Consider the following 57801-nt stretch of genomic DNA (forward strand, 5'->3'; position numbering starts at 1 on the left):
TTGTCCCAACCTCCGTTAACAACCAGTTTTGTTTGCGAGCAGATCGCGTTTAGTTGGCCTGGCGTGACTTCCGTTACATTGCGTCACATCATCGCATCATTGGCAATCAGAGCTGCAGCATCAAGTCAGGCTCTTCTATTCTCTGAAATGCACTATCGAACTGGAATTTGCGAGAGGCAGAAACTTCGAATATAATAAAATAGATAATAATAATAATCGGAAGTGGGCCTATCGGCGACCGAACAGCGAATGATGATACAGCGCGGCAGTTCGTTTTGGGCCCGAGGTCGCTGGAAGGAGATGCTGTGGGCCTCCCACGCAGTCGAATTCGTGATTTCGTTGTTGGTATCACAACGAAAGAGATGCAAGCACAGCGAGTCAAGAAGCAGCAAAAAAAGAGCCATGTCTGGAACACACCAATCTCGGAGAATTTCCTAGGAATTTCATAATCGCGAACGACCCATCCGTGTGGTTCAAACGGGGTCACGACAAGAGCGCCGGATCTTTACAAGGGTGAGTCGACCGCCCGCGTAGATTCCCTGCATTCCGCGTACAGAAAGAGTGGCAACACAGGGGATCGAAACAAGCATCTGCCTTATGCACAGGAATATTCAGTACAACACGGGCGGCCCAACAGACCAGCATCACGGGGTTCAGCTTTGGCCATGTTTACAGTTCAAATTCGCAGCAATAAAGAGTCCATACGAAGTTGATCTTAATTATACATACAGATGTTCCGCAGGACGCCGGCAACCGAACACAACATTAGTTGCACTTACAAGTTACAACACACCAGTTACACACAAGGGGCGGGATGCGAAAGCCAAGAATGAATTGCCTGAAAACAGCAGAGCTACCCATGGCATTGGACACTTCTACGGACTCCTGCGCCTGCGCCCGCATCGCGTTCTGCCGGGACCTGGTACCGAGCTCATTCAGGTGAACGAGCCTTGGGTCGCCTTGCACAACCAAGGCAGGTCGCTAAGATGGCAGCGCGACGCAGGGGCAGGTGTCCGGTCTCTCAAGTGCCTGTGCCTGCGGGCAGAAACCACTGTTCTAGGATGCAAGACCACTAGTTCATGCCTCGTTCTGTCGTAGCTGTAGTAAGTCAGGAGGGACATGGAGATGCTCGGAGTTTTGATCTCCTAATGGATGTAGAAGCAGGAGGTCACAAATGGAAATGCATGCGCTTGTATTTGTGTTCTACGAGAAGCGAAGCTTACCTTTCTTAGGTTCAGCATTACCATCCGGAGTACCATTGTCACTTTTCTTTGTGTTCAGGAAGCGTCCCCCATTTCCTCTTGCCCTTCTCATTGCGTGTTGATGACGAGACTCATGAAGATAGGGCTGCAGTATCAATTCATGTTCTCAGATAACTATCAAGCTATATGATTCATTCACATTTGACTCTAACTCAAGGGCATCCGAAAAGAACAGACATACAGAGTTTAGTTTACCAAATTATCGTTCTAGAAAATCACAGGGGAAATATAGAGGAGGCATGACCACAATATTGCTTAACTAACCTTCCTGGTTTTGACCACCTTTTTCTCAAGTTCAGCCTTGGCACGTGACTGCCTTCGTCTTAAAATTCCATGGTACTGCTTTGCATTTACATAAACAGGCTCCTCCGATACTTCAAGAGGTAATGGCATGCGAGAGTGGGATAATCCTGGTAGCTGGAAATGAGCCTGCAGAGACAATAAAAACCGCAGGTATAAGGAAAACTACAGCTCATCAAGAACACATCTTTGTTTTTGCGAGATAACTATACATTACAAAAGGTGAATGTGCATCAGTCTAGACAAAGTGTCGTGCTTGCATTACCATCTCCTGTGCTTATGATAACAAAATGTCTCCACTTATCACAGGTTAACATTTTTCCTAATAAAGTAACAAAGGAATCCAAATATTTCCAATGTGACTTCAGTAAACTTTTCTGAATTCTGTACTGTAATTTGAATAGGGAACATAGTACTCATATAGAGGATTGAAAACTGTTTAGGATTGACAGCTGTTCAATAGTAACATATCCACTCTATCTGTAATTATTTATCTCAGATTATATTGTGCTTGAGTGAAGCATAGTAGCCAGTATCATTATTTAGACTATCAAGAATTGCATATAAGGAGCGAGATATAGTCTAATGCTTAAGTAGGCAACAAAATAGTACCACAGCTTGAGTGCCATAGGGAGGAATCATGCCAGCGTAGTAAGGATCTGGGTACTGATATGCTGCTGAACCCTACACAAGAAAAGGTATCGACATGAGGCAAGAGTCACAGTGCCTGACATGTTCAAAGAAATGGAAACATGAACAGACAAGAAACAGACTCCATAGAGAAAAGGGTGCGCACAATTGATTGGTTCAGTTCCAGCTGTGAATATGGTGTCAAATACTCTGACATCAAAGCAGGCATCTGTGATGTGGCATGGTTCTTTTCTTGACCAGCACTTCCATCTGCAATTAAAATTACATCAGTTCTAAATTTCTTATTGGAAGGTAAAAAAAATACTTTCATTGCTGATGCAACTATTGGTAACGAATCGGATTCTTCAAATTGACAGCACATTTATCTGAGTAGAAATTATATAGTCTTACTCGAACCAACGTTCAAAAGTTTAGGAAAGAAATAGCATTATTCTTCATCTGACATCATATAACAAGATTAATAGTTTAGTTTACTGTTAAAATCCCAATATCTTAACCAACAACCATTTCACATATTTCCGAGAGAGAGGAAAAAACAACTAATCCAACTACCATATAGATTTCCTTTTCAGTCAAGACAGTCAATGCTCCAGCAACCTACTGAAAAAAATTAAAAAAAAGGTGGAATATTTGGTTTTAGAGATTTCTGTGCTAGTGTATTCTGCAAAATGACTAGTTGAATAGGCACCACATGAGTTCTCTATGTCATGCAAGCATCTCAAAGAATAAACTTCCTTTACTACTTTTGCTGTCATATGCACAACGTCTAATGTTACCATGATTAATGAAGACTTCTACGCTGAGAGAAAAAAAAACATTTGCACATAAGGACACTATAAGAGAAAGTCATCACCCTGGAACTGTCAATACTATACAAGGCAATACTACAGGACGGTTAGCACAAGATCAAGAAAAGACCCCACAACAACCCACGACAACTATCATATTCTGCAAACTGCTCTTGTTGATCAAGGTACTTGCCTAGTGGTAACTACGATCGTCTGTAAGATGGTATTCCTTGAACAAATAACTAGGCTAGTGAAGCCATGAGTAAACTAGCTGTGATGATTAATAGCAATCCTACATCAGATTTCAGCAGAGTAGGTATGATACCAACCCGTGAGAAATGAGATTGATATAGCTCTGAAGATTTCCTAACTGGATAACTGAAAGATTCCAGCATCTTTCTCTGAATCTTAAGAGACCAAAATGAAAACAAATATACTTTTGTGCCATAAAGGAAACTGGAAGTATCTGTATCAGACACGCTATAGCCTTCTGCAAGGCCTGCATTGAATGTCAGAATTTCCCCAATCCTTTTATGCCATATAAGGAAACTGGAAGCATCTTACGCAGGAGCGAGCTACCTATGGGCAATTGTAAATATAGAAAGATCTTCCAATGAATTCAAACCCAGATGAAGTACTGTGTGCTAAAAAAAGCAAGAACGCTGAACTGTAGAGAAGAGAAACCACTACAGCAACTTCCTGCAATAACAGCTCATCTCCTTTAACACATACTAAAAAGCTAGCAGCGAATACCTTTTGGTTCCCCAGATCTCCGTGAATCCTCGCTGCTCTCGTCACTCGCGGCGCCTTTGGCCGCCCCGGCACCACCACCACCACCACCACCACCTACCGGGCTGCTCGACAGGCTGATCCCTGCCCCGCTCCCCGGCGCCACAACGGCAGGCGACACTGCACCGAGCCCGGCCCCGGAGCTCGTCCACCACGGCTGCATCGCCGCGCCGCCCGACGGCAGCACGGCGCCCTGCGCTCTTTGCTCCACCAGGTTCGTTCCGCCCGGGCGCGACTCCATGATGCTCGGTGGTCACCCTCGCAGCCCCGCCGGTCGCGTCGTCCAGGTCGCCGCTGTTCTGTTTCTGTGGCATGCGAGCCATGGAAAAGTCAAACAGAGTTGAACAGTGGCAGTACGTCACAAACGAGGATCGAGAACGAAAGCCGCATATGCTCGGTGCGAAACAGGGTGGCGATCTCGACCCGATCGGAGACGCGAAAAACTCCAGCGACTGCTCTGAATCCGTCGCAGAACACATGCTCGCGGATCATGCGGCATATGAACACTGGGAATGAAACACCAGGACCAATTCAAGCACGGACAGGAATAGGCACGGAGCAGAGGTTCTCCGACGAGCCTCGAGTACATCAGAATCAGTAAGAACCGCAGATCAAAAGGGCAACAAAACGCTATCCGACAAAGCCGGAACTGAAGTGCACAAGAATTTTCGGTCAACTGGAGTACCGGACACCCGAGCAACGACACCAAGCAGCAGCCAACAGCTAGCCGCAGAAATCAGAGTAAATCCCACTACACAAATCACACTGCCAACAAGCTCAGCAGCCATGACTCCCCGATCCAACCGGCGGAAGAACTCCGCTCCAGAATTCGCCGGCCCAAAAGCAACAGGATCGCGGCGACGGCTTCGCTCCGGGGAATTGGGACACCGCCTTATCCGAAACCCGGCCGCCGCCCAAAAATAGAAACGGGGCGGCGGGCAGCATCGCGCCCGAGGCGGCCAGAAAAGAAGGGCCATCACGAAAGCGCCAATCAGGAAACAAGGGAATAAAAGGCGAAGCAAGCAACGGGGGGAGGAGAGGAAGGGGGAGAGCGAGCCGATACTGACCACTGGGCGCGGAGGCTCGCCCGGAGGCGGCGGCCAATAGGCGAGCGCGTCGTCTCCTCCGCTCCCTCCTCTATCTCCCGCTGGCTGCGGTGGGGCGCGGGGAGGGGAGGATCCCAGGAGTCCGGCCAATCGGAGCACGCCCGGCGCAGAGGTCGCGTCGCCGTGGACGCGCAGCCCCAGCGGCTAAGACGGGATTGGGCAGGGGATTATTGTAGTGGCCCGGACAGGTGGGCGACGTGGGTGCCCCGGCTTATTGTATTTATTATTAAAGCCCGGATTAGTTTATGCTAAATGTTTAGTAAATATAATAAATGTCCGCGCGGGGTGTGGGATCCGGCCGGGCGGGCGGACGAGTGGACGGCCGGATGCGGTGGGTGGACGACTGGCTTCGGATAGACGTGTGCGCGACAAAAGTGAAGTGGTCACCACGGGCCCCTCCTCTTTTTTGGCTCTAGTGGGGGCGCGGACGCTGTGCGCTGTGTCAAGTGTGAAGTGACAGGGGGACGGGCCCGACCAGAGAGAGAGAGAGCATGACGAGGGAGAAGGGAGGGTTAGCCTAGCCAAATCTCAAACTTTATATTTTCATTTAGTTATTCATTTAGTCAAGATTTTCTCTTTATATCTGGATACATTTCAACGCACTAGTAAAATCAGACTCTTCATATACCTGGTATGCGGAACCTCTCCTTTAAATTTTTTTTCAGGCAACCCTATCTTAACCCCCTTCCTTTCCCCCTCTGCAAGTAGGACCGGATCAAGGCAACAAGGCCAACCAGCGGTCACCGGACGTCTCCCGGTGGGGCCGGCACCACCGCGAAGAGGAGGAAAGCGCGAACCCGGTAGGATCCTCAACGGGCGCGAGTGAGCGGTGGAGGTAGGGACGCGTGTGGGGAATGGCGGTGGCGGCGCGTTGTGGCGGGCGGTGAAGGCCTGCGGCACGTTGTGGCGGGTGGCGAAGGCCTAAGGGGGCGGCATAGCTCGGGAAGGGAGGAGAGGCGCTCAACGGCGGCGGCGGCAGCACGAGCGACGGTAGGAGCGGAGGGAGCGCAGGAGGGCGACGGAGGGAGGGAGCGCAGGGGGCGGGGTCGGGATGGCTAGGAGGATGGGCTCGTTATAGCTGCCGAGCAAGGTCAACGGGATAGCTAGCTGGATAGATTAGTGAGGAGGATACCGATGCTGTTGGATTCAGTTTTTGTGGAGTTTCTCTTTTTTAGCTAATTTATCAAGGATACAGAGACTCTTGGAGATGCTTTAGATGATAACAGATAAAGATAATGCTAAACCCGGGGTTTAGGGAGCACGCTAGTGCGCCGGCGCGTGGCCTCACGACGTGCCGCGCCGCCCGCGCTCCATGTAGCCCACGGGCGAGGAGGGGTGCCCGGCACGCATGCATCATGCCCCCCCAGCGGCTTGTGCGGTTGCACGCTGCCGCACCTGCACTTGGACAAATCTCGATCTCTATATTTTTATTAGCTATTTATTTAGTCAAGATTTTTTATTTAACTATTTATTTAGTCAAAATTTTCTCTCTATAGTTCGGTATATTTCAACCCACTATCTTTCCTTATCCTTTGGATATACCTAACATACGGAACCTCTCCTTTGGATTTTTTTCACCCTACCCTATCTTAACCCCCTTCCTTTCCCCTCTGCAAGTGGGGTCGGATCAAGGCAACAACACCAACTAGCGGTCACCGGCCGCCTGCCGGTAGGGCCGGCACCACCGCGAAGAGGAGGAGAGCGCGAACCGGTAGGATCCTCAGCAGGCGCGAGTGAGCGGTGGAGGTAGGAGCGCGCATGGGGAATGGCGGCGGCGGCCAGGGCTGCTGGCGAGGAGCCGTGGCGGCGCGTTTGCGGCGGGGGGTGGAGGCCTGAGGGGGCGGCACGGCTTGGGAAGGAAGGGGAGGCGCTCAACGGCGGCAGCAGCAGCACGAGCGACGGCGTAGGATGGCAGGAGCGGAGGGAGCGCAGGAGGGCGACAGAGGAAGGGAGCGTAGGGGGCGGGGTCGGGATGGCTAGGAGGATGGGCTCGTTATAGCTGCCGAGCAAGTTCGACGGTACAGCTATCTGGATAGATAACTGAGGAGGATACTGATGTCGTTGGATTCAGTTTTTATAGTGTTTCTCTTTTTTAGCTAATTTATTAAGAATACAGAGACTCTTGAAGATGCTTTAGATGACCACGGACAAAGATATTGCTAAACAAGGGGAGGTATCTCTACCCCCACCTGGGTCTCGCGGTGACGCGGCCACCGTGTGCTCGGCGATCCTTAATCAAGTTTACGGCCTGACAGGTGGCGGATTAGCGAGCAAAAAATGGTGACCGCCTGAACATCTCATTGTGTCTCGTTTCGGTTCTTTTCCTCTCTCTAAACAAAACGCTCCCTTTTCTGTGTGCTGTGCTGGTTAGCCGGGGCAGTTAATTAGCTTGCTTTTCCGATGGATATGATCGCCACTGAGCCGAGCAGATTATTACGATACCTTCGACGGTACGGCTGGGCTCGTAGCTACGTTCCCAAGGAGCTCATACGGTTGCTGGGCGTGAAAGCTGGTGAGTGAGTTATGCTAGATAGCCACCGTTTCTGCGATGCTTCGTTTCGTGGTTCTTGCCGTGCGCGTGTTACCTAGGATGAGATGTGACACGGTGTTATGGGCCTTTTTCCTGTCTGTTTGGTGTGATTAGTAGCGCACAGCTTCAGTGCTTCACCAATCAGCTAGCTAACCTAAGACGCGCGGGGCATGAAAAGGGGAGCTCCCGTTACCTTTTCCTCTTTTTAAATCTCCCGGGATATTCTTTTATAGAAAAAAGGCGGGTGAGCTTACTCGAGAAGCCTGAGAAAAGACCCGGACCTCGGTCACGTAAAAGTGTAAACTGCCCATCTCCAAGAACCGATGATTTTGTTTGGCCCTCCATGATACTCTCTTCTAGAAAAAAAAAGGTGTTGGGTACGCTTATTCGAGAAGCTCGGGAAAGGCCATGGGATCGGCCACGAAAAGTGTCGAAAGTCTTGACGTGGCAGATTTGGGAGGTCACGCGATGAAACTCAATCCATTCATGAGACCCCTCGGTATACGAAACAAATATCGTCAGCCCCTCGCTAGTTCAGTAAGTAGTTCTCGTCCAAAGCAGCAGCAGCAACAGAGTCGGATACTTATTTAAAAAGACAGAGTCGGATGAGTTAGGCCAGAGATTTTCATCTTTTTTTTCTTAAGCAGATATCAGAGATTGTTAACTGTAACAGGGTTACCTTGCTCTGACTGACACGAGGAATGACGCCAGCGAGGCCGCGCGGTCCCTCCCGCATCCGGCATCGATCCCCGCCTGCAAGGGCACCCCCGTCATTTTTCCCGCGTCGTTGCGTGTCCGCAGGGCCCGCCGCTGGGCGCGCGTGCCGAGGACAGCACCAGCGAGTAGCGACAGCGACGTCCGAGCGGGCGGCCGGAACGTCCCTGCCCACGCGTCCCTCGCGGGCGGTGGCGACCGGGCCGGCGCGGGGCGACGTGGCCCGCCCCGCCGCGGTTGGTGGAGCGGGCGCGACGGCGACGGACTGAGCGGGCGGGCGCGGGCACGTGACGTCGCCGCGACCGCCGGCGTGGCTGGCTGGCTGCTGCTTTGTGGGCTGGAGCTGGGGGCGGAGGGCGGGATCGGGTGCGGCTGGCTGGGCACTGTCTCGCGCCGGGGCGGCAGCTCGGGGTTTGGGGAGCACGCCAGTGCGCCGGCGCGTGGCCTCGCGACGTGCCGCGCCGCCCGCGCTCCAGGCAGCCCACGGGCGAGAAGGGGTGCCCGACACGCATGAATCATGCCCCAGCGGGTTGCGCGGTTGCACGCTGCCGCACCTGCACTTGCACAAACATGGTGTGCAGGAACGGCGATTGCGCGCGCTGCAGCGCTGGGCTGCTCATCATTTTACGGGGATCGTTTGGTAAGGGGGTGGCCCTAAAGAATAGTTCCTTCGGCTGTTTCAATGCAGCGGTTTCTCCGGTGGAACTGAATTTATTTTAAAAAATATCTAATAAAAATAGATTCATCTAAATTTTAATAAATGCTATGAATTGATTGAAGAAGAGGAGCCGATTAGAGCCATATTTTTATAGCTCCATCGTCATAATGAAAGTTGTTTTAGACTTTATCCGCATTTTCTTGCTTGGAACCGCTCCAAAACCACCCCTTTAGTAAGGTTTCGATCCAAATCAGTTTTGGAGGTATTTTGAAGCCCTATCAAAAAGACTCTTAAACATACATTTGTGCAGGTATACGGATCAGTTTCAACGTCGACCCAGTATGTTGGATGGTCTCGAAGCTTAGCTGAGGCCGCCAGGGGAAAAGTCAGCCAGCTCTCTGGTTTTTCCTAGCTACTAGTATGTCTTTCTTTTTTCTTTTTATTGAGTTGGTGTATATCCCACTCACAAGGCTACGTACTAGAAGGTTCATCAAGCAACGCTGCCACTTATTTATTTATTTTGCGAGGATGACACCGTCCTTTCGAGTTTATTAATGGTAGGGACCACCCATGATACGGCGAATAGCAGCCACCCCTACTTCCGTTTTTGTCGGATACGGTGTATGCAAATGCAACGAACGTCTAGCGACCAAGATATATGAACTGCTTCGATAGTTTCAAGACAACGGTCGATGGTCCAAAATGATAAAGGTAGTCTCTTAAATTTATATCGATTTTTTTAAATTTATAGATTTTACTATTCATCTAGATATATAGTATATATATATATATTAAATATTATGAATCAAAAAAATAAAATAATATATATTTCGAATCTATATTTTAAAATGAATGGAGTACATTATATCTCGGATTGTACTAGTATAATATGCCTCGAAAAATATTGACAGTACTATTTTCTACAAAATATTGACATATATTTTGAAAAATGTTGATTATGTTATTTTTAATTGTTAGTTTGATTTTTAAAATTGTTAAATTTATTATGTTGAAATATTAATTTATTTTAGATTATAAAGTCTTTCCATCTCTCTCTTCCACGAAATCGGTCGAATTGGTTTGACTGCTGTCATTTTCTTCCTCACTACAACTAGGGATAAGCATAATTAAACGGTGATTGGAATCCGAACCGAATTAACCGAGATTTCGAAACCGATATTTTCGGTCCTAACTTCGGAAACCGATATTTTCACTACTAAATTCGGAAACCAGATCTAAATAATCCAATTAACTTCACTTTTTTCTTGAGGTAACCGAAGAACCAAACTACTATCCATAATAGCACGTACAGACCAGGCCCCAACAACCGGACCTACCGTACTATAGATTCTCACACTCTCCAGTGCATTCATCCCGAAATCGTTGGGAATTTCTATTCATCGCGCTCGCGCGCGACGCAGAGGATCCTGTTCATCTTCTTTCTCCAGCTGCGGCGGCCGAACTTCGGGGAACGGGGTTGCTGGGGCGGCTGTGGCCACCGTTGACCTTAGGGAGGGGGGGGGGGGGGGAAGCCCGGCGGCGGAGACGAGTTGCGAGGGCGGCGCGGCGGTGTCCACCGGAGGTCCGGGGACAACCGGTGGGCCAGGACTAGGACGGGGGAGCTCGGATCGGACGTTATTAGCGGCGGCGGCGGTGGAGGGCGGCGGCGGAGGCACCGGAGCGGCGCCGCAGTCGGAGCCGGCGGGGGAGGGCGAGGAAGCAGCACGCGGCGTTTCTTCTGCGAGCTGCGAGGTCGCAGTCGCATGTGCTAAGAATAGACAGCCCCTGCCCAGCTGCAGCTCGAGTCCGGCTGGTGCGGCAGCACCCTCCCTTCCCACGACTTCTCTGTTCTTTCTCTCGGCCTCGGTCTTCCTTTGCTAACGGCAACGACAGGGCGAGTTGTGTTGCCCGTTGTTCGTCGAGCGATGGGCGCTTCGCCGGCGACGAACATCCGACAGGGTATGCCTGCCTATTCCCCTCCCTTCCCATCCTGCTGCGCGAAATCAAACACCCAAACCCCTAACATATGGTATTTGTATTCGGATCTGACAATGATTTTACCTACTACTAAATTCGATCTTTTTGCAACAGTTATTGGGCGTACATGTGTACACCCATGTCCTAGACTGGGTCCGCCCTTGCCCACAAGTGCCGGGTACTGCTCGCCAGCAACACAGCGCCCGCTCCGCCCTTATCACCTACTGCTGTTCTTGCTCTGACTTGCCTCGGCCCCCGGCTTTTGCAGAACATCTTGGCCGCCGGTTGGGAAGCCCACCTCAACACAATCAAGGCCGACGCCAAGGGAAGGTGCGTACACCCGGTTGCTACTCTCTTGATTCATACGCTTGTGACGTATCATCCCTGTATTTGTGCCTTTTGCGAATAAGGCTAGGAAAGGCGACAGTTCGAAGTTCTTTGTTTTGATTGGTTGGTGGTGCTCTTGGCCAGCAAGGGGGAGATTTACACGTCGAGGGTGCACTACATGATCCAGAAGGCCACGCCCTACTTGATCGTCCCTGAGAATGACATGCACAACATTGTAAAGACCTTAGAACTATTCTTACTTATGATGTTCGATCAGTTGCTGTGATGATTAAATTGCTTTACTTGTGTGGAATCTTGTGTTGGATATAGAACATTGTAATCGACGAGCGGGGTTCTCTTGCGGTGTCCAGTCCAATACGGGGTCGGGTTGTGACCTTGCTGAAGTCACTGAATAAGGTCCTTCTCTTTGAATTTCAACTTAGAGCGCACCAATGTCGTTGCTTGTTTGCATTTCTCCTATTTATTATAAATATGTATACATTTTATTACCTTGATCTTTTTGTCGCATGCAGATGCCTCCTCTTTGTTGCTATGACTGGTGATGTTCTGCGCCTGAAAGACTCGAAGGTAAACTTGTTTTGAAGTCTCTAGTAGGGATGAACATGCTTTCTTGCTTATTATAGGTAGCAAGGCTATGCCAATTAATCTCTATGTATTGTGCTTAAGGTTCCAATTATCGCCGATAGCCTAAAGAAAGCTATTCTGAAGGAACATGAGGCTTCTAGTGCAGCTAGTCATGGAGTGTCAGCAATATTATCTTCTGCGGGTGCTACCTGCAGATCGTGGAGTGAGGGCCTCCTTAGTCTACTCAATGAGGAAAGCCCCTACAGCATCTTCAAATTTGACATTGGGATTGTAATATGTCCCTTTTGATTTTCTGATGTTTGGGATCTTTTGTTATTACTTATGCAAGTAGTTTCAGCAAGCAATTGTTATTACTTATGCAAGTAGTTTCAGCAAGCAATCTATCTCCCTTGCAGTTCATGTGTCTACATAGATTCCTCTGGGAGCAGCCATAATTTTGAGTTAGACAGCTTCGAACCACCAAAACCAGATCTGCTAAGTAAGCTGTTTTCTTGATTGTTAAGCTCTTTCACCTCTGCATCTTCGTTTAATGGATGCTACATGGAGATCACATGTTAAGCTAGATATTTAACACCAGGGTGCTGATTATTGGTTGCTCTCAACAATCATCGTTTCTGCACCTTTTCATTTTGCACCACTATGTTCATTTCCAAATTATATATTCTCCTTCCTAGTGCCGTTCTCTGCGAAGCTTATTGATGGTATCAACCGAAGTGACTCGAGAAGGAGAGCACTAATACTTTTCTGTTTTGAATATTTTAATGTGTTGGCAAGAGTAAGTGATTCTCTTATATCTGCACAAAATTGCAATGTTGCATAGCATACTCTTGTCGTTTCTTACTTGCAAGGCTTCCTTCTTGTTGTCCAAATTATGACGTTTCCACTTGTTCAGTACAATTGACCACTATCTTTGCTTGAAGAACACGGTCATGCTTTCCATTGACCACCATGGTTTTGATGTGCTTGCCAAAGTCCCTGAAAGAGCCACCCTGGCTAATGTCCCTCATCAATACCACTGGAAGGAGTTCAGGTTCACATTCAAGGAACCAGCCAAGGATGCTGAGGACTTCTGCTGCACGCTGGTTGAGTTAGAGGAAGAAGTTCTGCAGAGAGTGGAGCTATAGCGGTCTAGGGTGACAGCCCACTTGCCACAATCTGAATCAGCGAGGAACAAGATCAATATTCAGATTCGTGTATTCATCCTTTATGGTTGGTGGTATTGTTTGAGTTGATATATTTTTGAACTATGATGTTTGAACATGGATCAGAGAACTTCCAGTATCAGATTGAATGAACATATAAATTGTCACAGTAACAGTGAAAACCCTTCTATTTAGATATTTTTCAGCCTGAATTATTCTATAGCTCCTCGATATTGCAGTTTTCTACCTTAGTTGAGTATGCTCTGGTCCTCCTCTTCTTAGAAGGTTCATAAGAACAGCTGTGCTTTTGTGCAATCCTAGTTATACAGTACCTGTGGTACGTTGCAAAAGGTTTTAGCATTCAACCAATAAGATTCGAAGACGATGCAGAACATTCAATAGATGCATGGAATGAGAGAAGCATAATAAATATACTAATCACTATTTATAACCATGGTTTCAAATCAACTTAACATAAACAATAGAAGCATGGAACGAGAGAAGCATAATAAATATACTAATCACTATTTATAACCATGGTTCCAAATCAACTTAACATAAACTGGGGCCCTATATATGGCCAGAACCAAAAATTGCAGGAAGAGTACAAGATCAACCACAAATTGTAGGAAGAGTACAAGATCCACGGTGTACTAGAAAGGATTCGTGTTGTACTATTGTAGTTGATATAGCTTTAATTCATACGTAGAGTAGCAATTATTGTATTAGGCAAATGTACAACTTCAATGTACTTAAGACAAATGCGTCGCTTCGCTATTTTCGCATAGGTGTCATTGTCCGTGGCCCATTGTTACATTTGGTATATATTTTGGGCACCCTACTTTGGTGACACTATTATTTAAGTAATGTATTATTTTAGGTATCGAAGTGAAACTATGATATATTTTTGCTGATTTATTATGGTGGAAGAAGGTGTAAAGCTATTTATTAGGGAGGGCGGAGCATAATTAGCCGGTAGCTTAATGTAGCTTCAAAATGCGGAGAATTCGACTTTAAATTATGAGATTTGGCAATTAATAGACCTGATGATATTTTGTTTAAGAAAGTAGGGGTTATATTAAAAAACGATGTGTTGTTGTGGAGTGACCACGAGAAGCCATAGAGAAACGAGAAAGTTCCATATATATCATTAAAAATTAACTCATCCCGTATCATCCAAATTTAAATCATCCCTTCACTGCCATTGTTTCTTATATTTTCATCCCTCACGTGCCACTGCCTTATCTTTATGGAAAAAGGCTCTAACACCGTTTGATGATCGCTGCCTACGTGTGTTAAAGATTTTTCACCGCTTTTCCAATTTTACACCTCCCATCTTCGGTCTCGTCGAGTCAACCACATCTTATCTTCTTCTCCCCAAATGTCTCCGCCACGGCGTCCGTGCCTGGGCGCCGCTGCCCGCCGCTCGAGCGGGCCCGCGCTGCCGCCGAGCCCTGCCAAACGCCACGAGCCCTGGGAGCCTCTGCCAAACGAGCCCTGGGATCGAGCACGAGCGCCTCGTCATTCTCGCCGCCGCACACCGTCGTTCTGGCGGACGAGAAATTTCCCGGCGTACCATCCTTCCTCAGCGCTCTGTAGCAAGCATGCTCGCATGCATTGGTTAATTCAAGCGGCAAATGATGGCTCTCATCTCCTCTTCTGTTTTCTCTCGTGCCGTGCTGTGTGTTGTTGGTGGGTTTAATTTGAGGCGTCGTCGTCGCTGCTGCAGACGGACAAGGCATCACTGCTGGCCGATCGAGCACGTCAAGGAGCTGTAGCGGCAGACGTCGGCGGTGCTGGGCGCCGCGGGGGAGGCGGCCGTGGCGCGGCAGCACCTGCTTCTGCCGACGAGCTGGCGGTGGACGCAGAGAAGGACGGCGAGACCTGTTTTAACGCCGGTAAGGTCTGCTTTCCGTAAAAAATAACGTTCAATGGCAGGTAAGGGAGGAAGTTAAATATTTAATAATACTGAAGGGGTGATCTAAATTTTAATAGTATAGAAGGGATGAATTAAATTTTAATGGCATGCAGGGAATTTACCCTAGAGAAACGGTGATGCGATATTACATTTTTTATCAAAATAGGATTTTATTTTGCGGTTCTACTTTAGTTATGAAAGTAGTGTTAGTATTAGAAATGATATATTGCTATAGTGTTCGTATGTTTTTTTTTTATATAAAAATGAGGTTTCGGATTGTGATAGGCTAGTTGTATACAATGTGGAGGTTCTTTTTTCAAAAATAACATGTCATAAGGTGGAGGAGGACTCATTTGGGAAAATGAGGTTCCTTTTGTGAAGCATTGAAAATGGATCGCGGATTAATTTTGTGAGCAAATGAGGTCTGTTTTATAAGTTGACAAAGAGAAGAGTTGGTCTGTGGTTCATTTCGTGAAAATTCAAGATTTCTTTTGTGAAGTAATCGAAGATGGACTATGGGTTAATTTCAGCAAAATCTGAGTGTGGTTTAAAAAACTGAGAAAGCTCTTGGAACGTGGTTATTTGACTTCTCGAGAGTTGTATTTTTTTAGTGACGAAGGAGTACAAAGCGGCAAAGCCCCGCCAGAAAACACAGCCCGGCGGTGGGGGCGGGCGCCTGCCATTGCCAGCCGAGCCCACCACTCCGCGCGGCGCAGCCGCAAGACGACACAGGGGCGACGAGGTGACCGCCCGGTGTCACCCTGTCACGTACGCTCTGAGCCCGACCGGTCACAGCCGCTGCGCCGCGGCCCCCGCGCGCACAGCGCCGAGACGGCGCGCGCCTGCCCATCCGCGTCCGTGCTGCTGCCGGCTGCCGCTGACCGCCGGCCGGCGCTCAGCGCTCAGCAGCTCAAGAAAAGAACTGCGCCTTCCGACGGACGTCGCAGCCTTACCCGAACCACCAGCCGGCCTCTCCCTCCTCGCCGCTTTCAAACGCGGACGCGAGCGGTTTCCCAGGCGAGGGGAACGAAAGGGACGCCACGTCGTTTCGAAAATCATGGCGTCCGAGGCAACGGTCGCCTACGCCTCGCAGCGGTCACCAGCAAGTGCCACGCTCGAGCACACTGACGCCCGCACAAGGGCTTGCGCCCCATCTCGACTCATCTTGACCCCTCTTTTGTCCGGCGCGTGCATGGGCCTCCCCCTCTTTATAAGCGACGCAACCACAGAAACCTAGCAAGTGTCACGGTCACGCTCGCGCGAGAAGCTCTGCCGTTGCGCTTCCTTTGGCGCGACGGGGGTGCGCGGTGGAGATGGCGGCGGCCGTGCCGTGGGCGCTCGCCGTGAGGAGGTCGCTGCAGGAGGGCGCCGCCAGCGCGACGTCGTACACGCGGCGAGCCCCGCACCAGCAGCAGCAGCAGGGGGCGGCCACGGTGAGGTCGGTCGAGACGCTGGTGGTGATCGTGGCGGCGATCGTGCTCGCCGCGGTGCTGGCGGGCGTCCTCGCGCGGGTGTGCGGCGGGCGGTACGTCGTGCCCAGCGGGGACGACCGCGACGTCGAGGGCTGGGTCGAGAGGCGGTGCCGGAGCTGCCTCGACAGCGGGCTGCCGCCAACGCCGGCGCCGGGGTCGTCAAAGACGAGTGATGCCAAATAGTGCTCTGGCGCATTGTGTTACTGCAGTACTAGTACAGTAATACTAGCGTCTGTGTAGGCATTGCTGCAGGCTGCTGCAATGCAAAGTTCGTGTGTAATTAAAACAGCTGGACATCTAGCTGCTACCTATTTGTACACGAGAGTAGTACGAGATTAGAATATCAGGATTAATCCTCTTTGTAATATTTTTGTACTGATAGGATGGATTAGTAGCCAAGGCAAACGGCCGAGAACCGAACGCTCGTGTCAGAATCCATGTGGTCAATGTTCCCATAAAACCAAACAGCACCCGTAACACCAATGTAAAACGACATTTTCTTCTTAGGGAACAGATTCGCATTAACATGACGTGCTAATGACTTTACAATAGGCACATCACCCAGTATAGTTTTGTTGTTTCTTGCATGTGTACACCCATAGCCAATGGATTTGAGTTTTACAACCACAACTCCAAGCGAAGCTTAGAAATCATCCATTCGCCAGTAGGATAGCTTCCACGCCATTAGCAAATTCACTGATACAGAAAAAAAAGGAGGTCAGCTTCTGAAAGGCTCAGAGTCAACTTTCTGAGGGTAAACAATCTTTGCAGTTCTTCACCTCAGGATAGCAGTCCTGATGTAATATGGTTTGGTTGTGTGGATTAACATGCACCACGCATGATATTCTCCCCTGCAAGAAGCCAAAAACAATCACGAAAGGGTTCAGAATCAGTACAAGTGGATCATAAACTGCATGCAGAGAATCAATAGTGCGCACTCCTGGACAATCTTTTAATACAGAGGATTGGAATATTGGATGGTTCAGTGCATATCATAAAAATGCGATTCTGTATTCTGAGTCCACAGGCAGAACACCTGGCTCTAGCTTGTTGAGAGCTGCAAGCACGGGTGGGAACTAATTCACAGATATTGTAGAAACAGCAATAGTTTGGTTATAACAAATTTTACCAAAATATACAAGAATATCACGATAAGCTTAAATCAAGTATCAACCCTACCTGGTAATACAGCATATAACCACTGTATATCTTCTCTGAAAATTCCTTCCCCTCGTACAAAAAGTTTGAAACAATAATATTCTTTGATAGTCTTACAGTTACATCACCACAGCTCTATGTAATTAATCCTCCTATTCTACAGCAATACAATTATACAAGGAAAAAGTCCAAATTACTCCCCTCAAGTATGACCAAAGTCTGAATAACCCCCTTAACTATTTCCTGGTTCAATTTGGCCCCTAAACTATGTTATTTGATCCAATTTACATCCTAATACAATTTGTCTTTTTTATTTCTCCACACACAAGTGGAATCTTAATTTAAGATTTTGCAGGATTGTAGTGGACATCATATCTTATCTCAAAAAAATTATTATGAATTTTTCATCATTATTTTTCCTATAATTTTGTATTATAAGGGTTAATTTATTATTAAATATCATACCCTATCAAAATAATTATGAAAAATTCTTGAAGTATTTCCTAAATTATATTATGATGTTCGCTATCATCCTGCAAAATTTCAACGTAAAACTTCACTTGCAGGGGCGGAGCTAGAGAAGAATAGAGGGGGTGCGGCACTTCATAGCATATCTATAATATTCAACGAAATATGGTGAAAATTTAAAGATGATAAGGGATTACAGATTTTTTCTGGGTGCAGCCGCACCCAGAACTCACAACCTGGCTCCACCCCTGTTCACTTGTGCATGGATAAATAAAAAAGATAAATCTTATTAAGGCGTAAATTGGACCAAATGACATACATAGTTTAAGAGGTAAATTGAACCAAGAAATAGTTTAGGGGGTTTTCTGGACTTTCACGATACATGTGAGAAAAAAAAGATAGCATGAGAACTAGTTCCACCAGAAAATTTCTGGCATAAATGCAATTGTTTTCCATAGGTTACATTGCAGAACCATGTCTGCAAAACTTTGCAGTGGCCATAAGTCTCCGAGTCTAATTGGCAAACAAAACTAACTATTGCACAGGATCAAATACAACCCTGCCTTTCGACTGTCCAATCCTCAAAACCACATTTTGGAGAAGAAAAAGGGAGGAAGTGTTGTTTTATGGGTAAAACAACCATGGCATCATGTAATAACTCTACGCTTATCAAATCTAGGAAGGCCAGTTCATATTTTACTCTAATAGAATCCTCACCTAGAAATAAAGTATTTTTTATCATGAGCAACAAACATATATTTATGGACCAAGGCAGAAGTGTATGTGAATGGCAAACAGTGCATGCGCTGAATAGGGGGCAGGGCAAGGGGCGTGAATTGCCCCATAAAGGTTTTGCAGTAGAAACTTCATGCCAAAAAGCACGTTCACCATAGATCTCACTGAAATGTTTTTTTATTTGCTCATTTCCCTCAGAAACATATACTCTCGAAACCCCCTTCCAATTATATATCCTTTTAGTCATTCTTGATTTAAGAACTTGAGATTGCTCTACATGCAGCAGGATTAGGAGAAAAACCCTAAACTGTTTTATCTGTTCAATGACGCACTTGATTGTTTTCCTAACAAGTTACAGCACAATGCAAGAGGGATAAAAATGTAAAGGGCAAGCTGCAAATATGTTGATTAAAAGTGACTTCTTTTCCCTTAAGCAAAAGCCTTCATCGGGGCATGAAAAACAAAATAATAAAGCAATATAGCATACAAATTCACAGTAACTCCAGATCTAGATCAATACAGAAGTGGATACCAGGAAGGGGTACATTCAACTACGAAAACTACTCGAGCTGTATATATCATTAATTTTCATGTGAAAAGTGATAACAGTTAAAGAACACAACACATAGGACATTTATTCTTGTTCTCACGTGTTGGATCTTTTATTACTCTTCCTCTTATTAGGTCTCCCTTATTGATTGCAATTATGGCTGGTATCAGTCACTTAGCCAAAGATAAACATTAGGAAGGAAATCTGGAAAACAGAAGCCTCCCAATACTTGGATCACACATTTGCTTCCAATTCATCAAATCAAAACAAAATAAAAAAATGATATGTTCGATGACCATGCATTCTTGCAGTGATAATTTACTGATCATTACAAAAAACTATGATGAATCAATGCAAGATGATCAAGTAGTCATGACCATCTGTTCTCTATAATGTTTAGTGAATCATGACCTAGAGAATTAGAACATTTTCCCTGCTAAGAATACACCATTCCCAAACCAGACATTTCTGAATATGATGGCCATACCATGCTTCACCGATGAAAGATATCTAGATTAATGCAAGATATTGTGTAAACCTTATTTCCTCGCATAATTTTTTGCTGCACTCTCCTTGGTTGGTTTTTCTTTCAAATGCATTAGCCATTATATGGATCTTAAGAATTACTATGTCAGATAGACTACATGGGTCATGCTAAGCTCTTGTCGGCCACTAAATTCCAACTTGCTTCACTAGATGTCAATATGTATATATATGGGCTTTCACATTACCAAAAGAGGCTAGAGAGGATGGGTCACAGCCTCATTACTGATTTATATTCTAATCCAGTTAACGGGATCTGCAAATCATATAACCAAAGCAATCAGCACTTAAGGTTCAAGCGGCGCGCACCTTGACGGGTACGCTGAGGAAGAACAAGTGGAGGTGACCGTCGACCTCGACGACGGCGTCGAAGGGCACGGACCCCCGAGCGAGGTCCTCGAGCAGGTAGATCGCGTCCTCGACGACGCGTATCCCGTCGAGCTGCAGGTCGGCGTCGACGTACGACACGGCGCGCGCCCGGACGCGCCCGCCGCCGGAGGTGACCCGCCCGAGCCGCTTGCCGCGGTAGCCGATGTCGACGTCGAGGCGGGAGTAGTCGAGCGCGAAGAGGTCCGGGTTGCGGACGCGGACCTTGAGCGCGGCGGAGATGGTGACGGCGACGGCAGGGCGCGCCGCGACGGAGACGTGCGCGAGGCGGAGGCGGGCGAGGGAGACGTCCGGGTCGGCGGGCCAGAGGAGGAAGCCCGCGAGCGCGAGGAGGAAGAGGGCGACGAGGCAGGGGGCGACGCAGCGGCCCCCGCGGCGCAGGCGGCGGCGGAGGCGGACGGGGACGAGCAGCACCGCGTAGGAGTCGGCGGGGTGGTGGTCGAGGTAGGGCGGCGGGGAGGCGGAGGCGGAGGATGGGAGCAGGGGATCCCGTTCCCCCGCGGGGTGTGGCGTGGCCTTCGCCATGGGGAGCGGGGCGGTGGGTGAGCGCGGGATTGCGGGCGGGGCGGGGCGGGGTGGTGGAGTGGACTTGGTGATGTGGGGGCTTTGCTCAGGCGTAGCGTGGAAGGGGAGGCCAGGGAAGGAGGGGGGTGGAATCGGTTGATTGGAAGTTGGGAGTGGAGGGGAAGCCCGTGAAGATGTGAACTGCTGCGGATTGGTGGATTGGCCATTTGGCCTTGTTCGGTAGCGCCCAGTTGTGTCTCTGTTTTGGGACTTTGGGTGCCTGTCAATAACGCACGACCTTTAGAGCGACATTTTGTGGCAGGCAAGAGCTACGCGTTCAAGAAGACTAGCTTCCGAGCAGCTCGTGCCTTCACGGTGAAGGGAAGACAAATATGAGCGCAGCAATACAAACTTTTCTTTCCAAAGAATCACAGTCGCTCAAATGCGTGCAAGCTCACTCACCTTCGCCTATGTATGCTCACCTTAATAATAAATAAATATATCACATCTATTTTTTTGAGCACATCACTATCGATAGACATGTTGATTACCACCGAATAATAACTGATAAAAAGAAAAGAAAAGAAAAGAAGGGCTCCTTCTAAATTGGAGACTTGAGAGCAGGTGTACAAGTTGAGATACTTGGCAAGCCAAAAAATTTTAAGCTAGCACTGCCAAACTAAAATTTTGAACCAAGACTCACACGGTAACCGTAAAAAGGAGAAAACACGCACACTAGTCCGATGTGCTCCGCCCTCGTTGTGCATGATGTTTTTGTTAGTTTGAATCTACACAATTTCAAGGTACCATAAAACCTTAGGAAGGAATGTATGGGCATTTTTAACGACCACCAATACACGTGTAATTATTTGAGCATAACTCAAGGTTCAACGTTTAAAATTACTTAGGTATTTGGATGTGAGCCCATAAATATATGGATAGATGTAGCCTGTAGGACTTGGATGCCAAGCCGACTGCCTATCCAATCTTACAAGATTCTAAGGAAAAAAAATTCCCACCACAACAAATGGTGATGTTTCATGCCAACATTTGATCTCAATCTTTTTTCTCTAGGAACAAGCACTTTGCAAATAAGATAGTGAAACATTCAAGAACACCTCATGCAACATCAACAAAAGGCTAACGCAACGAAGGATATCACTAGTTGCAACATGAACAAAAAAAATCGGTTGCAACAATTGCAACATAACATCTGCAGCCTCTCCAAATATATACTGCAACAACGTGATCCAGAGCTCAGCTCAATAACATTAGCTTCTTCAACTCCCATACCATATCCAACTTTTACGCCTAGTGGTTACTACCTCCTCGTCGTGCACCTCAGGAAGGCTAACGTTGTGGCTGCGTTGGAGCACCGCCGCCTCTCCAATGGCGCGCGATGTGGCTTCGACCGTGATTTAAGCGGGGGTGACGCGAGGGAAGCAGACATGTGCTGCAGGGGAGGTGCCTGCGGTAGCGACGATGCAGCATGGAGTAGGAGGCAGCTGCGAGCATTGCCATCGGGAGCGACCGGGCAACAGGGTGTGGGGAGACAGCTCTGAGCACGGCCGCCGGTAGCGAGGAGTTAATGGCGCAGGAAGGCAGATGTGAGTGCTGTTGCCGGTAGCAATGAGGCAGCGTGCTACGGATCGAGGAGGTGGCGTGCTACAGAGGAGGCGGATCCGTGGGATTTGAGACGATGCGGGGGAGATGCTGTTGGTGGAGTGGATTAGCCACCAAAGTTACCAACGAGCGAGCGGTACGTGGTGGTGAATTCAGACGCGTGGCGTGAGCGTGAGGATGCATGTACCGTCCGACCGTCGGGCGCTCGATTCGTAGCATTAACAAAAAACTAGCTCAACTTCACCCGTTAGCCTCGTGGGCCCGTGGCACCTGTGATTTGTGAAAGGCGTGCGCCGTGAATGAATTTCCATCCAAGCCCATGACACCACCATTCTTTGCAAAAGCTGTTGAGGTAACGAGCAAAGATCCTAGCTCAACTCACTGTTACTGGTTTGGCTCACGAGCGCCACGAACAAATTTCCGTCAAAGACAAAGACGTCACCACTTATTCTTGCAAAGAGCCCGTCCCGTATGAGGTTCTCCGGAGCAGAAAAGCTCTCAAGCCTCGACGTCGCCTTGCGTGGACTACGATAGTTTAATTGGACAGTGGGCCGTGGAGCATCACAGTGTCATTCGCAGCCACTGTTCCCAAGTCAAAGTCCGACCGCGACCACGTGCTCCGGGCATCTCCTCCGCTGGTGCCATCTCCCCCGGTAGCTGCGCCGTCGATCCCCTGTGGCGGAGTCAAAGAGCCCTGCGCCGTGAACGGCAAACGCCACGCCACTCCGCCACCGCGACGACCGACCGCCACGGACGCACGCACCGAACCCCGTACGCCACCACACAAACTAACCACGCCACGAACTGCTGGGACCTGACCGGCTCGAGCGACTCGACGAACTCTTGGCTCCTAAGCTTTCCCGGCCAGCACGCAGCAGGCAGGCTCCCCCGTCTCCTCCCTACCCCGCGATCGAACCGTTGGAATCGCGCGTCCCGGGCGGGATCCGGAGCGACCCCGGCCCGATCCAATGCTCTCCGGCGGCGACGACGGCGTCCCCGACGGCATCGGGATGGCGCGGCTCGCGTGGACGCGCCTCCCCACCGCGGACGCGGAGGGGGCGGGGCCCTCCACCTCCGCCGCGGCGGCGGGCGACGAGCTCTTCTCTGCTGCGGCCGTCGAAAGCCTGGACTACGAGGTCATCGAGAACTACGCGTACCGGGAGGAGCAGGTACGCGCCGCGCCCCGCCCCATCTGCCGCTTTTGCCCCCGAGCGTGTGCGGTCAGCTCAGTCGTCTGTGTCGCTGGGTGGGTTGCAGGCGCAGCGGAGCAAGTTCTGGGTGCCCTACTACGTCATGCTCAAGTGGCTATTCTCTCTGCTGATCGGCGTCGGTCAGCACTCTCTATCTCATCCTTTGTTGTGTTTTGCTTAGCGGTTTGTCCAATTCTAAGAGCTCTGTGTAGTAATGGAGATTTCAGTGGTTTGCAAGTAGCTCGTACATTATTTAGTCTGACATTTTTTTATTGAATCTGGTTTTCCTTGAGCCTCTTTCTAGTTGCCTTGACTAAACTTATTTATCACTGGGAATCTGTTTATATCCCACTGATATAAACATCACTGAATCTGTGAGCCTAATTACCCAAAATTTAATTGAGATGAGTCTGGTCATTTCGGATTTGGTTTCCTCGTATTCCCAAATACTATTGCCTGTATGTCAGCCAAATTAAAATGCGCGACCAAAATATCCTACTACTCCAGTATTTTTGAATGGAAGCTCCAGAATATGGCAAAACCATAGAAAATCGGCTGCATACAAGGTTCAGAATTCAGATACCCTTGTAGTTTAGGCTATATAATTACTATAAGGTGGGGATGATTAGTTGAGTACCAGTTACTATCTTTTCAGAAAACTTGAAATTCAGCATGAACTGCAGCATAGGGATTAATAGCGTAGCAGGATGATTGCTGCTAAGATGCACAGTTTCTGTTTAATAAAACTTGGACATTCTTGGTATGCACATCATATTTGGCACCGTAACCTCTAAATGTTGTACTGTTATTTTCATGAAAGTGGAATCCTGGAATATTTTTTAGTATTTGTTATCTACCGTAAACTACAAATTCCCATTATCTTTATCACAGCTGAAATTTTTATCTTCGATTTAGTGAAAAAATAAATTTGACCATAAGTCATATTTTATTAGGATAACCATAAGTACATGAACAAGTATTATGCTTAATTTTGTTAAAATGTTCCTATAAAACTATAGTAGTATTTTATATTAATGTTAATATCTAGAAAAATGATTGGACAACTTGATGTATTAGGGTGGGCAGCATCTGCCCAGTTGTTGTACAAACAAACACCAAGATTGGTCTTGCAAGATTCATAGATGATTTCCACAACATGTTGCGAAAAGGAAACCCTTTTGTGATGTTATAAGTGTAACGTATGTCTTATGATTCAGCTAATTGGAAACTACGCCTCATGATTTATTTGATTGGGAAATAGAGACTCTAAGCATATAAGACCGTATATCTGTTAGTGATATATATTCATACACCAAATTTTACTTGCACTGTTCCCGGTTGTTTCCAATAGTTGGTTCGTCGTGCATTTGATATCATTTTCTGGTTTGTAGGTACTGGATTAGCTGCTATATTCATAAATTTGGCTGTTGAGAACTTCTCTGGATGGAAATATACTGCAACATTTGCTATAATAAAGCATTCATATTTTGTGGGATTCTTTGTCTACACCGTTTTCAATTTAGCCCTTGTCTTCTCTTCTGTATACATAGTCACAAACTATGCTCCAGCAGCTGCTGGATCTGGTATTCCAGAGATCAAAGGTTATTTAAATGGTAAGGTTTTAATTACTGAAAGTTCTGAACTTCTGGTGCTAGTACTCTCAGAAATTGGTGATGTAGTTTAAAGCCTTTATGCAGGAGTGGATACACATGGAATCCTCCTTTTCAGAACATTAGTTGGGAAGGTGAATTTACATTTGCTTTCTTCAGCTAATATGATGATGGCAAACTGAGTATTATATTCACATATACTGCTGTGTGTAATAGATCTTCGGGAGCATTGGATCAGTTGGAGGTGGATTGGCTCTAGGAAAAGAAGGGCCTCTTGTTCATACTGGAGCCTGCATTGCTTCTCTTCTTGGACAAGTGAGTTTATGATCGTGATCTGAACATCTCCATTTAACACTATTTCATCCACAAGTTAAAGATGTGGATGTATGCTATGTACTTCTACCATGTCTATCATTGTCTTGCTTATTCAGAATAGAGTTGAACGGAACAGGCAGTTGTGGTATCTTATTGTCCAGAAAAGGGTCATAAGCGAGTACACAAACCATCAATGCCAAAAAGTATAAAAATAGCCTCTCTCCAGCAGCAATTTAGGAAATCCTTGGAGAACTTTGTTAGTGATGCTTACAACACCAACTGATTGACTACTTATGGGGTTCTCCTGTACTTTGAATTAATGTTGACTGGTCCAACAAAATTTGTACACAAAGGCCAACACCAAACACGTAAAGACATGGCAGCAGATTAGCTTTTTCATTCTACTTCATTTCCACCTGGCAGCATTTTATTGCTATGCTACGTAAATGCTTCATACTGTTAACTAATTCTAATGTGCATGTGCATAGGGTGGATCTGCAAAATACCACTTGAGTTCTAGATGGGTACGGATTTTTGAAAGCGATCGTGATCGGCGAGACCTTGTAAGTTACTTTTGACCATGCATTTGATTAACAAGCCTCCATGACTAGCTGTTAAATAGAGTCACTCATGACTACTTTTTTGCCATTCTCTCTACTTTAATCTTCAAATTATCTTGAATTTATTGCTTTCCTTGTGCCATTTAATTTTACCTTCCAACTAGAACATCTTGTTGACCTGAAAAAAATTGGTAATATAGAAGAAAGTTGAGTTAGTCTGGTTCCAGAACTGTTTGGGTAGTATAGAAGATGGATGCTGTATTATTTGCTTAGACACTTACCATATGGTAATACTGTTGAACGAGACCATGTTTGTGGAGCGGTTCAATGTGACTGATCTTGTTTGGCATGCCATTAAATTGCAAGACTTGATTGTTTAGACTTTAGACACTCAAGCACTCAAGCCTACCCATTTTATCCTAGTGTTGTAAAATAGCAGGCATATCTGCTTGCTATACTTAAATAGTTAAGTGGCCCAGCTGTTTCTTCTCTGTTTAAATGTGAGGGTTCGGGGTTGATCACCCTTCCTTGCTGGTGCATCCTTATCTACCACATCTTATTGCTTTCGTATTTGCCTGTATCGGTCATGTACGGCAACCACAGGATGTTTTGTAGTACTCTTAACTTATCTTGATCAGTTACCTTAAACATTCACCGGAATTGAAATGTCGATAGATGAATCTGTTTCAAGTTTTTCTTTACTCTGGCAACTTAATTTTTTCTAGTTTATACAACTTAAAAGTTATTTAGCCAAGCCAATTTCAAATTGTTAAAGTACGCCCTACAGAAAGGTTGTTAAGGTAAAGCTGATTTTTTTTCCAAACAAATTTTTATTCAATTTCTGTTTTTCTTAAACTTGTTATTTTAACACTTCTGATGTCCATGCTCTAACACGCTCCTCAATTGTGCTAATTAAAACAATAAGTACAAAAAGAAAACAATACAAAAAATGAATAATTGAATAGGGGATAACCACCTTTAAAATGTTGATGTATTCTTTCATATGATGTTGAATGCATTCTGAGATCTTTTAAGAATGAATGGATCATAATATTGAAACTCTCAAAACTATTAATGTTTCAAAAGGTGACATGTGGATGTGCAGCTGGAGTTGCTGCAGCCTTCAGAGCTCCTGTTGGTGGGGTGCTATTTGCCCTGGAGGAAGTTACATCCTGGTATGTAATCACTATGTTACGGTTTATCCTTTGCAATTTCCTGCCATTTGCATGCATATTTTATTGCAGTATGTCTAAATAGCTGCGAGTCTTACATTTTTAGTGTGATTCACATTTCTTCTAGTGAAATAAATAAATTAAATATCGGTTTATCTTTGATGCCTTGTTATTAAGAAAATTATAATGTTATCTGCGTTTGACCCAACTAAGTCGAAATTCAACCTGTATTTGCGTTTGAGCATATTCGAGTTGACACAAATATGATTGATTGTGTTCCCATAATATTGCTGAAGGTGGAGAAGTCATCTTATGTGGAGAGTATTCTTCACATCTGCTGTTGTGGCCGTTGTGGTGCGCTCGGCAATGAATTGGTGCAACAGTGGAAAGTGTGGTCATTTTGGAGCTGGAGGTTTCATAATCTGGGACATATCTGGGTGAGATAAGCCCTCACACCTAATCTTATTGGTGTTGCTTCAATCTGGAAATTGCATTTATGATAGTGATTTTTTTCATATTCTTTGAAGAGGTCAAGAAGATTATTCATATCAGGAACTGTTTCCCATGGCAATTATTGGTGTTATTGGTGGACTTCTTGGTGAGTTTTTGTTTGCAAAGTTGATCCAGTGTCTCTACAGAAGCCAAGTCAGGTTTTGCACATAACAATAGTTTATGTACTGACTAGGATGTTAGTCATTTAAATGTGGCCCTCGCCTTTGCATAGTTGATTGTCTTCTCATCATGCTAGCTATTAACCAGTGTAGGGTAATATAGTTGCATTGTTACAAAATCACTATGTTGGCCCTTAGGCTGCACTATACCCACTTTACCCAGTTCTGTGTCAGCTAGTTAAACTGCTCTTTGGCGTCTTGTAGACTCTCCTCTAGCTAGAGCTGGATGAAGTTCTATGGGAAACATAGTGTTCATTGAGTGAGGCACACTCCAATCCTGAAATATTATGTCCCAGTAGATCCAGACCGAATAAGCAGTACTATTGTTTGTCTCATTCTTTGTCAAATATCCCTGAATCTAATGTGCTAGTTTCTCTTCAGGGGCATTATTTAATCAACTCACCCTGTATATAACTAAATGGAGGCGAACGTATCTTCACAAAAAAGGGAAACGAGTGCAGGTATGCTGAAAACATGGACTTTAGTAGTAGAATGGCTTCTGTCTGTAGTTCTATTTCTGACATCCAGGTTAACATTTTCAGATCTTTGAAGCCTGCCTCATATCTTTGGTAACGTCGACGATTTCCTTTGTGTTGCCGCTACTAAGAAAATGCAGCCCATGCCCTCAATTAGGAGCTAATTCCGGCATAGAATGCCCTCATCCACCTGGCACAGATGGGAATTTTGTTAATGTGAGATTTACTTTGTGAATTTCTGGTTGACTTGCATGTTCTCTTCAGATACATAATTTGTTTTCTTCTCTTAATCTTTTGTTTGCATTGTGCAGTTTTATTGTTCAAAAGATAAAGAATACAATGATCTGGCAACCATTTTCTTCAATACTCAGGTTAAATATCATTGGAGAACTTTCTTAGTCTAACAATTTCTTGTTTGGATGTTCCTTATGGCTTTATTCAACATCATTTTTTTTCAGGATGATGCAATACGTAATCTTTTCAGTGCGAAAACATTTCATGAATACAGTGCACAGAGCCTGATCACCTTCCTGGTACCCCCCCATTTGCACCTCTGTTTGCTGCAGTTTTTTTTGTAGGTATTATTATGCTATAGGGCTCAAACAAACTATATCTTACTGAACTTATGGTTACATCAATTGTTGATTTGATACATCTTTAATTAGGAAGAACTGTTAAAAGTATCCATCTTCAAATACTAATTATAAATTATAGTTGTCATAGAAATTTAGCTGTCTGTGTCTTAAGTAGTGCATTGTATCAGTAGCTCTCCTGTGTGTTCGAGGGGGGGGGGGGGGGGGGGGAAGCAGATTCTATCAGTAGAATAAAGTATGTTGGTCACCACTTTTACTGTACTGAGATCGGATACTGTTGTAAGATCTACCTTTGGTTAATCAAGCAACCAAGTTGGCTTTGCTGAAATCTGATGATTATTTCATGAGTTCCTTCATCTGCTTACATTTCCCACTTTACCCTTTTGTTTCTCAGGTCATGTTTTACTCCTTAGCTGTCGTGACATTTGGAACTGCTGTTCCAGCTGGTCAGTTCGTTCCAGGAATAATGATCGGATCTACATATGGACGGCTTGTTGGAATGTTTGTTGTCAAGTATTATAAGAAGCTAAACATTGAAGAGGGCACGTGAGTCCTCGCCATCTCTTCGTATCCACACATGCAATATAGTTATATTAATTTATGCTCTCTTAGCATTATGTTTTTTGCGTTGAATAGTCCTTAATGTCATTATTCTTTTATTCAAATGGGGATGATATTTGAGAGTTCGTTGGTGAGAACTTGACACAATCTCTATTCATTATCAATATTGTTGTAGGTATGCGCTGCTTGGTGCTGCATCCTTTCTTGGTGGTTCAATGAGAATGACCGTATCTTTATGTGTTATCATGGTTGAGATTACAAATAACTTGAAACTCTTGCCACTGATCATGCTTGTTCTTCTAGTTTCTAAGGTAACTAACTCCACAATCCGTGACTCCTAGTTGAACATAATGAATGGAATATGTCTGCTGATTTCAGTTTATGTAGGCGGTTGGTGACTTCTTTAATGAAGGGCTGTATGAAGAGCAAGCCCGATTAAGGGGCATCCCTTTACTGGACTCCAGGCCTAAACAGGTTATGAGAAATATGAATGCAAAGGATGCCTGCAAGAATCAAAAGGTTATGAAGCTTTGTACTCTATTGAGCTATCTAAGTGGACCATGGAAATACCATGTATCAGTCTTATTCTGAGTGCTAATGCATCCAATCTTGTCACCTATGTCAGGTTATCTACCTACCTCGTGTTTCAAGAGTAATTGACATTGTTTCTGTTTTGCGAACCAACAAGCATAATGGTTTCCCTGTAAGTTTCCTCGACAGTTGTTACAACAAAGTTTTCACTCGATTTTCACTAATTCGTTTTCGATGTTCTATTCTTGGTTTAGGTTGTTGACCGTGGGCAGAATGGCGAATCACTAGTCATAGGTCTCATACTTCGTAGGTAAGATACAATGCTACATGCTCTTGAATTTTGGTGATTCATGTCACTGTGCTAAACATTAGGGAATTAGGGATTTTACAATTGCATTCTGTGAACGAGACCTAGGTCAATGGGTCAGATGTCTACAAGCTGAGCCTAGGGGCTAGTAAAGAGAGCTATACTTTGTAATAAATACACTGACCTTGTCATCCTCTTATTGCAGCCACTTACTGGTACTTCTACAAGCTAAAGTAGATTTCCAGAACAGTCCTTTCCCTTGTGGGCCAGGCGTACTGAACAGGTTTGTGTTTATCTATCTGTAAGCCTGAATAGCATATTCAATACACTTTCCTCTGGAAATTATTGAATGTTTTTGTTGTTACTTAGGCATAATTTTAGTGACTTCGTTAAACCAGCATCAAGTAAAGGAAAGTCAATTGATGATATTCATTTGACAGAGGATGAACTGGGGTTATATTTGGATCTTGCCCCATTTTTAAATCCTTCACCATACATAGTGCCAGAGGACATGTCGTTGGCGAAGGTAAGTCATGCTTTACTTGTGGATTATACATCCATTTCATTGAGGTGGTTATGTGGTAAGTGTTAGTATCAATGATTTCAGGTGTACAATCTCTTCCGCCAGCTTGGATTGAGACATATATTTGTTGTTCCTAGGCCTTCTCGTGTTGTAGGATTGATAACCAGAAAAGATCTATTACTTGAGGTGATAAATTATACTTTTAGTTTAGTTGAGAAATATGTATATATTTTTTTTATCTGGGCTCCCTTCCAAGTGTTATGGTGTTTCAGGAGGATGGCAATACTGTGATGGCGGAGCTCCAATCGACGAGTGTAAGGTTTTGATGTTCCTCCTGCCCCCACTAATATTGTCTACATCTGCAAGCCTGTACATTGCCACAAGGAAATTATATTCTGTTTGCATTTGCTTCAAAACTGAGGTTTAAATTACTGGCCTGCTATTGGTGGTGAACTTTAGTATTGCATTCGGAAGCCTCTTGGTGGTGAAGCTCTCTTGATATTTCATCAGCTCTCTTGTTCTAGACATGCTAGAGCAAAGATTTTGGGAAAAATTCCGGATGCATTTTTTGCAGCACTAGATTCATTTACATGCATTAAATGAAATGGGCTAAAATCTGATTTCTTTATAGGAAAATTGATAATTCATTACCATTTTGGGTTGATGTGTTATTTTGATTCACAGGGGCTTGCTGAATGGCAGACTGCTGGGCGGTAATGCACATCTGGAGCGTCCTCTTCTTGACAACCTTGTGATTGAGTAGATAGATAGCAGCATACGTCTTAAGATAATTTTGGTAGCAAGCAGTAACCTTCCACTCGGGCCATGCGTATACTTTACATGAATCAAGCGGCACTGAGCGGACGATGCAACATGGATTGGATCCTGCGAAGTGTTGCGGATGGAGGTTCCCCAATGCGCATCACGTTGCTGTGCCTGCTGTGACTAAGGTAATTTCTCCGTGCTGCGTGTTTAGATTAGGTGATTGTAACTTGCACAGAAATGTTCACACACATCATCATGTATCCCACGGTAAATTTCCAAGGCGCTGTATTATGCGGTTGTAAGTAGAATTTTGTAATGGTTGATGCGATGGTAAAGACAAAAGCTACTGCCTACTGATGATTCGCATGTTCTTTTACTGAAGTTGTGGTAGGCGGCTACTTGAAAATTTCCTTCGGTTCCGGTCGGAATGGCTACTTGAAAATTTCCTTCGGCTACTTTTTTATTTTCAGTTTCCATTTTCAATATAATATGTTCTTTTTTTTTGTTTCAGTATATACACCGTTAAACTGAGTATGGAACAATGCTGTAATTTCCTTACAAAAATATATCATGCCTACATTCAAGAGCACTGGAGATGTTCTCACACTGCCTCTACTTCCTCACGGCAAAGTAACTGAATCGCAGAGATCATTACCTTGATGACAGTTTACTAGTTCAGCACGATCGCCTAATTTCTGTGCCCCGTGCTGCCGGCTGTTCGCTTGTCACAAATCGTGATGAAATATAATATATATATATATATATATATTGTTTTGTTATAATGCATCTGGGTGCATTTTGTACAGAGAATGCACCCACCCTCTCAGTTGCAACCGTGACAGTGCAACGGTTTTAGCGTTCAGTTGCAATCGGATCGGTCCGAGTTGTAATCGGTTCGCGTCCAGTTGCAGCTAGTTCGCGTCTAGTTACAATCAGTCCCATCCAGTGCAATTAGTCTATTCTTCCGGTTGCAATCGGTGTAGTCTCTCGGTTGCAACCGTAGGATGGGTGCATTTTGTAAAAAAAATTGCACCTTGTTGCCTTTTAGCCTGGTTATATATATAACGATATATATATATACATACATACATATACATATACATATACATATATATATATATATATATATATATATATATATATATATATATATATATATACCAATGGCTAGGTGGGCTAGGCAATGGCAAGGTGGAGTCTTTTTTATTGCACAATTTTAAAAAAAATATACAGCTTCCGAAAACAATCAAGGGGATTAGGAGTTCATGATGTTGATATAAAAAATACATATAAGAAATACTGCTTTGCTCGCTCTTTAGACTGCTCACAATATATAGGACATAGCAGCAGATATTGCGCAATAAATACATGAACACTAAATCTTCATTGCAAGTTCAATGTAAAAGTGGGGACTCTCACTTTTGGGCTAGTTCGATGAAGGTGAAATGAGAATTCTTCCGGTTTGGAACTTTTGATTCGGGAAGACAAATGGTTGGGCAATGCAACATTGCGTGAGCAGTATCCTTGTTTGTATAACATTGCCCGCCATAAACGAGTCACCGTGGTAGAAACTTTTAGCACCCCATTTATCAATATCTCATGACGTATAGATCTTATTGGCAATAAGTTAGTAGAATGGAATGATTTAGTTCCGCTTGTCGCTGATACAGTGTTGAGCTAAGAACAAGATGAATTTTACTGGAATCTCCACCCTTTTAGGCAGTTCTTCGTAAAATCTTATTATTTAATCATGATTCATGCTGATGTACCCAACTTGAATGAACGTCTATGGAAACTAAAAGCTCCCCTAAAGTTAAGATTTTTCTTTGATATTTACGGAGGGGTGTGGTGTTGACGAAAGATAATATAATTAAGCGCAACTGGAAAGGTGATAAAAAGTGTTGCTTTTGCTCTAGTGACGGGATGATTCAACATCTTTTTTTAATTGTCCTTTTGCACGTGAAGTATCATCTATCACACATGCGGCTTCAGATCTTCTGCAGCCTTGTAGTAATCACATATGTTTGGTAACTGGCTATGGGGTAAGAAATAAAATTGCTAGTCATGCTAGGAGCGGCTAATACTTGTTGGTCGTTATGGCTTTGCAGGAATGATTTTGTTTTTGAAAGAAAATTTAACCTTTCTTTTAGAGGTTATTTTCTCAGTTATCCATTAGTCCGTTCATCAATTATACTATAAAAACTTCTTAGTTATTTGTTATCCATTAGTCCGTTCATAAATTATACTATAAAACCAGATTTACAAGACTTTTTGTTGTAGTGGTGTCGCAACAGTTGGCTCAGGTGGCTAAGGAGTTTTTTTCCGAGGTATATAGGTGGCGTTCTAGTTTACGGATTGACAGTCATTAGCGTCTCGGTTTATTTTTTTTTATTTTGTTTATAGGCTATGCTCATCCTAGTAATGCAGAGGTCGGGAATGTTTAAAAATTTTGTATCATCTCGATGTAAAATTCTTGAATTAAATAAAGTTTCCATTATCAAAAAAGGTTCAGCTTCCGAAAAAAAGAAAACAAAAACATACAGCTGTCAGGACAACAGATGAAGGCCCAGCCCGCCACACAGCAAGCAGCCAGCTCAGCTAGTCAAGGCAACGGAAGAAGGCCCAGCCCACAAAGTCCGAACACCATCGACCCCCCTTTGGGCCTTTCCGTCTCGGTTTCCCTTTCTTCTTTCTTCTACCCCAAGACGAACTCGGTTCACTTCCCGAACTGTTTCGGATTCCTCCCCCTGCGGCCCTGCCTATATACACGACTCCGTCGCCCTCGCCTCGTCGCCACGGTTCCCGTTTCTCTCGCCTCGCGCAGCATCGGAGCACTAGCGAGGAATCCAGTCCAGCCCCAGCAATGGAGTGCGTCCTGGGCGTGGTCGGCCGCGACTTCGCGGTGGTGGCGGCGGACACCTCCGCCGTGCAGAGCATCCTCGTCCACAAGACGGACGAGGACAAGGTGATGGTCCTCGACTCGCACAAGCTGATGGGCGCCTCGGGGGAGCCCGGCGACCGGTACGTCCTCTACAGTCGCCGATCCGTCCGTTCGGCGGCCAGTCCGTCGATTACGCGCTCCCTTTTTCTAGGGTTTTTCTGGGGCGCGCGATCTGATCCCGATCTGGCTGGGTTTCTGTGGGTGTTCTGATCGCGGTGTTTCGCTTGGCGCAGGGTGCAATTCACGGAGTACATACAGAAGAACCTCCACCTGTACCAGTTCCGCAACACCACCCCGCTCTCCACCGCCGCCACCGCCAACTTCACCCGCGGCGAGCTCGCCACAGCCCTCCGGAAGGTACCGACCCGAATTAATCTTATTCCTCTGTCTGTGCTACTGGGTTTGCCTGCAAAAAGGTTGAATTTTTAGAGCGCAAAAGGGTCAATCCGGGTTGGATTAGGGTTAGGCATAGTCTCTTGTATGGCCGATTTGGGTGTCCTATAGTTCGTTGAATGGAAATTACTGCGTGCTGCTCTGGTTGTACTCAAGGGTGATTACGGATCAAATTTGATTGGGTGAAGGGGAGATGATTTCATTAAGCCAGTGGCATAGGTGGTGTGATTTGATGAATTATGGCCAACTGAAACAGGTGTTACATTTGCTAGCGAAAGAGATATATGCCTGTAGGTTTTCTCATGTAAAGCAGAGTATTTTAAGCGGCTCACTCATTTGCTGTAGTGATTTGTGAATGAACTGGTTCAGCTCTAGTCATTTACTAATGTTCAGTAAGAACCTAACATGTTCTGGTTTCAAAAGGAACATCACATACCAGCTCTCAATGAACTGATGCCACTTGCAGATTTAAACATTTTGTAAATTAACACATGCAGGCAGCAGGCGTATAAAAATTGTCTTTTTAATGCCTCTAGAAAGTTTTAAGGCCAAATCCTTTGTGTTGTTTTAGGGGAAAATATATGATGTTGGCATATAAGATTTGCTCATAGAATCAGGTAGCACCATGCTGTTCAGTAAATGTTCTGTTTGAACTAATTTGTATGGTGGAGATTCCTGTTATTTAAATTGTAGCACAATTGTGTGATGTGGACTTCTTACAAAAGGCTTGGGCCATGGAAATCATATTCATGCTATAGTTACTCTATTCCTTGACATCACTAATATCCGCTACTATTGTAATGGGCGTGATTGTTTATCGTGTTTCCATTCTTGAAGATGATACCTTTTATGCTTTTTGTGTTGTTCCTGTCAGTCATTTCATCATACTACAGATGATTGTTAAGATGAACTCATGGTATATTGCAACCGTACAACATAAACTTGATCAATGATGCTTCACTATTTATACAGATGGACCTGGAATTTTGGCTACTAATATTAATTTCTAGACAAATATTTGTGTAGTGATATTGCAATATATACTTGTGCTAATAGTCTAATTGCTATATATTACTTTAAGGGAGCACTGGGCAGTTTTCATTTCTAGAATTCCAGTTAGTTATTTGCTATATTCCTGTGAGGGTTACAAGTGAGTAGAGATCTTGGCTTATCTGGACTTTCTCATCCTCCTTCACTATTGTAGCACAGATGAAGTCTTTTTAATACTTGCTGCAGCCATGAAGTGCGCTGCATATCCCTCCATTTTTTATTTCATTCATAAACAATTTGCAGTCAATAGCCCACGCTTGTTTGTTTTGTCTTTATAAGGAGTACTTTAACTAGAGCACATTTTTTCTTCATTTTGTCTGCTAATTTATCATGCCCTGTTCATTGAGATTCTATATGTTCTTCTCCCCTGACACATGTTTCATGTTTACCCCTCAGAATCCGTACATGGTCAACGTTATACTTGGTGGTTATGATAAGGATGTTGGCCCTTCCTTATACTACATCGACTACATTGCAACCTTGCACAAGATTGACAAGGGTGCTTTTGGGTACGGCTCCTACTTCTGTTTGTCGCTGATGGACAAGCTGTACCACCCGGACATGACTGTTGAGGAAGCAGTAGATCTTGTTGACAAGTGCATCAAGGAGATCCGTCTGCGGTTGGTCGTTGCGCCTCAGAACTTTGTAATCAAGATTGTGGACAAGGATGGGGCGAGGGAGTATGCGAGGCGTGAGCTCGTCGGCGACAACGCATCAGCGGGAGCTGCAGCAACTACAGTTGCTGCCTGAGGCATGAACTCGTTGGAGCTTGCATATTGTTAATTGTTTCTCAGCGCTGCTACTATGTAATCACAACATACTTTGGGATCCCAGAACTGTTTTTTTTATCAATTTTAGCCCAGACGTGTAACTCTGTTTCTGCACTTTTCATGTCTTTGCCGAGTACAAGGTAGTGTTTCTCCCTTTACGGTGCTGTGTGCCTATCTGTGCGCTTGTTCTGAGCACTCTAATAATAAACAGAAAATCTGAGCAAGTGCTTCAGGAAAATCTAATTGGCTACTTGCTGAACACCCTTCACCGCTGACCACCGCAACCGCCACGCACTCCCCATGTTTGGACGCTGCACGCTGCGGTGAGGCTCAGCTCGCGGGTCTGGTCGACCCGGAGCGCGGCGCAGCACTACGGCCTCGACCGCGCCACGGACCTGAGCTGCGAGCAGCACCGGGCGAGCGCCGTCGCCCCGTTGCCGCTCATGTAGTCGACGCACGGCGACAGGCTGATCAGCGCTGACGTGCACCCGCCGGCGCCGCTGCGATGAGCAGCGAGGCCGCGGCCAGGAGCCAGAGGGGCGGCGCCGCCGCTCTTGTTCTCCCACGAGGAGCCATTTCCTCTTGCCTGGGTCTGGGTGAAGCTGACCAGCTACCTGCCTGAGGCTGAAGCTGAAGCTGGGTGTCTTGCCTGAGGCTGAAGCTGGCCAGGATGCCGTGCACCCATGCTGGCTATCTGCCTCATGCGTTTCGTGTTGTTCCCTTCTGTTTTTGGCGTGGTGCCACTACGTGTCCCGTTCTTACTCGATGTCCTTCTTGGGTCCTAATCCCTTCTACGGAAATCTCAGGCACGCGGGGGACTGGGGGATACCTCCAGCAAGCCAGGGCCGAGCTACAAGGCCACTGGCTCCTTCAAGGTCCGAGGCCAGGAGCAGATGAAAACCAGGTTGTAGTTGGGCAAGGGGAATGAGAGGCTGCAAGTTCACGGAAGAGTATTTGCTGTCGTGTGTCCAGAAAATGTGCTACAGATAGGCTGTTGTTCGGACTGAAATCGGTTCTTGTTCGGACTGAAATCGGTTCTCCATCCTTAGACGAGGCTAGCAACGGTGCCATCCTTCGTTGTACCGTTTTTAAAGGAAAAAAAATCTGATTTACATTCTCGAACTATTAAAAAAGTTTGATTTTCAACCTTCAACTATAAAACTAGATAACAGAGTCCATCCAACTGTCGAAACGGGACAAATTTTACCCTGTGGGGTGGTTTCGAAGGTGGTTTTTATTTTGTAAAAATTAAAAATATTCAAATTTAAACTAAAAAATTCATAATTAAGTTATTTTAAATAAAATAAAATACAAAATGGGTATTAAAAATTTTCTAAAAATATAACCTATCTATTGCCACTGTACTTGTCAGTTATTCAGATCCAATTTTTTCATATTCATAGTATATGGTTGTTTCTAGTTATGACTGTTACTTTTGAATAAATAGGATTCAAATAGAGCAATAATAGATATGTTACATTTTTAGAAAAAATTTAGGTACTAGTTTCATATTTTTCTGATTTAAAATAAATTAATTTTGCTTTTTAGATCTAATTAGAATTTTTTATTTTTTAAAAAATATAAACCACCTTCAAAACCACCCTAACGGATAAATTTGCCCGGTTTCGATAGTTGGATAGTCTATGTTATCCGATTTTATAGTTAAAGGTTGAAAATCGGATTTTAGGATAGTTTGAGGATATACACCGGACTTTTTCCTTTCTAAAAAGAAAAAATATAAAAGGGAAAATTCCTAACAAAGGAACCATGCACCCAATACTGCAAAATTTGCTTACTGAATACACGATGGAGGACTACGAGTCAGCATTTGACCTTACGTCCTTACACGATGGAGGACTGCATCCTAACAAACTTGCGACTACGAATCAGCATGTCAAATGAATTCGCGATGAGTTTGGGTTGACCAGACCAACACGGATCATCAAATGAACATCGCATATATACCAGCAAATTTATTACGACCCCGGAATCAACCAATGGCACAAATGACGAAAATCCATAGAGGCACACACGACACTCAAAATCCTCCTCCCCGTATTGCTGAAACGAAAGTTCACACGACGCAACGCGTCCTGAAATCCTGAACCACCACGCTTCACGAATCACGCAGCAGCCACGGCGTAGACCGCAGCCACGGCGAGGCCGAGTACGAGACCCGCCGGCCCCCGGAGCGCCGCGGCGCCGGACGGCAGGGACGGCGTCGCCTTCGATCCGCCGCCCGACGACCCTGCACCGATCGATCCGATCGCACGAAGAGTTAGTTCCGTTTCCGGCCGTTCAGCAACGAGAGAGCGAGCGAGAGAGAAAAAAAAAGCAGAGCGATCAGCCGCCGCCGACCAGTTTCCCCGGTGGGCGCGGGAGCTTACCGGCGTTGCACCGGCTGGCGGGCGGGGTCTGGACGTTGCAGGCGGCGGGGAGGCCGAGCGCGCGCGACCGGTCGATCTCGACGCCGCCGAGAGACGACGAGGCGTCGCCGCCGATCGCGGCGCAGAGGCACTGCGGCTTGGACTGCACCACGGCCTTGAGCTGCGAGCAGCACGAGGCGCTGGGCGCCGACGTGCCGTTGCCACTGATGTAGTCCATGCACGGGGACAGGCTCACCAGCGCCGACGTGCAGTCGCCGCCGCTGGAGCCGGAGGACTGCGCGGACGCCGCCGCGACCAGTGCCGCGGCCAGGAGCCAGAACGGCGCCGCCCTCGCTGCCATTTTTCTTGCTAGGATTTTGCTACTGCCTGATGCGATCGGTCAGCTTGCCAAGAGGTGCTCGGAAACGGGGTGCTGCTACTGGCCCTGTTTTGTGTTGATTTTGGGCCCGTGGTGGTGTGGATTTTATAGGAGTGATCTCCGATGGAAGTTGTTGAACGAGTCGGTAATGCTGGTGAGCTGCCGGTTCCTACTTCATCAGGAAATTGTAGTACCGGTCCAACTCGTCGACGGTTGATCGAGTTGTTAACAAACAAAATGTGTGGCGAATTTGGTGTTCAGACTGAAATCGGGTGTTGGCGATTTGGCGTGTTAGATGAGGCCAGCAACGGTACGAGTATCTTATGGTTTTGGTTAGGAAGTTTGCTTGTGTCAGCCTGACAACTGGCAGGAGACCAGCATTAGAGTAACAATATATTGTTTCCACACAAAGAGATGGTGGTGGCGGCCTGGCAATGATCTCACGCACGATCAGTCTTGGATACCGGAGACCGTGGACCATGGAAGTTAGCTGAACTGAAAGGTTTCGTCAAATCTTTCTGTTTTTTGAACAAAAAACATCCATGTTTCTTAATCTGAACTTTTTAGCCCTGCAGTGCACATGACAGAAAGCAAAATGCAGACTCAAATGTTCTTTCAGCACCATCTATTTACAAACTTGTGTGATTGTGTCAGGAACACTGAACAAGTCTACCGACATACAATTGCACTGCAGTGCGCTACATGTTCCAACTTTCATGTTGCCTGCTAACAATGACGTCAATTACAGATTATAATTTTTTACAATTATAAGATCTGTGCTATAGTTAATAAGGAAACCGCCAAAACTGAATCTACAATTTGTTCCTTCCTCGCAGGGCCACAATCTGCAACCTTTTTCTTTCTATAGAGGCCTCAAAAGCGGGTAATCTTCAAGGAGCTCTCGTTCTGACAATGTGTCGTTCTCATTCTGTGGAGTCCATAGGACCTCGACTGCCTGTGGTGAAAATTAACAAAGTGTCAGACATCATTGTCGTAGCATACAACCAAATGCAGACAATCACCTATATTTTATAAGAAAGTAGGCTAGCAACATGTTGGTTCGTTCAGTTCTTCTTTCCCCGCTTGTTTTTATTCTTATTTTGCCTTATCTTTTTTAGAGTGAATTCATGAGGCTCTTGTTGATTTTGTCTCTAACCTATTCCAACTTGCTTGCACTAAGTGCTTTGTAATTTAGCAAGATGTTGCTTACTAAATGCCACTACAATAAGCTATTGATTTGCTGACCAGATCTGCAGCCTCATACACCGGAAATGGATTAGAGAACCATTTTTGGGCCAAGCTGGATGAAATTTTGGAGCAAATACAACTTTACAGAACTGTAGATATTGGTGACTGTAACCAGGTTGCTGCCAGTTCACACTATTTTACATTTTTATCCCAATGCAATCAACATGGAATGACTTATGAGTAGGGAACGTCGAATGTAGGATTATAATTTAAGCTGATGATAGAACAAGAGAGAAAATAAACAAGCAAGGAATACCAGTATTTTGCTTGATGGTATGGAACCAAGCTTTTGTAGAGCTGTCTTCAAGTCATTGCTGCTATTTATAGCAGGTAGCTTATGTACTCCCTCAGCAGCAACCAGTACGGTTATCTACAAATATGAAATAAGAAGGCTTAGATATCACCTGGTGAGTAAATACTAGCAAAGCAGCTAATCAGAAACACGTAGTTACTCAAGCCTATACACACTGGAAATCATAAAGCCCTATTTTTTATTAAAAAAACTGAATTCATGAATGACAATAGGCAACGTGATATGTATCAGCAAAGTTTATGAAGAAGGTTTAAATGAATAGGCTAATAATGCTGGCTAAATCACAACACTGTTGAATGATATAATGGGACATTGAGACACTGCACAGCATAAAGGTCCCAACATCACTGCATGGACACAAGATACTAGTTGACAAGCCTGGTGCAATTTGGCTACATACCACAATGTACTCATTGCTAAAACCACTTGATCTTTGGCTGCCAGTTTTGTTCCTCTTGATGCTGTTCACATTCACGAGTGTCTCTTCATCAAACTTGCCCCTCTCCTCAATTGATAGTTGATTGAAACGTTTCTCCCCATCGTCCATACTTCGTTTCACATCCGCCTTTAGAACAATAATCGAGATTTAAAAAGAAATTGGAACATTAAACTTACTGAATTCCGAACCAATATGACCTTGCTACTAAAGACATGATATGGTGCTCATGTATGGAACATTGATATTACTAACAACATAAAAAAGGAGTCTGATGAAATGGAAACATATATGAAAACATTGTTTTGCACTCTTTTTCTGGAAGTGCGCATAACATTACATTGCAGGATAAATCGCAGAGTTACATCATTTCAGTGATTAAACATTTGGAAGCAAGAGATGGAATGCAATCTGTTAAACAAGCTAACTAGTATAATTGAAGCAAAAAGTGTGGTTACCGTTGAGTAAGCTGAGATACAGCAATCTGGATGCCGAAGCAATGCCAATGTTGTCTCTATAAAACAGCATACCAACAACCAAACAGTTAGCATGTTTTCAAGGCAATAGCAAAGTCTTATAAATAAAAAATCTACAGAATTCATTTCAGAAGAGACCATGATGCATGATTTAATGCCAGTTTAAAAGACATACACATACTACAAAATATCAATCCAGAGTATTGATTTTGTAGAAGGTGACATGCATCATTGCCAAAATGAGATATTGAAAAAAAAAAAGGACTACTGCGACATACAGAAGGACACAAGCACACAGCAACCACCAAATTTCCATCACATACAGATTGTATCCATCAAAGTATGCAAGTGATCGTTACCAACAATCCAAGGGGGAAAAGATCCGATCAATAAAGAAAGGAGGCAAAACACATCAGAACAGAAGGTCAACACAGAAAATCACTTTAAGTAAAGCAGTATATTACTTCAAATTTCAAAATAAAAAATGGAAGATGTAAGGAACTATGCTATTACAAAATAATTGGGGAATACAAACGATGACCAGAAAGGGATCTGCTATAGATCCGTAGGGATCCTATTTCACAAAGAGAATCAACCCAGCCCATGTTTCATTTTGGTACTTATCACATGCCACCAGAGCGTGCCATATCCAATTTCACCTTCTTCTCTAATGTGTGAGCCAAGCTAGTTTGTGGTAACATTAACTGCTCTATTGCCTGTATTTTACTCCAGCTACTTACACAGCCATAACTCCAGAAGTAAAATGGAGCAGCATGTATGATTTGGTTTTACCTGTCAACACATAGCTCAACCCAGCTGGGGTAGATGTATCTGCTTTCTCAGCTATTTGATCAAGCTCCTTCTGAAATGACCGGGCCATGCCCAGCAAGCCAACCTACAAACAAATGTTAACTTATAGATTAAAAAGTTATGAACGGATTCCTCTGTTTGACACATCGACTCATATTTGTGCACCGGTATATTGTTACTGAAATTTGGTATGTACTATTAATAACAAAATTAATAGATCTTATTTGGCAACAATCATGTATATTCGTGTACCATGATCTTATTTGGTATGTATACTACTAATCAAAATTAAGAAAGCAGATCTTATCTGGCAATTTTTGTACATCTATGTACATTGTGTATTGATGTCTATCATGATCTGAAAAGCAACACTACAATCCACTTGGTCAAGCTTCGGTAGATAAAATATAATATCAGCTAAAAAATATATCTGAGACAAATCCGCAATTTACATCAAATAGTCTGAAATATGAATTCTGGCCTTGTAGGCGATGAATCCAGGGCACTGGCCACAGGTCATGCCTAATTACAGTGCATTTAAGCGGTGGCTTAAATCAACATGTTAAAATGAAGTGCACGAAATTAGGAAATGAATTGCAGTCTGTTGCTCTGTTCGAATCATGCAGAAGTTGGATGAAAGAGTAAGACGAACATCATTTTTCTTACAATTAAACAGTAGCCAATGTAACAACACTTTATTTGCCAATTTGCACGCTAAACTATGAAGTTGTTACGGAAATTGGCTCCATGGTAAGGTCTCTAATATGATACGGAGTATTATCCCCCCAACTAATGGCGAAAACCTACCTGTAGCTTGAGGACGGTGGTCTTCTGCGTCTCGGTGAGCACACTCCCATTGCCAGGCGAATCCGACAGGAACCCGGCGAGGTAGAGGAACGCAGCGAAGCCCATGAGTGCGACGAGGAACCCGGAGCCCCCGAAGCCGATGCCGACGGCCGGGCCGAAGGAGACGAAGGGCGAGGGCGAGTAGAAGGGCGCGGACGTGTACCCGCCCCTGGGCGCCGGCGCGCTGTACCCGTAGGATGGGGGCGAGGAGGAGCGCGAGGAGAAGGCGGACCCGCCGACCCGCCCGCCCGAGGCGGCCAGCGCCACGGCGTGCGGCCCGCCGGACGACGCCGCGGCGAGCAGCGCGCCGGCAAGGAGGAGAGCGAGCGCGGGCCGCTTGAGCGCCGCGAGCGAGTCGAGCACGGACCTCCGGAGAGCGTCGAGGGCGAGGAGCGGCTGGGGCCGCGCCGGCTCCTCCCCCGCGGCGGGAGGCGGTGGGCGGCAGTGGGCGCGGAGGGCGGGGAGGCGCGCGGGCCTGAGGAGGAGGCGGAGGCCGCGGCGGGGCGGGAGGAGGGGTGGGCGCGGGCGCGGGCGCGGCAGCGGGGAGGAGAGGAGGCGCGTGGCCCCGAGGAGGGTGGCGGCGGCCATCGGCGACTGCGGCGCGGGCCGCGTGAATGCGATGCGGAGGAGGGAGGCGGTGGCGGAGGAGCGGGAGGGATTTTTTTGAGAAGTGTGTGGGGGAGGAGGATCAGGTTGTGAGGCTCCGCGCCGCTGCGGGCTGGGGGGATGCCGAGACCGGGTGACGTGGCCGGCGACCGGCAGCGGCTGCCGTGTCCCCGCGGCGAGAATCCAGCCCAGGCTATTTCCATTTTCCTCCACACCGCGCCGGAAAAGGAAGGAGGCCCACGGGCCACCTGGAGCCTGACCCGATGAAATCAGAAGGCGCGCCGTGCCTGCTTGGCAGGTTGTGACCCAACAAGTGCTGTGGATGTTCTACGCGTGCTGTCATGTATTCGGCGGTTCAGAAGTGAGCACACCACATCTATCTATGTTAACTAGACCTAGGTCCCAGCAGGGATTTCCACATGAGCGAACGGCAAAAGGAGCATTTCTACACTACATAGCCTCGGCCACAAATTTGTCCTTGGCTCCAAGCTCCAGTAGAGCAAAAGATGAAGATAATCCCCAGGGAACGAAACTAACAAAGCCATCTTCAAGCTCATGCTGAAACACGACGTCCTCAAAGCGCGCGATGGAGGCGGGCTCAGTCCCACGAGAGGTAGGTATATCATGGAGTTCGCCAACCCGGCTTCGTTCTTGGGAAGTTCGGGTACGGTTCAGGTTCATCTTCAGCTCCAGCCATGTTATTAGTAGCTTCGGGGTCCGAAAGAACTGCTACTGCCCGTGCTTGTTCTTCATCTTCACCTTCTGCAGCTGCTTTGCCAAAAGAAAAAAGAAAATGAAAACACACTGTCAACCATCTTTCTTTTGGCAACCAACTACATAGCCACATAGATGCAACGTAGGAAATAGGGTATCCGGGCCGGTATCCAGATTACGACAGCTAGTATCCATTATCCCAGAGGGAAATGATATCATTAATCCATTATCAGAGGCATTAAACAGATTTACACCCTTGTGAATTGTGGTGTGGAAATTGCAAGTTCCACCACGTATTCATATTTTCCTTTGGCTCTTAGCTAATAACAAACTCCTAACCAGAGACAATCTGGCAAAGAGACGAGAAGCGGAAGATAAAACTTGTTTGTTTTGCAGTGAGCAAGAAACTGTGCATCATGTCTTTTTTGATTGCTGTGTTGCTAAACTAGCTTGGGAGTCCATTTCTAATGCTTGTTCGGTCGATCTTGGCTCTGATTTTAAATCGGTGGCCAAGTGGTGGATCAGACATGAAAAATGTGCTAGTTTAAATACTTTTACAGCTGCTGTATTATGGTCAATTTGGAGACTAAGGAATGAACTGTGTTCTCAGGGTGTGGCGTGAAGAGACATGAAGACTTTACTGATCAGGATCGTGAGGACGGCGAGAAGATGGAGACCGCTGAGCAGAGAAAAAGATTGGTCGCAGCTGGAGGTGTTTACTGGAAGATTGGAGAACAGGCGACAGCGCTGCCGGAGCTTGGGTGGGTTCCATCGGTACGAGCAACTGGGCTGCCGGAGTACTAACTACTGCGCCGGGACAATCCAGACCAAGCAGGGGGGAGCTGCTGCAAAACGTTACAGAGCAACTTGATCTAGTCCGTAGTGCGTCTCCTGTTTGCTGATCGGAGTTCTAAAACCTGTGCAGCTCTTGTGAGCTTTTGTTTGGCGGGCGCGCCAACACGCCTGAACCTGGAACTCCGAACGCTTTGTTTTGCTGAAATGAAAGCGGGAGAAACCTCTTTTCTAAAAAAAACGAGAAGTATGTAAAGAAAAGGATTGGATGAATATAATAAAGCTTGATTCACTTTCCTGAGTTTGAAAAACCACATGCCAGCAAGATCATGGGCAATCCCCATAACCTTAGCATTATCATTAATTATTACGAAGCAACCCCTATGGGCAAACTGTCCAACAAATCATGTAGCCGCATCATAGAAGTTGCATGATCCTAGCTAAGGCAATTGAAACAAAAAAAATACTAAAACATCACCAAGAAATTAAATTTGCAGGATGTGAAGAAGTTTTCCGAGCCCGTGAACCACAAGGCAAATGCACCGGTTAAAAAGTACAAAAGTGATTGCCAGAATAAAAGGCCATCTGATAATGAGATGCGCGTCGGCTAGTAATAATCTTAGATACCTCCGAACTGAGATGTGGTGCTGCGTCAGCGTGCGCTCATGCTGCTGCCCATCGCCATCAGCTGTGTATCTTGCTGCATGGTAGTACTTGGAAGCTGCTAACAAGGGAGACGGCACCTTGGAGAAGAACATTGGAAGTAGACGCTGATGGATCGGTACCGGTGGAGGATAAAATATGGTAATCCTCATGTATTGTTTGTTTTCCACGTACGTATGTCGGTATGTGACACCGCCAATCACACGCGCTCGGACAGGAAATTACTGCGTAGTCCTACTGTCCTGGCTACGTACACGTGGTATTACAGGTATGGTCCTGCATGCCTATCCAAAATACTGTGAAAACTAACCCAAGCGTTTTCCAGGCCCTAATAAACCGCAGCGCGGCCTCCGGTCCTCATCATCCGGGCTGGCGCGGCCGTCCGTCGATCGATACCTGCGGACCTGCCTGTGAACCAAGTGTGAAGAGAACAGCTTCGGCGGCTGGTCCACTGCATGCATTATGTGATTTGCTCACTGTGAAAATCTCGAAGCGGGTCGACCACAGAGCAAACTAGTATAGCGGATCGGGCCGCTCTTCATGCTGGTAAGTACGACGACGTAGTACTAGCAGAGATCGAGCCGTGCTATCGGATAAGGTGCGCGCGCATGGAGTAGCTCATCATCGTCTTGATATATACCTCCGAGCGAGCGAGAGATCGGGCAGCTGGCCACGGAAGGCATGCGTGAACTCACGCTGCCGCGATCGATCGATGCCCGGCCGCGCGCATCAGAAGTTCCGCGCCGCCGGCCGGCATAGTAGTACGTGGAAGCCGAGGGAGGCGCGGCCGCGCGCGCGGGCGGGCGACTCAGCTTGGACGCCAGCCTGTGGCTACTGGAAAAGACAAGAGGCCGTGCTTCTCCAAGCTTGCGAGTACTATGCAACATCGCTGTCTCACCATTGTCGAGATACAGCAGGGCCATCACGACCACCTTGGCTGGTTGGCTTTGAACGCGATCCACCACGCACAACAATGCAAGGACGGCATTATACTAGTATTATTACAACAACTGATGTGATGCTGCATGTGCTATACGCCTATCCACAAACGTAACCAATGAGATGACGACGCACCGTGCTTAAGCATGCTGTCATGCAGCTGATCAGCGTGCATATCAACATGTGTATAATCAACATTGGGGATTTGGGATAGTTTAGCTAGCTTGACCTGCTACGTACTAATACTCGCTGCTTAAAAAAACGACTTTAGTTCCGGATTTCCAACCAGAACTAAAGTTTTTAGTGTCCGTTGGGCAAAAAAAATAATCATCACAAGCCAATCCATCCCTGCGGTTCGTGGGATTTGAACTTAAAACCTTTTGCCTCGCTTATAGCTTCCTTACCATCCTACATGCACAACGCTTGTAACCCTAATATCCGACATACACAACGTTTGTGATCCTAAATAGGATGCTTTGTTTTTTAAACCTACCGTGAAGGACTCTTTTGTTCTGGTTGGAGCCTAAACATTCCTTCCATCCTCTAGCCGTTGGATCTAAGACTAGTACCTATATTAATCCTGGGTTTAAATGTGGCCGAGACAAATACACAGAATCGATATGGTGTTACGTATAGTAGTGACTCCCTCTAGGTACTCGCTCGTAATACTTTGACTATACGGACACCTCTTGCTACACATTGAAGACCATGTCCAAGACAACAAATATTAGTGAGCAGAGGAGGTGTGCTCGCTCACTCTAATAGTCACCACCAAACGAACGTGAACAGTAGGGAAAACACAACCATTTTATTACCGCCCTGCCTATCCAAATTTCCAACTCTACATAGTTGCTTACGGCACTACAGATCACCAACGTACGTGGCACTGAAAGGTGAAGCCATGTTTAACCTTCAGTACTGCAGGGAGAGGTGATAGTTACCACACGCGTAAGTAAAGTCTACGGAGACCTAGAAACTCCTGCACAATTGCTCTTCTTTGCATATGAAGCCAGAGTGCGCGCGCCTAGCTTTAACCGACGGTGTCCTATTTGACCTTCGTCCTTCGATCACTCACATTTAAGTACTTAACTATTCCTTGCTAGTAACAAATAACTACACCTTTTTGTACTGCCTAAAGGACAAGTCAGGTAAATCTTGGTTACTTTAATTTTAATTCTTATCTTACAAGAAAAAGCTCGGTATGTACAATGGGCCAATCGTTCCAACCGAAGAATCACGAAAGTGAATATATACAATTTTTATATATCACGCTCTACCTCATGTGTGTCCACGTACTAGCTCGCGTTCGTTTCAAAAAAAAAAAAACGTACTAGCTCGCATCGACACTGAGAGGAAACCAGCAGCTATAAATAGAGCCGAGACTTCCACCAGCCACAGCGTCCTAGCAGCCCTAGCTAGCTAGAGCTCAGCTCGCTCCGATCGCCAAAGCAGTGTCAGCCAGTGAGTGACGAAATTATAGTAGAAAAAAAATCGATCGATCTGACACGTACCATCATGAACGACACCATGTACAACGCCATCCTGGTGGCGCTCCTGGCCGTGTCCATCCTCCAGCTCCTTCGCCGGGGGGGCTCCCGGCGCCGCCCGCCGGGGCCGCGCACGCTGCCGGTGATAGGGAGCGTGCACCACGTGGTGAACACGCTGGTGCACCGGCGCCTGCGTGACCTGGCGGCGGCGCACGGCCCCATCATGATGCTCCGGATCGGGCCGATGCCGCTGGTGGTGGTCACCTCTCGGGAGCTCGCGCGCGAGGTGCTCAAGGTGCAGGACCCCAACTTCGCGAACCGGCCGCGGCTGCTCGTCGGCGGCATCTGCGGCTACGGCTGGGCCGACATCATCTTCGCGCCCACCAGCGACTACTGGCGCCGGATCCGCAAGCTTTGCATCCACGAGGTGCTCAGCCCCAGGCGGATCCTCTCCTTCCAGGGCATCCGCGAGGAGGAGGTGCGGCGCCAGGTGGAGGCCATCCGCGCGGCGGCGGCGGCCGGCGCGCCGGTGAACCTCACGCGGATGGTCTACGACATCAGCAGCCGGACCATCTCGAGGTCGTCGTTCGGGGAGGTCAGGGACGACATGCCCGTGTTCCAGGACGCCATCAAGCGCGTCATCGGGCTGTCCAGCGGGTTCAACGTGCCGGACCTGTTCCCGCGGCTCAGGGAGGTGCTCGGCGAGGCCAGCGGGATGAAGCGCAAGCTCCGGGAGATACACCGGACTTTCGACCGGATACTCGTGGACATCATCGAGAAGAGGCGGAGGGAGCGCGCCGCGAGGGTCGCCGCCGGCAAGGAGATCGTCGACGAGAACGTTGTCGACGTCATGCTCACGCTGCAACAGCAAAACGACAACTCATGGGGGTTCCCAGTCACGGACAACACCATCAAAGCTGTCGTCTTGGTATCTTACTGCATCTTCAGTTTTTTTTTTCGTTCTTTTTGTTTTTTTTTTGAAACGGTGATTCGATTCCATCGACCAAATTTGTGCGTACGTACCTGCAGGACATGTTCGCCGGCGGCACGGGGACGTCCGGCTCGTCGACGGAGTGGGCCATGTCGGAGATCGTGCGCAACCCGCGGGTGATGAGGAAGCTCCAGGACGAGATCCGGAGCGCGTTCCGCGGGAAGGAGACCATCACCGAGACGGACCTCCGCAACAGCGACCTCAAGTACCTGAAGCTGGTGATGAAGGAGGCGATCCGGCTGCACCCGGCGGCGCCGTTGCTGGTGCCGCGGGAGAGCATCGCCACGGCGGAGCTCGGCGGGTACGTGGTGCCCGGCGGGTCGCGGATCGTGGTGAACGCGTGGGCGATCTCGCGGGACCCGCGGTACTGGAAGAACCCCGAGGAGTTCCGGCCGGAGCGGTTCGCCGAGGACGGCGCGCCCGACTTCCACGGCCTCCACTTCGAGTTCACGCCGTTCGGGGCCGGCCGGCGGATGTGCCCCGGGTACAACTACGGGCTCGCCGGCATGCAGCTGGCGCTGCTGCAGCTCATGTACCACTTCGACTGGAGGCTGCCCCCCGGCGAGGACGAGGTCGACATGGAGGAGGCCATGGGGCTCGGCGTGCGGAGGAAGAACCCTCTCATGCTCTGCGCGACTCCATACGTCCCTGCTCCGGCGGTGTCCGCCGGCTAGCTGGTCTGCTGGTGCTCGACTTTGGCGTGCACGCAGCATGCCCGGAATAAGCTCAATGTATCATGTGCATATTCACGTTTTGCCGTTGTGTGTACATATCCACAGCTGTGAGTACCATCTGGCATGCTGGACTGGCAAAGCCTTAGGAAAGCAAAGATGCCATTGCTTCCCCACAATCCATACACAATACTACCGTGTATATATATAGTGAGTTCTTTTATTGCTTGATTTTCTATTTGTATTCCTAATGGCAGGCCGAACACCGATCCCGGTTCTTGCCGTCCTGGTGGTCCTCGGCGCCCTCCCCTGGATCATAGCTGCGGCGCCGGCGAACCCTGATGACGCCGCGGCCATGCAATCCATCGCCAACACAACCGGCGCCGCTAAGTCGCTCGGCTGGGGCGTGAAATCGGCCGACCCTTGCGACGGCGCCTGGGCGGGTGGGAGCTGCGACAGCGCCGGCCGCGTCACCTCCATCCGCGCCAGCCGCTCCGGTCTCGTCGGCTGGCTCCACGCGCCCGACCTCAGCAAGCTCACCTTCCTGGCCGAGCTCGACCTCGGCTTCAACAGTCTGACCGGGCAAACCGGCGGCGACCTCCCCCTCCTCCCGGCGCCGCTGCAGCACCTCCGCGCCCTCGACCTCCGCTCCAACCGCTTCCTCGACGTCCCCGACGGCTCCTTCGCTGCCTTCCCCGCCCTCGAGACGATAAACCTCGACGACAACCCCATGGTAGGCCCGAAACTCCGGCAGGACCTGCTCACCTGCTCCAGGCTGCGGAGCTTCTCGGCCAACAACATCAGCTTGTCGCCGTTCCCCGACTACTTGGGCAGCACCGCCGCGTTCCCGGCCCTGGAGAGCCTGTCGCTCGCGAGGAATGCGCTCCACGGCGCCATACCCGCCGGCTTCGGGAGCAACAGCAACATCAAGTTCCTCGACGTTCGTGGCCAGAGCTCAATCCTCACGGGGCGCATAGACCATTCATCGCCGGCATGAAGAGCCTCGTGGAAGTCCGGTTGGATCTCAACTCCTTTTTCAGACCACTCCCTGACGCCACCAACCTTGTGAACCTGCGCGTCTTCGATGCTGCCGGCAACAAGTTGTGCGGGGTGCCCAAGTTCGCCAGCACTGTTTCAGTCGACGTTTCTGCAAACCCAAGAATCGGCAAGCCATGCGGCTAGCTTCTGTACTTTCTTTCTCGTTGTTGCAATTATATTGCAAGGAGCCCTGATAATAAGTTATTCCTGATCGAGTGTGATTCTTAGTCGTTTTTATTTTCTGATACCGTTGAAGAGGAAAAGGAAATAAAATGCGCAGACAGGTCGATGTTTATGCGTTGCGTGGGCGAATTTGCAAATTTGTTCAGTTTATGGTCGCATACGAGTACGCTCTGCAAATGGGCTGGGATCCACACTGTACCCACTCCAGCCCATGTGCAATATATGACAATTAATTTACCCATCCCAATCTGTTCGTCGACGCGCAGAATTCCAAACACACCAAACTGTGACTTCCTTTCATCCCATACCTAACCAAACCAAAAGACTCAGGTAGGTGATTAGAAGAGCTTGTATGATGATGAAGCATCCAAAAATAAGAACAAAAGAACTTCATTCGCTGCAGACTTTAAGCTGAACAAACTGAAATCTGAAAACAACATCATCAGAAAATAGTAGAGGTTTGTCAATTGAACTTTTCAGAAATACTTTTCACTCAAATATATTGGCTTCCATATGCAGGAGTTCTCAGCAGAGGAAAAGAAACTAAGATAATCAGAAGATAATTAAGCTTACAAGTTGAGCAGAATCTTATGCGTTAATATCAAGCCAAGTGCTAAAATATTTTGCATTAATATAACTAGACAAACTAAACCAGAACTTACATGAGGACCAGAACTTCACAAAAGTGCAGGATCTCGACCTCCAAATGATATACTTGTATCTGATAGATTGACCAATATTATTTAAGGACTTATTAGTACTACTGGAACCATGCAGGGAAAAAAATACGATGAAATTTCATCTAGAATGAGTGTGTTGGGCTGTACCTGATGGAATGACCAAGGTAGAAATATTGATCGACTGATCTTCACAAAGATCTTGACCTGCAGTGCAAATGTTAGTATCGGCCTTTACTTGAAAAAAAAATCAAACAACAATGAAATAAGAAACTTTTGCAAATAATCCCTATACCTTCATTATCTACTTCTTTTTCCTTGAACAACCAATCTTTTCCACATAGTAGAGCTTCTAACATTTCAGGAGTTAGTGAGCTTCTGGACTCCCCAAGAATCCTACCTCTAAGGCTAAAGGCTGATTCGGAAGGCACGGTACTAAGAGGTATTGTAAGGAAATCACGTGCCATGGTTGACAAGATCGGGAATTTCAGATTTTGGTGCACAAGTCTTTCTCCGACTTGACTTGAAATTTGCGAACTCTTGTTCCAGCTGTCGTTTTGCAAGCACCGGTGAGTCCACAGTGCTACTCCTCACTTGAATATGCCATAAAGTATGCATCAGCTCTCCTCACACGGTGCTCATACTCTACAAAATATTTCTTCATCCAAACAAGAGCAACATTGACATATGTATGAATCTGATCCGTATTCCTACAAATCTTCTGATAGAAGAACTCCAGATATTCCTTTTTTCCTCTTGGATCTACCAATATAGCAATAACAATACCAATGTTTATATCATAGTTCTTTTTCTTTCTTCGAGCATTGTGCTGATTAGAATCAACATTCAAGCCCCAATACCTTTCAAACTTGATCTTCATGGCTACTGCCAACTCTTCTGGCACTACGCTTGTTTGCCAAGCATAGTCATCCAAGGCCTGCTTAATCAAAATAATCAAAGGTAAGAACATATATGAAGTTGGTTTCCTATCAGCCGATACTGTCTTTGTAGCCTATTCAAAGGTTTTAAGAAACCCACAAATTAACTCAGCTTTTATCCACTCTTGTTTATTTGGATAAATTTCAGCATTTTGATTTGCATAGCTATTGAGGACAACTTTGTATTTGAGTGCTTCTCTACCCATGTCAAGAGCAATACCATATTTTGTAGGAAGATCATTCATCATTGCAATTTGATTGAAAGCTCGAATTCGTGAGGGTGAATAATCAATGTGCTTCAAAAGCTCTTGAATCATCTTTATCCCCTCATGAATAATTTCCATCCCATTCTGAACCAAAGTATTTAGGATATGTGCACAACATCTTACATGCAAATGTGCATCCTCAAACATCAACTTGTGCTTATGAGTATCTATCAACTCCTCACATACGCTAATGTTGTTACTAGCATTATCCACAGTTAGAGTAAACAACTTGTTTCGTACGCCCCATTCAGTTAGGCTACTCACAAGTGTTTCTTCAATGACAAAACTTGTGTGTGGATACTTGATCTTCTTAAAACTTATTATCTTTTTGTTTATCTTGAAGTCAAAAGTGATACAGTGAGCTGTTATACTATATTGTTTGTATTTTTTTCGATGAATGGGGATACCGCATAATTACTCACAACAGGAGTTATTAACGCTCCCACACTTCCATAATGTGGGAGGGATAGGAGCTTTTGCAAGTAAAGGAGTCAGATATCTTCCTGTGGGATTCATATATGTTAAAAAGACAATGCACATGTTTGTTTACTCTGTTGGCTTTCCGTAAATGGTCAAAACCGATGCTCCTCTTGACTTTTCTTCAGAACAGAAAGAAGTGGTCAACATGTTCGGTGAGTCGCTGAGCGGTGGACCCCATGAATCAGGCCTCTTCTGTTCTTGAGCTGCTCTGGTCGGCTGATCCCCTTCCCCAAATCCGTAGCTCCCGAATCCCGAGTCCGCCGACTACTCCCCGGCCCCCGGCAGCCGGACACGACAGCGCACTAGTGCGCGCCGGCGTCCTCCCCGACGGGCTTGCCGGTGGAGTTCCGCCTCTCCATGCTCGTCCTCGAGGCGCTGCTGGCTCTACAGCTCGTGCCGGCGGAATCGGGGTGGAAAAGCTTCGCCTGGCGGAACCTGAAGGAAGAGGGCTCAGTGCAGACTGCAGAGCTGAGACGCGAGCGCTCTGCCGCCTTCTCGGTCCCAGCGCCTCCACCCCGGCCTCAACGCCGCTTCCCTCCCTCTGCTGTCCTAGGAGGCGCGCCCAAGTGGCCACCGCAGGGGGGTGGCATGGTGCCGCACGAAGGCGGCTGCGGCATGAAGCGCAAGTCGGCGCCTTGGAGTTCGAGGTGCGCCTGTGATGCTGCACTCACGCCCCGCTCGAATTGAAAAACTAGCCTGATGTCAGATGCCGATCCTTCCCTTCATCTAACTTTGACCTTTTGTTCACCCTTAACAGATTTCTGCGATTTTAGTTGCTGAAGTTATCAGTTATTTCAGGCTTTATTGTATGGCATTGCATGGTCATTTTGTGGTATAGTTGCACAGAATTGACACTCCATGTATCATCTGGTCCCCTGCTGTGGAGGTGGTGGTGTTCATGGTTAGTACCTTGGTGGTGCTACATCGCCCTCCCCTTCCTGTAAGGTTTATCTCTGCACTAGGTAACTCTTTACACCCTATTTTTGTGTGTTTGAGGTAAATGAGAAGTCATGCATCCTTGATTGACTGTTAACATTGTCATGTTGAAAATTTTGGTTCTATACCAGGAAGTAGCACCGGGTTCAATTCCCTAAGAAATACCATGATGAACCTTGTAGACTGTTTTTCAGAAATTTCTATATCTAAGTTATTCTTTGGTCCAACATGTAGACTGGTTTTGCAGCTTACGTTGGAGTACATGAGATATGCACACGAATGGGTAATATCTAGAACAGTAGCTAGAATTTCAGTATGATCTAATGGAGTATTTTGAATAACTAATATATGACTGTATAGCATACCCATTAATCTTTATTTACAACTTGGACCTGCAAAATGTCACTGGGAGTATGTATCTGTACTACTGATAGGTCTACATTAGATGTCTTGAAAAAGAAGTAGGTAACTTTGTACCTTCTGGTCAACTCATTAACTGTCTAATCTTATTGGTTCATATTTTGTTTACTCAGGCTTGTGGCTAAGAAAAATGATTCATTAATGAAAGTACATTGCGTGCAGTTGCAGGTTCTGGTGCTATGATGCCCAGAATAGCAGTGTTTGCTTAGCCAAGTCTGAATATGTAAGATGTATGTCTCCAGCTAATCTTCTACAACATGTATGTTCAATGTTTGCGCATTTCACAACAACATTACATTTCACTACAGCAGATATCTCCAGATAATATGTAACCATCTGTATGTTCAAAGGTTCTAGTGAACTTTTTTCGTTATTTTTACAAAAAAGGTTGATTGCAGACGATATGTGATTCTGTAGGTGACCTGAAGACAGCCATCTCTTTGTCTGAAAAAGGATCAAACTGGAATCTCAGAAACCAACATTTCGGTCAGATTCTTCTGGTCAATCTATACCACTTTTGGCGAACAAGCACAGGAGGAGCAGGCAAAAGATGCACATGAAGTGCAGCAAGAAGCATCCAGCTACATGGTGATCCTCAACCTTAGGAGTGATCAAAGTTGGGTCATCTATGATGAACAACTGAATTGAGGTAGCTAGTTTAGGCTGTGTGCGATGAAGTTAGTTTGGTCTTCTGGTACTTCTGTACAGACTGAACCTTATTACTACAGCATAAAAAGCTGTTCTGTTTCGCAGCCCCTGTTGCAGAGTTTGATTTGTGATTGCTGTACTGAAACTTACCTAGGAAATAGATTCTTGTACATAAAAATCTGTCTTGAGAACACGAGAGCACGCATTGTGCAGAATCTGTAGCTGAAATTAAACTCGACACATTGATCACAACAGAGTCAACCCAAGTCATGACACACGGAGAGCAGGTCCAACTCAACTCATAAACTAGGATTTCACACACCTGAAGCAGAGGACCATTGAGCACAAGCCACAAGAAGCAGAGGACTATTAAATGCCGGCTAGTCAACATCTAAACACGACGCCGAGCAAACTAGAAGAAGCATAGGGCACTAGCACCGCCGCAGCCGCGACGACAAGGCTTGAACGCTGGTTCCCGGAGATGCCCGGCGGCGAGAAGCTGGAGATGTTCAGCGCCGGGTTCCCCTCCGCACATACCTCCACGTCGCGGCTGAACTTGGGCAGCTTGCCGGCCAGCGCGTTGTCGGAGACGTCGAGGACGCGCAGGGACGGCAGCTGCGTCGCGATGGCCGTCGGAACGCCGCCGCTGATATTGTTCCCGGACAGCGAGATGAATCGAAGTGAGACGAGAGAAGCGAAGGCTGGGTCCATGGTGCCGTTGAGTCCCAGCCGCGACAGGTTGATGCCCTTGACCCTGCGGCGGCCGCCGTTGTCCATGTCCTCACCCCCACAGTGCACGCCGAACCATCCTAAACAGGCGTCGTTGCGCTTCCAGCTTCTCGCCAGGACCTCCGGGAAGTGCAGCGCCGCCGCGATCGCCAGAAGAGTGTTTAGTACTCCTTACGCATTGGCTAGTTAGTTATGCGTGCCGTTTATTTCTGCTTACATGCGCACGAGCTCCGACTTGTGGTGACCGTGCGCTAGGAGGCCGTGGACCGGGAATAGCTCGTTCACGATGCCTGGGATTGCGGACGTGAGCGCACTTGCGGGCGTGGGGATGGACACGCGACAAATCCGCAAGGAGCAGCGGCACGATCCTCATCTCTGCTGTTTCCCTTTCGATAAGAAGAGAAGAGAAAGAACAAAAAGCTGCTCGTTGTACGCAGCGCCAAAAACCACCGTGTGTTCCAAGTGTGTCTAGCGTGCGTTCCGCTGTGTGAGCTCGTCTTCCGTCGAGCTTCCATCCTCGTCGCCGGCGTACATCGCCGGGTCGAGGCCTGACAAAGAGAAGTGACGTCCGGATCACACGGCCCGGGGCCCAGCCGGCAGAAGCTCCCGGTCGCGGTTGCCTCGGCGACATCGTTCTGCACAGTGGTGGCAAACTGCGGCACTGGACCCAGCAGATTGCCGGCGAGGGACACAATTTCCATGTCCGCGGGCATGTGCAGCGGCGGCGGCGGCACAAGGCCGGTCAGCCTGTTGTGTGCCACCGAGAAGACCTGCAGCAGCAGCCCGTCGAGCGTCGGCAGCGGCCCGGTGAAGTTGTTCCGGTCGAGGCGAAGGACCGAGAGGCCGGAGAGGTTGTCGACGAAGCTGATCAGGCCAGACAAGTTGTTGTTGCTCAAGTCTCGCTGGCGAACGACGCCGGCACGGGGCCAACCAGATGGTTGTTGGCGAGAGAGATGTTGCTCAGGTCGGGGAAGGCGGTCGAGTTACCGAGAAAGCCGGCCAATTTCCCGTTGACACGCGCGTTGTTTGCCTCGAACGTCTGCAGCTCGGCGAGGATCCGGAGGTCCGCCGGCAGACTCCATGTCTCAAGCCAAGTGTTGTTGCCGACTGAGA

At 46.7% G+C, this 57801-nt stretch overlaps 8 protein-coding genes, 1 long non-coding RNA gene and 1 pseudogene across 15 annotated transcripts; 6 read left to right on the plus strand and 4 right to left on the minus strand.

Moving 5' to 3' along the window:
• Positions 1-652: 652 nt before the first annotated feature.
• Positions 653-5085, minus strand: LOC112875429 (nuclear transcription factor Y subunit A-9-like). Its single transcript, XM_025939281.1, has 7 exons — positions 4858-5085; positions 3755-4095; positions 2359-2462; positions 2175-2246; positions 1527-1691; positions 1224-1347; positions 653-1145 (listed from the first exon to the last, which is right to left on the minus strand). The coding sequence occupies exons 2-7, from the start codon at positions 4029-4031 to the stop codon at positions 1078-1080; spliced, it is 810 nt and encodes a 269-aa protein (XP_025795066.1). The 5' UTR covers positions 4032-4095; positions 4858-5085; the 3' UTR covers positions 653-1077.
• A 1576-nt stretch (positions 5086-6661) lies between these two features.
• On the plus strand, positions 6662-13025 carry LOC112872694 (annotated as a pseudogene).
• Positions 13026-14259: 1234 nt separating this feature from the next.
• Positions 14260-16537, plus strand: LOC112874360. Its single transcript, XM_025937638.1, has 2 exons — positions 14260-14748; positions 15380-16537. The coding sequence occupies exon 2, from the start codon at positions 16082-16084 to the stop codon at positions 16421-16423; it is 342 nt and encodes a 113-aa protein (XP_025793423.1). The 5' UTR covers positions 14260-14748; positions 15380-16081; the 3' UTR covers positions 16424-16537.
• A 177-nt stretch (positions 16538-16714) lies between these two features.
• LOC112874359 lies at positions 16715-20752 on the minus strand. Its single transcript, XM_025937637.1, has 3 exons — positions 20004-20752; positions 17020-17091; positions 16715-16936 (listed from the first exon to the last, which is right to left on the minus strand). The coding sequence occupies exons 1-3, from the start codon at positions 20604-20606 to the stop codon at positions 16934-16936; spliced, it is 678 nt and encodes a 225-aa protein (XP_025793422.1). The 5' UTR covers positions 20607-20752; the 3' UTR covers positions 16715-16933.
• A 2221-nt stretch (positions 20753-22973) lies between these two features.
• Positions 22974-31916, plus strand: LOC112874357 (chloride channel protein CLC-d). Of its 4 annotated transcripts, none has more exons than XM_025937635.1 (23): positions 22979-23377; positions 23466-23538; positions 24790-25011; positions 25096-25142; positions 25225-25323; positions 25812-25886; positions 26970-27058; positions 27352-27492; positions 27583-27653; positions 28108-28187; positions 28269-28418; positions 28514-28573; positions 28661-28735; positions 29190-29341; positions 29532-29667; positions 29744-29875; positions 29982-30059; positions 30142-30197; positions 30400-30477; positions 30564-30720; positions 30802-30903; positions 30990-31031; positions 31402-31916. In XM_025937635.1, the coding sequence occupies exons 1-23, from the start codon at positions 23177-23179 to the stop codon at positions 31432-31434; spliced, it is 2349 nt and encodes a 782-aa protein (XP_025793420.1). In that variant the 5' UTR covers positions 22979-23176; the 3' UTR covers positions 31435-31916. The 4 variants fall into 4 exon arrangements, 3 of the variants coding, with proteins under 3 accessions (XP_025793420.1, XP_025793419.1, XP_025793421.1); XM_025937634.1 differs by having other exon boundaries at positions 22984-23377; positions 30990-31036; XM_025937636.1 differs by having other exon boundaries at positions 23315-23377; positions 25085-25142; positions 30990-31036.
• A 2280-nt stretch (positions 31917-34196) lies between these two features.
• LOC112877819 (proteasome subunit beta type-2) lies at positions 34197-36794 on the plus strand. Its single transcript, XM_025942186.1, has 3 exons — positions 34197-34503; positions 34657-34780; positions 36263-36794. Exons 1-3 carry the CDS (start codon positions 34346-34348, stop codon positions 36614-36616), a joined length of 636 nt encoding a protein of 211 aa, XP_025797971.1. The 5' UTR covers positions 34197-34345; the 3' UTR covers positions 36617-36794.
• A 1786-nt stretch (positions 36795-38580) lies between these two features.
• On the minus strand, positions 38581-39694 carry LOC112876605 (non-specific lipid transfer protein GPI-anchored 2-like). Its single transcript, XM_025940747.1, has 2 exons — positions 39024-39694; positions 38581-38884 (listed from the first exon to the last, which is right to left on the minus strand). Exons 1-2 carry the CDS (start codon positions 39361-39363, stop codon positions 38760-38762), a joined length of 465 nt encoding a protein of 154 aa, XP_025796532.1. The 5' UTR covers positions 39364-39694; the 3' UTR covers positions 38581-38759.
• Positions 39695-39967: 273 nt separating this feature from the next.
• On the minus strand, positions 39968-44200 carry LOC112876604. The gene is made up of 6 exons (XM_025940746.1): positions 43472-44200; positions 42647-42749; positions 41837-41892; positions 41343-41507; positions 40886-40999; positions 39968-40336 (listed from the first exon to the last, which is right to left on the minus strand). Exons 1-6 carry the CDS (start codon positions 44096-44098, stop codon positions 40244-40246), a joined length of 1158 nt encoding a protein of 385 aa, XP_025796531.1. The 5' UTR covers positions 44099-44200; the 3' UTR covers positions 39968-40243.
• Positions 44201-48739: 4539 nt separating this feature from the next.
• Positions 48740-50376, plus strand: LOC112872695 (5-epiaristolochene 1,3-dihydroxylase-like). The gene is made up of 2 exons (XM_025935765.1): positions 48740-49639; positions 49741-50376. The coding sequence occupies exons 1-2, from the start codon at positions 48740-48742 to the stop codon at positions 50374-50376; spliced, it is 1536 nt and encodes a 511-aa protein (XP_025791550.1).
• Positions 50377-54154: 3778 nt separating this feature from the next.
• Positions 54155-56063, plus strand: LOC112873646. Of its 4 annotated transcripts, none has more exons than XR_003224797.1 (3): positions 54155-54602; positions 54713-55570; positions 55729-56063. It is a non-coding gene; the product is annotated as an uncharacterized LOC112873646 (long non-coding RNA). The 4 variants fall into 4 exon arrangements; XR_003224798.1 differs by having other exon boundaries at positions 54754-55570; XR_003224799.1 differs by having other exon boundaries at positions 54156-55541.
• The last annotated feature ends 1738 nt before the right edge of the window (positions 56064-57801 follow it).

Source organism: Panicum hallii, chromosome 9 (genome assembly GCF_002211085.1).
Source record: "Panicum hallii strain FIL2 chromosome 9, PHallii_v3.1, whole genome shotgun sequence".
In the NCBI taxonomy this organism is placed as follows: domain Eukaryota; kingdom Viridiplantae; phylum Streptophyta; class Magnoliopsida; order Poales; family Poaceae; genus Panicum; species Panicum hallii.

Coding starts and splice junctions, on each gene's coding strand:
- LOC112875429 (XM_025939281.1), bottom strand. CDS start 4,031: ATGGAGTCGCGCCCGGGCGGAACGAACCTGGTGGAGCAAAGAGCGCAG. Junction 2,463..3,754: donor GAGATCTGGGGAACCAAAAG/GTATTCGCTGCT, acceptor TTTTAATTGCAG/ATGGAAGTGCTGGTCAAGAA. Junction 1,692..2,174: donor CCTATGGCACTCAAGCTGTG/GTACTATTTTGT, acceptor TTGTCTCTGCAG/GCTCATTTCCAGCTACCAGG.
- LOC112874360 (XM_025937638.1), top strand. CDS start 16,082: ATGGCGGCGGCCGTGCCGTGGGCGCTCGCCGTGAGGAGGTCGCTGCAG.
- LOC112874359 (XM_025937637.1), bottom strand. CDS start 20,606: ATGGCGAAGGCCACGCCACACCCCGCGGGGGAACGGGATCCCCTGCTC. Junction 17,092..20,003: donor TCCTCAGCGTACCCGTCAAG/GTGCGCGCCGCT, acceptor GGCTTCTTGCAG/GGGAGAATATCATGCGTGGT.
- LOC112874357 (XM_025937634.1), top strand. CDS start 23,177: ATGCTCTCCGGCGGCGACGACGGCGTCCCCGACGGCATCGGGATGGCG. Junction 23,378..23,465: donor ACGCGTACCGGGAGGAGCAG/GTACGCGCCGCG, acceptor GGTGGGTTGCAG/GCGCAGCGGAGCAAGTTCTG. Junction 30,060..30,141: donor ACAAGCATAATGGTTTCCCT/GTAAGTTTCCTC, acceptor TTCTTGGTTTAG/GTTGTTGACCGTGGGCAGAA.
- LOC112877819 (XM_025942186.1), top strand. CDS start 34,346: ATGGAGTGCGTCCTGGGCGTGGTCGGCCGCGACTTCGCGGTGGTGGCG. Junction 34,504..34,656: donor TCGGGGGAGCCCGGCGACCG/GTACGTCCTCTA, acceptor CGCTTGGCGCAG/GGTGCAATTCACGGAGTACA. Junction 34,781..36,262: donor TCGCCACAGCCCTCCGGAAG/GTACCGACCCGA, acceptor TTTACCCCTCAG/AATCCGTACATGGTCAACGT.
- LOC112876605 (XM_025940747.1), bottom strand. CDS start 39,363: ATGGCAGCGAGGGCGGCGCCGTTCTGGCTCCTGGCCGCGGCACTGGTC. Junction 38,885..39,023: donor CGCCAGCCGGTGCAACGCCG/GTAAGCTCCCGC, acceptor CGATCGGTGCAG/GGTCGTCGGGCGGCGGATCG.
- LOC112876604 (XM_025940746.1), bottom strand. CDS start 44,098: ATGGCCGCCGCCACCCTCCTCGGGGCCACGCGCCTCCTCTCCTCCCCG. Junction 41,508..41,836: donor GTATCTCAGCTTACTCAACG/GTAACCACACTT, acceptor ATTGTTCTAAAG/GCGGATGTGAAACGAAGTAT. Junction 40,337..40,885: donor TACCATCAAGCAAAATACTG/GTATTCCTTGCT, acceptor TTTTCACCACAG/GCAGTCGAGGTCCTATGGAC.
- LOC112872695 (XM_025935765.1), top strand. CDS start 48,740: ATGAACGACACCATGTACAACGCCATCCTGGTGGCGCTCCTGGCCGTG. Junction 49,640..49,740: donor CCATCAAAGCTGTCGTCTTG/GTATCTTACTGC, acceptor ACGTACCTGCAG/GACATGTTCGCCGGCGGCAC.